This window comes from Venturia canescens, chromosome 1, assembly GCF_019457755.1.
Source record: "Venturia canescens isolate UGA chromosome 1, ASM1945775v1, whole genome shotgun sequence".
Lineage (NCBI taxonomy): Eukaryota > Metazoa > Arthropoda > Insecta > Hymenoptera > Ichneumonidae > Venturia > Venturia canescens.
In genome coordinates, this window is record NC_057421.1 from 19,251,828 (window position 1) to 19,323,916 (window position 72,089).

General features: G+C 41.1%; 1 protein-coding gene across 1 annotated transcript; it reads right to left on the reverse strand.

Moving 5' to 3' along the window:
- Window positions 1–2,723: 2,723 nt before the first annotated feature.
- On the reverse strand, window positions 2,724–13,858 carry zld (zelda). Its single transcript, XM_043419066.1, has one exon. The coding sequence runs from the start codon at window positions 12,092–12,094 to the stop codon at window positions 8,756–8,758; it is 3,339 nt and encodes a 1,112-aa protein (XP_043275001.1). The 5' UTR covers window positions 12,095–13,858; the 3' UTR covers window positions 2,724–8,755.
- Window positions 13,859–72,089: the final 58,231 nt, after the last annotated feature.

Consider the following 72,089-nt stretch of genomic DNA (forward strand, 5'->3'; position numbering starts at 1 on the left):
TCAATGCACGTACGAAATTTCAGGTAAAGTGGTGTGGAATGGAGAATTTTAAACACACAAAGAGTTGCTTGATGTTTTTTTATAATTCGATCACTTTTTTCGCTTAAATGAATTTTACTTTTCATCTTGATTTTCGTAACAACATTCTCTCGGTCGAAATTTGTTTGCAAAGAATTTCATTTGTTTTTGTTAACTACGTGACTTCATTATTATTACCTGGGGTATTCCGTTGTTTAAACAACTTTTTTCTCTCAGTGTTACGTTCGGTAAACCACAACGTGATTTAGTGATTTTTAGTGAATTTCGTAATGACTTTAATCGTGAATACAAGTGTGGGAAAGAAAATAAAACTTTGGTGCTGGAAAGTTTGATTCTCTGATAATTAGTTTTGTAGAAAAATTAAATCGAGTTTGATCTTCTGAAGATTCTTCATACACGAATGTTCACATGCTCGCAGTGACACGTGTGCATGTAAAAAAGTACACGTGAAAAACGCTCTCTCTACAAATATGCATATATCCCAAAAAGTATTTGTACAGAATTTACGAGATATACTTTCACCCAAGGATGAACTTGGAAGTATTCTCCGAGCGTTATACAACTCGATCTTTTTCCGTTCGCTTTTCATCTCATATTCTCCGGCACATAACAGATACATATAGTTCTGTTAAACTTTTTCGAGGTCTAGATATACTCTTGAACTTTCCTTATGCTCACGACCTGCCTCACCTTTGTCCTCCCCTTATGAGTTATGGGGTTTAAAGACATCGAGAAAGAGAAAGAAAGAGCTATAAGAAGTTTGCGGGATTTCCTACCCTCAATTCGCATGGACCCAAAACCGAGGGTCTCGAGAAATTCGGAAACTTTTTCTCCGCGAGCGTCTTCACCCCAATCTCTCGGTGCAAGGGGCGAATGACGATTTGTCGAAATCGAAATATAGTCACTGCTTTCCCCAAGATTCATTACAACACTTTACGAGGACTCCAGAGATTTTTTTTTATTCGCACAAATTTCATCAATTCATTCAATTTTATTCATTAAATCCACGTCAATATTGGCGTATTTTTTTATTTTTTTATTTATTGTGCATAACACATAACGAAGCTTTGTTCTCTCGATTGTATGAATTCACAATACTTTAAACGGTCTGTTGGAGAACTTCGTTCGAACTATTTGAAAAATGAAAGAATAATAAAAAAAAAAAACAACAACAACAACAAATACAAATAAACAAAGAGCAAAAAATTAATTCCTTCCACGATTTTTTTTGCGTCTCTCAACGGCTGAGATTCTTGAGACGATGATCCCTTGGCAAGTCCGAAGGCATGAGGACTGCCACGAAACCTGCATTGTCACGTATACCAAGCATTTCGTGTAAATGCGCGCATCGAGACGATGCCAACATCCGTTTATATGATGTGCATACACATACGTAGCGCAAGAACGAAGGGGAGATGAACGTGAGGATGCAACTCATTACGACAGCTGTCTTTGGTGTGGGAAAAGCTCGGATACGCATCGATGACAGGATACGAGAGAAGTGAATATAAGCTTTTGCCCCAACGACTTTTATGTGCAGTCTGTAAAACTGCGGGAGTCCAGATATTGACGTAAATCAGCGAGAACGCACGCCCCGATAGCTCAATATTTTCGGTCGATCCACACCAGAGACAGCAGGTCCAACGGTGTTCCTGTTCATTCATTTCTTCTAATGTAATCACTCGTGTGTGACATAATCGCAGTTCAGATCGCCAAAGTTGACAGCTCGAGAAACAGTAATTTAATTATTCGATAAAAATGTTTCTTTACATCGAATATTGAGGAACGAAAATGAGCTATAAACTTTGCAAGGGGAGAAAGAGAGGAGGAAAGAATATTTCTCATCGTTGCAAATTGTTGTTTCTTTAATATTTAGAAAATAAGATTGATGTTGATTTCTAACGAAAATATTGAAGTGGCCAAATTTACATTTGTCAGAGCCTACGTAGAAGATCCGTTCTTCACAAAATTGTGCAATTTTTCCAGTATCTTTATTTCCTCTAGCCTAACACTGTTGTACTGCGCACACAAAATTGCGACCAGAAGTAAACATGCTCGACAACTGTACCAACTGTTTATTCTCGAATTTACAAAGCACTCTTCACTTGTTATCCAGATGGAACAAAAATGTTGGAAAATATTGTTTAAAATATGAATTGAACGACGCGAAATGCGAACGTATGCATTGAGACCCAATAATGCAAGCACTGCAGCGAGGAAAGATTGTATTCGATGTATCTGTACACCGCGTCGTGTTCGAAACATTTTCGACTCGATGAATATCCACGCGGGCCCAGTCCCACAGCCTTGAGAGAACATATGGTGTACGCTGAAAAAGAGAGAGAGAGAGAGCGAGAGAGAAGCGTTCATTGGCCGCCGTACAGAAACTCGTAATCTCGCTATTTATCACAGGATGCGGCCCGGATTCGAGAAGACCCGCGAGTAATAAACTTCACGATTCGAGTCTCACGTGGTGCGTGTATGTTGTTACGTTTTTTCTTCTTCTTCTTCTTCTTCTCGTTTTTTTACGATTCATTGTCGCGCCGAAAAACGTCGTATGAGATTCGGCAGCTGTTCGCCGCGAAGTTTTCTTGGTCAAGTGAGGAAAAAAGGATAAGGATGTGCATGATTAACAGGGAGATAACGATTGATCGTCCCACCATATCAATATGAAAACCTTCATCTTATTTTTTCGGATATTTATTATTTATTAATTAGCTATCATTCTGAAATCGTATGAACATTTGTACATGTGTTTTGCATCATGAGGTACTTGTGTATGGCATCGTCAAAATACATAGTTCACAAATGTATTATTTCATATTATTGATCTTTTATTCTTCCTTTTTTAAAATTATTCCTTATTCACTATCGTTATTATTATTGTTATTGTTATTGTTATTATTATTATTATTTTATTATAAATATTATTTAATATTCCGTTTGAATCGTTTTCTCGTCTCGTGGTGGCAGTGAGCTTTTTCGGTATCTCCTTCGCTCTTTTGTCTCATCGTCGTGGTCATATTTCACGTGTACATTAATGTATATCTATGTATAAAATCTAAGGATGGAACGAAAATGATGTTTTTTAAAAAAATTTATTTTTTTCGCGTCGTCAAGTTTTTCACTCGCTTGTTTTTTTGTCGTTGAATTGTAATAATAACCATATACCGCGTACAGTCCAGTGTGCTTCGACAACCTCTACGCCGGAATTTGATTAGATTCGGTGTTCTATTTGCGCAACTGTTATTTCGGCATTTATACACCAAACGTGAATTTTCCGAATGTCTAACAAATATATTCGTTTCTTTCTTTACGCTGTCTCTGACTTCTAATTTTCCTAGTCTAAGTCATAACTTATTCACGCGCTGTTTGAGTCATTCAATACTTTTTTTTCATCGTGAAATATAATGGTAAACTTTGACCTCGGTCAGTTTAAATCGAATTTATCCCTACCTAATTCAAGTGGATTCACAAGAGAATTTGTCGAACCGTCGATTGAAAATATTGGAAAATTCGAAACACATGCGCATGCTTCTCTCGAACGATTATCAACACTCTACGCCTCATCGTAGACTCTCGAGAATTCACAGTGAAAAAATTCGGTTTTAGCGAGACTTTTATCCTCGGACAAGTCCTGAGCATAGCTAATGAGAATTTTGAAAAATTTCAGAGATTAATAGACGTTTATCGTAATTGAAATACACAAAAACGTACTGCAGTTATCCACCACGCTTACTCGTTGATTCTTTTTCTTCTCGCACTTCCTCATTATCCTACTTTTTATCTCTTTATATATAAATATTTTCTTCCCCGTAATATTAGAAAGAAAAAACCAAAAATTTGTTTACAAATTATCGTAAGAAAAACATGAAAATTCAACTAGATGACGTTTAGTATAGTCTAGGAAATTACACCTAACATAATGAATTTATTTCCTCGTCTTTGTCTTCACAAACATGGATTTTGTCAATATTCCACATCAGTTCGCAAAGATCAATCGCTCAATATTGCTTCGTCATCAGGTAGATGTTGCCTAAACCTAATAGTAATGATGATGATGAGGTGATAATAATAATAATAATAATAATAATGACGATGATGATGAGAATGACGATGGTACTAATAATCATGAGCGTTGGAAGTTTCCATCGCCGAATTGACACAATGAAAAAAGCACAATGATCGGGAGAACTCTTAATTATAAATCATCTCTCATTTTTCTTTGCAATTTATGTGTTAATATCGTCGATTCGAAGCTCGATTTAATTCTCCCCTCATCGAGCAGTTAACAATTCACTAAATTAGAGAATGCCCAAAATTATCTCCACGGAGTGAGAGAGCATCACAACTTTACAGCATACAATTTTTCCTTTAATCGTAGTACACTGCAATGAAATATTTGCCCAGGACTTTCCTCCCCTTTCGATCGATATATTTAATGCCCATCATCGAACAATCTAGTGGTAATATTTTATGGAAAACATAACCAAATAAAAGTTATATTTCGAATAGCAGAATATTCAACGATATCGACTGAGAAAACATTTGTTTTTGTAAGTTTATTTATAAAATTAAACAATATTGGGCTCGAGCACGCTGCATATGAACAACTAATATTTTATTTGTGAAATACTTTCATGTTACGAACAGGAAACATGAGTAAGTATCTCACGGAAAATATATCAAGTATCGGTCAAGACTCTGAGATAACTGGGTAATCTGAAAATAATTGATAGAGATGTAGAAATCATACGATGAGGTGGCGAAGCTGTGAGTCAATAAATAAAAGAATCTTGTCGTTTGTGAGGTTCATGAAATAAAATATATTTATAAAAACATAATTAAACACATATAAAATAATACAGATCGTGTGATTGAACTTTTATCATCGTTATAGTTCATCTTCACTTCTCATTTCTCGTCGTAATATAACGGCCGTAATACAGGAACGGAAACCACGTGTTGGTATTAAATTAGTAGCTAAATGTGTTGAAAATAATAAAAAAACGAATAAATGTGCGCGCGGATAATCTACTAGGTGGTAATAAACCAAATTTTTCGCATTCTCGCATGTACAATGTGTTTTTTTTTTTTTTTTTTTTTTTTTCATAATTTCATGTATGGCACTAGTGAATAAAAATTTCATTTATCATACGGATTCGGTATCGAGGCAGTATTAATCTTTTGAGTGAAAATCATCGATCAGAATAGTCAAAGCCGTAAATGAGAATACCTCTAATGAATGCCCATATGAAAGAATAAAGATAGGTCGATTAAAAAAAAAAAGAATCAAAGGAAACATACAGTTTGGCACAACCAATGACAGTTCGTTACTGCGCAAAGGTTTATATATATTCGAATACACACCACATACATATACGTTGATATATATGTGGATGGATAATTAACGTACGAAATATCGTAACGAAATCACTGAGCGCACACGAAAATGCGTCTTTGTTGTGCCAGGCCAAAACGCTTTCGGGGCCTGTGCTCTTTCATACTCTATATATTTGTCTTATTATAAATTGTTTTATTTTTTCTTCTTCTCCATTCGTAGCGAAGGAATGCCCGAGTCATGAATCCTGACTTTATTTTTCTTTTATCTCCTAATTACGATTGCATCGCACAGTTAAATGCCCTTTGACACGACGTCGTTTTCAATGAGAAAAAAAATGCTCATACGGTTTGATTATGATATGGAAGTAAAAATATGTATCGATCGTTCGTTTTTTTCTTGTTATTTTCACCATTCTCTTTCACTATAGACTGAGTGCACAGTAATACTGTTTGATATGTCTCTAATGTACGTTCATCTATTTATATTAGATTTTTCATCTCTCATTATTTCGCATTAACGCTCTATTACGCGCACGGTGTGAGTTTATCGGCGGACGATCGTGTTATTACAAATTCGGTAAGTCTAAAACGATGAAGCATTCGTTACCCTGGGATGTGATTCGATATGTATATATAGATATATGTATGAATGTTTTCGTATTTTTTCTTTTCTTTTTTTTCATTTATACAATTCTGAATCTGTATATTTTATCAATTTTATAGTAGTCAGTGTTGAAAAAAAAAAAAAAAAAAAAAAAAAACAGATAACTAATCGAGGAAGCAAGGGGATAGTTTGTTTAAATGAAACGATTGAAGATAAAAAGAATTTGAAAACAAAAAAAAAAGTGAAATAGAGCTTGTCATCCGCACAATAAACTCAGTACTTTAACAATATTATTATTGCATTGGCTTCATCATTCACTTCTCATCAACTTCATTTCGCTTTCATCGATAATTCCTGAACTCTGAGGTAGTCTGTTCTGGGATATTTACGTAGTTTTAAATGGCAAGAGGCTATAATGAGTTATCGGTTTATTAACAACTAAAATGTATGTACAAAAAATTGTCAGAGACCATGTTGCGGTGTAATATATGTATACATGTACATTTATATATTTTTTCATGTGTATGTATGTAAATAAATACACGATATGTATCTATATATATATTTTTATGAATTTACACATACATGCATACATTAGTATTCGTGTGTGCCGTGCTGAATGGAAAAAAACAAATGCGAAGGTACAAAAATGTTTATTTAAAGAATTGAAGGAATAAAAAGAAACAGTGACCCATGGAAACGATTCCTTAAGGTGTACAACCAATTATTATTAATTTTCGTTTTTTTTCTTTCTTTTCTTTTCAAACAACAACGATACAAAACAGAGCTATCAGGCTCTGCTGATAAAACACAACACAGTTTTCGTCTATTTATCTTCGAATAGAAACAATGAATGCGCAAGTTTATCAGTCCGTTAACTCAACGATCAACAAAAAAATAAGCACATTTTCGCTCGCATTTCCCTATGGCAAAATCAACATTTATCCACAAGTGCGTATAACACTCGGAGATTATTGAACATGTTCCATTTCGAGCTCCGGTTTATGTGTGTCGGTGTCTGTATGTGTGTAAGGCGTATTTCTGTACAAATATCACTCAAACTTTATAATGTAGTCATACATGATCCATTCTTCGAGAAATTCACTCGTCGTAGACCTCAGGCTACGTCTCGTTACCTCGGGAATGGACGAAAAATGAAGGAACAATTGATTTAAAAAGAGATCGAGAGTTCTGGATCGCTATTGTAACAACGTACGAAATTCCAACGAATGATAATGCATGATGGACAGATTTTTTTCGATTTCACTAAATTGGTTGGATTGTTTCTTGAAATTCTTACCAATTTATCAATGACCATGTTTAAGAATTTAACAATTTTCAAGTTACATGGAAGGGAGCTAAAAATAACCGTGGAATGGATACAGTTTTATGATCATTTGAAAACAATCAATCGATACGATTATCATCGCTTGAACGCTCAATTGTATATTTATATATATATATATCTGTATGTGTGTGCGTGTGTGTTTATTAACGCTGTTTATTTTCTACACACGTATTTCCTTTTTGCAATATCATTTCTTTCCTCACAAGGAAACGTCACATCTCTTGATCTCTTTTCTTGTTTTTTTCTTCCAAATGTACACGTTAGTATGACATACGTTATGAAATACGAGTATCGTGGTTAGGTTTCGCAATCATTTTCAAATCAATCACATAAATCAATAATTACAATAATAATACAATAGTAATGATAATAATAAAATAATGTTAATAATAATAATAATAATAATAATAATAATAATAATATGGCTATACATTTAACGTATTTTGTACAATTGATAAGCTTCGAAGGTTCAACATCGCTTCAATTTTCATTACAATAATTCGTCGTCTCGTTAACGACTCGATCCTTAATTTTCGCGACTAAATGGCTCATGGCGGGAGCAACAAAATGGCGAAGAGGAAGAGAGGGAGGAAAAAGATCAACAAAGAATACGCGATTTGCAAAGTGGAGCTTCACACTCGTATTTTGTCCGATCAACTTCGAAAATCGCGTTTTTTTATGGCCAGTTTCGTATCGGTGAGAATCGCTAACGGAAACTGTGAAGAATTGAATGATTTTTAGTATCACTATCAAGATATTTTATTTGCATTTTATTCGATTAGAGTCGTTTGGATTAAAAAAATAGGAACGTTTAGTCTCTGCTATAACTTAACGATTTGATCCTCGGAAAGATTGTTCAATCAGACAGAGAGGTCACACATCTCGTAACTCCGGTCTCCCGCCAAGCCTAATTATTTTTTCCTGGAACCAGATAAAGCCCCAGCCGTGATCAAATAAATATCGTTGAGCAATAAAACCAACAGCTCTTTCGCCTTCTCTCTTTCTCTCTTTTTTTCCTCTGAGAAAAATACTTTTGCATCAGAGGTCAAAATGCAAGTGGAGAATTCTCGATGAAAGATGCCCTGAGCATAACTTGTAAAAATTATTAAACGAGACGAAATTCAAAGAGACAAAGGAACGAAGAAAGAGAGAAAGAAAGAGCTAGAGCTCCTTTCTCCCTGAGAAAATATATTTTCGGAGTCGATAAACACATTTTTCATCTGGAACGTAAAATAGCTAGCCGACTCTTCGTCCTGTGTAAGTTCATTGATGGAAATTAAAAAATAAAAAAAAAAAAAAAACAAAAACAAAATCAAATAAAATACGATTGGATCACACCAGGAATGAATTATCGTTATTTTTTGGAGGGAGTAAAGCGGAAATTAAAATTTTAATTTTTCACCCATTCGCCCAATCTTCGATTACGCTCTAAGGTGCAAATTGTGATGATTGATAGGTTTTTTCTTGTGTCTGTCGAGATGTTTCATCATGTGATCTTTCCTGATAAAACCTTTGCCGCAATTATCACAGGCGTACGGCTTTTCGCCAGTGTGTAGGCACATGTGCCTTCTGAGGTCTGTTTTGTGGTTAAACTGTTTGGGGCATATCTCGCACTTGTACGGTTTCTCACCAGCGTGCTTTTGTAGATGTTCCGCGTGTAGATACTCCAGAGGGAAACGTTTACCACATTGATTGCATTTGAACGGTTTGTCACCCGAGTGGAAGCTCTTGTTGTGTTGCGTCAAGTAGCAAGCTTTGTTGAATAGCTTGTTGCATTCGATGCACTTGTGGAAGCCTTCCTGGGATATGTAATGAGAACCGGTATTGGTGCTCGTGACTTGATGCTCCTTCGTTATAACACCGTTCGTTTTCTTTTTATCACTCGTTGCTTGTCGATGTCGTTTAACGATATTTGGATTGATTTCTTCTTTTCCTTGCCGCTGTGGTACGTTGTTGTTAGTTTCGATCTGGCGTTGTTGTTGTTGTTGTTCGTTTGAAATATGCGTTCTTGAATTTAAATTTCTTCGATCGTGTTCATCCACATGAAGATGCTGTTGTTCCATCTCGGCGTTGATTGGATGAGGAGATACGTCGATTTCCATACTCGTCAGAGACTCGTACGTTGGTGGTGAATTTCTGTAATTAGCGTAATTCGCGTTTGACGCAACGAAAGACGATCTTTCCTGAGGAATTATACCCTCTGGGCTTAGCCCCCCCACGTTAACTGCCTGCGGTTGGTTGTGACCTACGAGGAAGCCGGATATACCGAATTGTGTGAAATTCGGCATTGGCCTCTGATGGTTGCTGAAGGTCCCGAAACCCGGTAATATAAGGTCCTGGTTCTGCTGCTGTTCTTGTTGCTGCGACTGCTGATCTTGTTGGTGATGCGATTCCTGGGAAATCTCATTACCAATAGTAGTTAGCTGGTTGGTGATAGACTCCAGCAGGCCCGGGATGCTGGTAGTAATTGTAACGTGGGGGGGCAAGGCGTTTGGGTACGGCTGATGAGGCATCGAAGTACCCCCCATCGGTGGCGAAATCATTGACGGTACACCCGCCATTAGGGGCAGCGAAGAATTCGTGTGATGATGGTGGGGGGATTGCTGATGATGGTGGTTGTCGTGGTGCTGGTTGTGCAGATGGTGGTGGTGGTGGAGGGGGCCCATTGACGAAGGTGAAGTCAGATGCTGAGGTGGTGGCGGCGGTTGCATGGGCGACATGGGAGAACTCATGGGGTGGTGGACCACCAGTTGGGACGGTGAACCTATTGACAACGGATGCTGTACCAACTGGGGGGACGGCGAACCCATTTGTTGATGATGATGGTGCGGATGGTGCTGAGGATGGGAGCCCATTGGCGATGGGACGGGTGAATTGAGTCCCACCATTGTGGAGCCCATGTGGACCGTTGAAACCGACGATGCCGGTGGCTGCTGTTGTTGGTGCTGTTGTTGCGTTATGACCACCGGCGAAGAGTCGCTGCTGTTGCTGTTGCTGCCGTTGCTGGAATTGCTGGTGGTGTAAAGGTTGGTTGGCGTGTTGAGCAGGCCCCTCGCCGCCTCGCCCGAGGGACCTGCCATCAAGTTTGGGGGACTCCCCGAAGTTGATAACTCTGGTGATCTAGATGCTCCCCCGCCTCTTCCACTATGCGTCAAATTAGGATCTCTCGTAGGATGATGATGCGCACTTATAGGCATATTAGCCGGATCAGGCATGTTACTCTGTTTAACCGCATTTTTATGCAACGTTGTATTATAATGCCTTTTCAAATGTCCAGAACTCGTGAACCACTTGTTGCATGCTGTACAATTGTACGTCTTTGGTCTACGCGCTTCATTACTCTTCCACGATTGATTACCAATGGTCGATTGTTTCTGCGGTTGCGGTAACATACCCGGTGCCATCTGATGAGTCGACATCGGTTGAGTGCTCGTTATTATAGGTGAGCCTGGATGCCTCGGCGGTTCCACCGGTATATGCTGACCACGCATGAATTGACCCTGATCGGGTACCGGCGAAACACTGTCAATGGGTCCCATGGGCGACAATCCAGGATGATATTCATGGGGTTGAGACGATGGCCACCCCAGCATTGAACTCACCGAATGAGGACCCCCTCTTGGTGGCTGTGGTTGTTGCTGTTGTTGTTGCTGCTGCTGCTGCTGCTGCTGTTGTTGATGTGGAAGTACGTGTTGCTGTTGATGAAGCTGCATCTGCATTTCTTGCTGATGAAGCCTCATAAGCTCCTCCTCATACCTATGAGTCTGTACCTTGTGAGAATCTAGATCTAGTATTTCAGCTTGTTCCTCCGGCTCCTGCTTTACCTCTGCCTTGGCGGTAGACCGGCCGCCGTTATACTCATAACCAGTTTGCTGCTGCTGTCCACCTTGTTGATTACTTTGTGTGGGAGAGGTATGCATCTGTTGCTGCTGTTGTTGCTGTTGCTGTTGTTGTTGCTGCTGCTGCTGCTGTTGTTGTTGCTGTTGCTGCTGTTGTTGTTGCGGGCTACCACCCAGCTGCTGATACTGCGTTGATCCTGGATACGTTCCCGGCGACGTGGTATGATTCACTCTTACATGCTCGCCTAATTGTAAAGCGTCTTCGAAGACACTACCGCACTTATCACACTGTAACGGCGGACTTCGTGGGCTCGTCGAGCTCACTGAATTCGGACATTCACCGGGAAAGTGTTGCTGATGCTGATACGGATGATATCTCGTATAATTAGCCGTATTACCGTTGTTCGAAGCATCCTCGTGATTCGGCGAATAATGATGGAGTAATACGTAAGCCGGATCGTTTTGCACGAAATAACTCGTGTCGCTGAACATTGGAGTTTGGAAGTGACCACCGTAGTTCGGCACTCCTGACGAAGGAGCCTGCTGTTGGCCTCTCTGTAACGAATTTTGTTGTTGCTGCGAAGACGCAGGTCCTTCGGACGGTGGTCTCGACGACGGCTCACTCGAATCAGCAGGTGCACTAACGCTTTCTCTCTTCGTCACGACTCCATGACCACCCACGCTGCTGTTGTTATGATTGCCAGCTTTGCTATTGTTGTTGTTGCTTTCTTCTTGTTGAGCCTGATTAGCCCACTGGGTCAATAAATTTTCTTGATGATAACGAAGATGGACCTCGAGACTCTTATCGCTTTCAAAAAACAAACCGCAATCCTTACAGTGATGCTCGTGATTGGAGCTTCCACTTACGTATTGCTGCTGCTGCTGCTGTTGCTGCTGCTCGACACTCGTCATTTCACTCATATTGTCTAATGACTGGTCACCGCTCCACCTTTTGTTATTTCTTCGATCACGATGACTCGCACCGTGATCTAAACCGGAAAAGTACAAACGTTCGTTTTTCGACTGTCTCTTTTGCCGACACCGGTTAATCGCGCACAAGGCACTTGCCACTCCGTCGAACTCCCAGTAAATTTCGCTTGAACGCACCCGAATTCACTACACACAATCACGCGACTCAGATAGAGTTGAGCGGAAATACGAATAAAAAAGAGATAAAAAAAACGAAAAGAATAGTCTCGCGTGATCGATGGCTCCGAGATTCAAATGCGGACTGATAGAAGCTCGTTTTTTTCGAGTTCTCTTCCGAAATTTATTTATTATTTCCTCATTCAAACTGTCGGCACTGCGCACGAGCCTAAGACTGACACAGTCGCGAACACGTTCAAAAACTTGAACTTTCAACGACCTTCGCAATAATTATCATCCAGTCCCACGAATACCACGCTGAGTATAACCACGTTATTTCCGGAAGAACAAGGTTAAGAATAATGAAATTATCAATTGATTAATAACCAAAGGATGGATTGGAAAATAAAATAAACGTTTCGTCTACATTTATCATATGATGGCATTGAACGTTGGTCGAAAAGTTTCAATTCGGGACCAGTACATATTTGCAACACTGAAGCAACCTGTCGTGAGCGCGATCGGTGTCATCGTACTCGTGTTGTCTACCGTATTTCTTCTCAACGAAAGAGAAATTGCGAGGTTGAAAACGCGGCCGCGCACAAACATCTACACACTCGTGCACAACTCGAAAAGCGCGGTTACACGTGAACGTTATTACGAATGCTGTGACAAACGTGGAATGAATAATGTCTTTTCTATAACGAAAAAAAAAAAAAACAGAAAAAAACAAATTATAATAATGAAAACAGAAAAACAAAAAATGGACGGCTAACCGACCTTAACGGATCACATGATTGACGACAATAATTTCGTCTTTTTATGAGTTTTTCTGTATCCACAAAAACTTTCAAACTGTTTGTTTTTTATTTTTTTTTTTTATTTTTCTATTAGAATAATCTCATCAGCCGTTCCAATTTATCACTTCCGATCCATATTTGTTTTTCCCGAACGTCACACAAAGCATTTGATTTTCGCGCATTTCGCTTTCGTGTACATCGTTCACCGGGCTTATCGCGGCCAACCCCCCATCGCGCTTTTGTTTTGTTACAAGTATTTGAAAATTCGGTAGTTTTAATTGCGATGAACTCGTTGACGTATTTGAAAAAAATGATATTCTCGAAGATCCGTTGAATAATTGATAAATTCGTCAAGTAAATGGAACGATCGGGTAACGTTTCGGATAAAACGATGCGATGGATTGGTGACGATCGTCGATGCTCTTCTCAGCTTGTAGCACATGCACACACACACAATGCGGAGAGCAGAATAGCTTGTAAACAAGACGAACGCGCATACACTAGCGTTTAAACACAACCCAATCACCGTCTCTGGTATACTTGACCGGCGTTATTCTTTATTGCTCCCACCACTGGCGAAACAACCCTTTCGTTTCCTCTACTCCAGAGTCCTTTTATCCGTCGGCCCCCTCTCTAAGCGGCTTTTTTTCTCTCACGTTTAAACCGCATGTGTCTCTATCTGGCACACAAACGCGCACGTACGTATGCGGGCGCGGCGGTATCGGGAGGTTTGCGCTCTCACGTACACGGGGGTTCGAAACAACGCGTCGACGAATCTTCAGAGACCCGCGTCCCACGAACGCCGGCACTGTTCTGTCGGTTGAAATTCCAGAGTTTCAAGTCCTCAGGGGTTCCTCGCGCGCGCCAAGGCACACCGGTGAGCCTCTCTCTCTCTTTCTCAGTCTCTCGCTCCTTCGTCCTCTCGCTCTGGCTACCCCCTCTTCCTCGCCCCTTCCGACGACGCTGTTCCGTCTCGCCGAGGACGCCGAGCTCTTCGCCACGATTCTCCCCCTTCTCCTTCTTCCTCGCCGAGATCGCTCGCTCTCCCTCTCCCTCTCTCTCTCGCACTTTGCGTCGCGACGCCCGGACGTCGAGAGCAACCGGCTCCGAGACAGCCAACCAAATTTCGAGATGTCGAGCTCTCCTTGCCCCACCGGGGCGATCACAGCGCTCTTCTTGCCCGTCCTCTTCTTTCCCCTCTTCGCAAAGCTTGCTACGACGACCACCGATGCCCACGCCGTCGTGAAGGACAAACTCCAAATATATAGCCGTACTAACAACCAAAAAGGCGTAACTCACTTTGGTCTCGGTACCAGCACGCCAATTTACAACCTTCTGCTTATAAGTCATCGATTCGTACGTGTGTGTACTCTCGCGTAGCTGTGTAAGTATAAGTATTCTATGTATATTTATCCTGTAGGATTTCGCACGTGCTTCCTCTCTCACTCTTCCCTCGCTCTCCGCAAAGCCTGCCTAACTTTCCTTCTCTCACTTCTCCTTCTCCCTTTCCTTCGTCTTCGTCTTCTTTCTCTACGCTACGTTCCTTCGTTCATTTCGCTTGCTAGAATTTCTCTCCTTTCCTCGCCGCGCGATGCTGTATTCGCACCCCCGCGCGCACCGAATCTCAACCTCGTTCGTCTCTTCTCCTGCCCACTTCTCTCTACGAGACTCAAGAGAGGGGACTCCCTTGTCACCGCCGAACCCCTTCGACGGTCACGTTCGCGTTTGCCCAACGCCGAGATATTGGAGAAACGAAGAGAAAGATGGAAAGAGAGTAACGACGATAGTTTTCGTGCAGGAGAAAGACGCCGAGATGTGAGATGAGGGCGGCTGTGGAACCGAGCAAGTGCCGATGCTGCTGCTGAGCTTGGCTATCTTACTCTCGAAGAACGCGCGCACATTATGAGAATTTTCTCCGTTCGCTCAACGTTTTAAACAGAGCTGTCGACAAAATACTCTCACGCTTAGCCCACACTTTCGACAATTAGTTTTCGACATATTTGCTTCTCAAAACTATTCGCATTTATCTCAACTGTTCGCCATAATTCGTCGCATATCCAGCGCCGTTGAAATTCAATTCTCAACAAATTCGGAGGCCTCGCAGCTCTAACGTTTCGAACATGCTGAAATTCAAGGACAAAATATTACGATAATACGAACGTTCGAAGACACGGAATATCACTAAATATGCGAATAACAATTGGATGTTTTTACTCCGATAAACCGTCGTTGTGATGACGGAAGAGATCAATTTGCATTTGATCTTGTTTCATGTCGCATCGCCGAACGAAAATTTCCAAGTTTTCTAGAAATCAAATGATCTCACATTGTATATTCATGCTTCTGCCAAATTTACTGTACGAGCCGAACACAGCGAGCACAAGTTTAATTTCGAGCGAAACTACGATGCACGAAAAATTCAAAGTAAAGTGTATACAATCGTCGGACGTAGACAACAACACCTTGAAACAATTCCCGAACAGTCTACTCGATACACGTCCCTCATAAAAGTTGATTGAAACTTTCTATCACGAATTTGACGACATGTAGCCCAGCCCAAGCGCCCGCTCGAACATAAACCTATGACGGAATTCGACGACGCTCTTTTTCCTTTCATGTATTATATATCTATACGCAAATTCTTCCAATTTCATCTTATGTTCGTTAAATTCTCAATGCAGAGGCGAGGCCTTGAATTTCGACGGTGCTCGGTATTTTGATCGCGTAGTCTAATCTCGCGTCTCATCGGCCATTATATATGAGGAAAACGAGTATTTTAATGATAGAATTCTAACGAGATACGAGAACAGTGTTTCAGCGTTTGAACTCCCTTAGAACGTGGGTTTTATATGAATCGACGTGAAAATTGAATTCAACGTATTTCAGTGGGAAAGTTGAGAAGTAAATGAGCAATTTAATGTTGCGTGAAAAATGAGGCGTAAATGTTTTTCAAATCCGTGATCTGTCGGGGCTCTCAGGTTCAGAGGAGAGCATGCAAGGCTGCACAACTTCCCGCGTACATCGGAGCAAGAACGACGTCGACAAGCCCGCGAACCCCTGCCGTGACCTTCGCGCCGCAGTTCGGGCCAATAAAAAAAAAAGTGGGTAACCTTGCATTTTTTCGGTACCTTTTTTCTCCGTTCTTCTACCCTCTCGAACTCGCGACTGCACGTGAAGCTGAACCTTTCTCGCGAACCGTCGAGTTACGCTCGATGCACTGACGCGCGCGGGGGCGCACTTTGCATATTTCGATCACGAGGCTCGCCCAAGCTTTCCTCGTCGCTGGATCAAAAGGAAAAGTCTAAAAATATTTTGTCAATCCGAAGTTCCGCCATGCGAGATTGCTTAGTAAGCAAAACCAGAAATTTCTATTTGAATCAAGTGAAAAAATGTCTTTGCCTGCCTCATGATTCCTGGATACTCGCAAATTGTCTACATCGCGCGATGGATTTACGGTGAGAATGTGATTAATTGCATGGGCGAAAAAGTCCGGAGATTATTGACAAAAAATCTACGTCGGCGGCGCCAGCTGATTGGGATCCTTGAGACTCGATTCGTGGTAGCTGCACGCCTGAGACGAGGGAATCGGGACATTGCAATTCTTTGGAGCTTGCTCATTACCCGTCATTACAAACCGATCGAATTCATCACACATTTTTTCTCATCATTGTAATTAATCCTCGATTCTCATTTCCACTGCCTCCAAAGACCCTGCATGGTTATTATACGAACGGGTGTTACTTCCTGAAAAGAAATAATGAAATTCGAATACCAAAATGGAGTCAGAAGTCCTCGAAGTCAAAAGCTATTTGAAATTGAGTCATCGTATTTCTTTGTCCTACCACAATGCGAACGTGTTTCATGATAGATCGAATCTATACTGTAATTATATTGACTTTTTTTTTACAGTTCGATTATTTAAACCGATCGGCGATGAAAACAAAAAATCCAATCGAATGCAACACCGAATTATCGTCGAGACTCTCGTTAATCAAATATTCTCGACGGATAATTCATTTTTATGTCTCTTTTCATCGGGATATGAGAATGACGAAGTTTTTTTATCTTTTTTGAAGGATCTACGGAATGGTAGGTATGAAATCGATAACCAGACCGATTCACGTTTTCTTCGTTTTAGTTCAGCTGTACGGAGAGCGGGATGTTGATGGAATCAAATAGTAGATGACCAGCATTCTGCATGAGAGGGCAAGCAAAACGATAAACATATCTATAAGTTCGTACTATACATTATTCGAGCATATATAAGCGAGCGCACATTAATTTCCGTGCTAACGTTATCGCAACCCCTCGTCGTTGGCCTAAGTGTCGGATTTGGATAACGCTAACTTAGCAACGCCCGGGGTTGGCGACTTTATCTCTCTCTCTCTCTCTCTCTCTCTTACTTTCTCCTACTGCCGTGAAATCCTGGCGACCCTCGATCTCGCCTTCCCAATCTCCCTTCCCGTTTCCATTTCTAGACTACGTATATATAGATATGATTAACTATGTGCATGGGGATTTCTGTGCTTATTGAATTTGTTCTGTCAAAACAAGTGCAACATCGGATATTTCGGACGTCTTTGTCCCAGTCAATAATTTCATGGGAATTAGTGATTAAATCATTTCAAAAAATCCGCATTTGATTGAAATTTTTGCTGAGGTTCACGCAGACTCCAAAAAATAACACTAAATTTGAGAATTTTTTTTTCTTTTTTTCTTTTTTTTTTTTTTGTATTCCAAGCTCGAAATATATTTGTTAAAATTGTTTAGCACAATAAAGAAGCTACTACCTGATTAATAGTCCATGAGAAATGTATTTTCTATTCTGATTAAGTAATTAGATAGCATTTAGTCATCCTCCAAAATTTTCATGCAGGATTTCTGGTAAGAAGAGGGCGTAACAGAAAGAACAAGATTGAGAGCCTAAGCCTCTGGTACAATACCAGACGGAGTGAAAGAGAAAGAGAGGGGGAGGCGGGGGTCCACAGAAATACACGTACACATAAATTTACACATGTACTCACACTCGCAAAAGCTCTCATATAGGAACTTGGAACTCGGAAAAGAGGGGCGAGAAAGAGAAACGGATGGAAAGGGAGAGAGAAAGCAGAAGAGAGAACGGCAGAGAAAAGGGGAGGGAAGAGAGAGAGAGAGAAAGCCAAGCTGCGAGCCAAGATTCTCTCTCGTGTCAGATTGAATCAGCCTGAGCAACGAAAACCCTCCCTTCTCTTATTCTAGATTTTCCCTAGCAACCCTCGGAATGGTCCGAGGATTTTCGGTGGTCGACGTCGAGCTGACCGTGCCACTATCAGCTAGATATTCGCTGGCGTGGCGTTTGCGTCCCATTTTATTAAGGAAATCCACAGTCAACCTCCGCAACTCGCGCTGTCTCTTCCCCTTTCGGACATTTTCTCTTTTTACACCCTGTTCCTCCTCGCTCTCTCTTTCTCTTTTTCTCTCTTGCTGCCCCTTTTTACTTGCACTGGCTCGCTCATCCCGTGCAGGGGCTACAGAATCCGGAGAGTCGCATCCATTGAATATACAGAACCGAGTTTACATCGCCGGAAATTGCGACACGCGTGACTACACTCGTTTCTATAGGCGTACATAATAATTCTGCGATCCATTTTACTACACACTTCTTGACACTCAATCGTCCTGTACGCCTCTTCCTTCCCGGACTCACAAAAAACGCTATTTTCATCCCCGAAAACAATTTTTCTGGCTAACAGAATATTTATCAACCCTTTCGAACTATTTTTTATTGTGCGATATTCCACGGGTTTGTCAGAATAAACTTTCAGTTGGGGAGAACGTTCTACGTAAAAACTTACCCCAAATTGACCAAGATTCGAGTACTGGTCGCTCATCCGGTTCATTATTTTACATACGAACTTCACGCGAGTCTGCTGATGCTTGAAAATTTAGAAAATGGATTTTCAAGCAGTCGAATATTCGCCTTTCTAATCGGGATATGCTAATTAAAAAATCCTTTACAAATCGAAGAAAAACGTGTGACATCAATTTCGTTTTTCATCCAAACAAAGGAATCAAAAATGAAAATAAATTCCATTGATAGCCATGGGAGTCGATTTTCCAGGTTAAGAAGCCTCGAAGGAAACCAATACTTGGATGGGTGACCGTTCAGTCATGCTCACGCATCAATCACTCAAAGGGAATCAGTTGTTCTCACTTTATAAAGGTCGATACGGTATGTGCATCAGGAAAGAGTAACTGCGTGCAACACTCCTGGGGGGGAAACATCAGGAACAGGAAGGACAAAGTAGGGCAAATAAGTGAGGTCAAAGTGATAGGGAGAGCTCGTAAAAGGTAAGGCAGAAATACATAAGAATTCATTTGAGTAACGGAGTCGAACGAAACTTGTGTTGTCTTGGCATGAAATACCTCATGTATAATGGTATGTGTAAACTGGGTTTCAAGGTCCACATACCCAAGGAACTCGTAAACACAGTTCACAACATATGTATCATGTGTAAATCTAGCGATCTTGGTAGAAAACGTCGACAAGGCAGACGATACGAGTTTTCGTGGATTCGTGTGTTCCTAGTTCCTAGTATCAAATTTTCTTTTTCATCAGATCTCGAATATATTTTTTCGAGCTTGAGAGTCAAGTAGCCAGAATAATAAGAGGCGATGAGAGACTCGAGCATGCTGAGATTTATTGAGGAATCGTGAAAGTTGATTTGTAAACCAGTCACTCGTACGTAGTATTCGTAGACCAATTTTTTTTATTCACGTGAAAAATTCCACTTCGAACATTTATAATATTTATTTCAATTTGCATATACTGTGATTTTACGAAATCCATGATTATGCCGCTGTCATTATTTTCTGAACGTCGATAAATATTTATTCTCAATCTCTCGTTATCGTTTCAGTACAACAACTCGTTCTGATATTCTCTCGAATTTGACTTGAAAGTCAAATCAACGATTTAATTTTCGAGATCGTGATCACCGCGAATAGCTAATGCCGATGACGAATATTTGAAATCTTGTTTTTCGTCAAGTGTTTCAAAGTTATAGTTCACGTTTGTGTATAGCGCACATGTAACATGGAAAGAATGTATTCTCCGCTTATTTTTCTTCCTCCACACCCTCCTCAAATGCTTCATAATTTATTTCGCTTCTTCTCATACTCGTTACATTAGGAATTCCACGATCATTCTTGCCCCCGTAGACGTTGTATATACGTACGATTGCGGACTTGGTAATATAACGAGTATACGAGGAAACGAAACAAAAACACTGAAGCCGTGAAAGGGGAGGAAGAAGTTGAGAGGACGACGACGAAGAAGAAGGCGAAAAGGGCTGCCCCCGAGAGCATTGTGTAAAATTAGACCCCTTCTTATGGTAATTGGACCACTGTATGATTGCCAGGTTTAACATTTCGCCGTAAATACATATATCCAATTTGTGTTCGTGCGATCTGTCCGTGTGTCTATTTGTGCGTGCGAGCGTGTAGTATTCTTGATCCATACAGGTTTTGGTTTCCGCGTTACGTGCGAAAGGCCAACGACTCATACGGAACATTAATATTTCTTTTTATTGACTACACGTGCTTCGTTTTTATTTAAAAGAACGGAGCACACCACGACTATCGGATACCGAGAAGAGAGTGAGAACTTTATGATCCGAAGATTTTCTTACTCGTCCTGTGCCTCGTACGATAATTGACTCTTCGGAATCGATATAGAATTTCTTCAGGCACGTTTTTAAGTTCTCGAAAATGTATTTTTCTGAATTTTATAATAGCCGATCAGGGGAAATTATGCTGGAATATTATTTTCCGACAAATTCAGCGTAACGTATTATCGGAAAGTGTTTTTTTTGGTCGCTAACATTTTGTTGTATAATTTTTCGTATTTCGATACCGTTCTTGACGCGAAATCTCGGTGAAATCTCTTTTTTAGCTGTCTGAAGAAAAAAGTTTGATTGGATAAATTAACATTAAGACCTTTTTTTTCTCAGATTCGTCGGAGATCTAGTAATTATGAGCCATAAAGAATCAGCAAGTTCAAAATATTCATGAGAGATTCGAAAAAAAAATTATTTTCACATAAATATATGAATAACTTGTTTCGATCATCTCGGAAACGGTCCTAGTCATAATTCTCTTTGTATCGAAATGGGCTTTGATAACGAAGGATTCACTTTTCCATTACATCGATGCAAGTAATGCAGAAAAATTCTATTCTCAGGAACATTCCAGTTTCTTTCGTTGATAGGCAAAAAAGTACAATGACAAAAAAATGAAGGCAGTCCGAAAGGTTCTCATAATATTTACAACGTAAATTTCTTATTCTCAACCCTTTTTTACCTCAATTAATTCAAAACGTAATCACAGTCGGAGGTGAGATTCCCGAACCGTTAATCTTGTTATCTCTGTTGATTGCAAATTTCACGCGGTATAAATTCTCAATCTCTCCTTTCGAAAGAACCACGCTATAAAATTTAGTATATATTTATATATGAATACAAATCCTGTATCTATATGAGCGCGTTGCGAGAGATAAAAGCGGGAAGCGCACGCCCGAAGGCTTAGAATCGAAACTAGTCCAACTGCATCGTGACGTCATTCGCGGTGCGAAATCGCGATTCGCCTTAACCTTGGACGGGCAGGGAGAGCGGATGAGGGTTTGAAGAGATCGCGCGCGCGAGAGTGAGAGAGCGATGCGCGATGCGCACGAACTTTCTTGTTGTTCGTTGTTCTCAGGATCGGCGAATTTGCTCCCACAATTAAAGCTTGCTGCCTTTTGCATAGCGCGTCTTTCGAGCCCACGTGGATTAGTCGCGATATCCGTCGAGGTACCGCGTGCGTTGTTAACGTACGAGCTATTCCGTGTCAAACGAACGAGCGATCAGCCCTGACGTCGTATACCGTTCAACAAATTTTAATTTTCTTCTCATAGGATCGGGAGGAAAATTTATAAAAACGGAAGAAAAATTTCTTGAAGGTATTTATTGCGGTATGAAAAAAATGAGTGATCAGATTTTTGGGTATTTCGTACTTTGTGTTATCGAGAAAGTTGATCGCAATTACAAATATTTTCATTGAATTTATCATAAACGGCAATTTTTTTTTGCATACAAATTCGATCATCCAGTTTCTCGAATTTCGTGGTATTTCGGTACAATTTTCCGGATAAGTTCACGAGGTCCCTCATGTAAATGAAATCCGGTGAACTCTCATGATTTTCATTATCAAGATCGGTCAATTTTCTACAAAAGGTTTCATGCGTTGATGGAATCGAAGCGAGGAGACAGTGATTGGCAAATTCAACGGACGAGATATGCTACAGTAATGGGCACATTCGTTCTTTTATTTAGCGAGAAGCCTGATTCATAAGCAGCGATGCTAATCATTGTGAGCGCGAGTGGCCAATGACTGTAATTTGAGTAAACTGTGAGATGAAGGAGATAGAGGGAGCTCCCTCGTTTCTTTTTCCTCTGTGTTCGTCTTCGCCGCCGCCTGCTCATCGCGAGCGACTCTCCTCCCTCCCCTCAGCATTACCTCGCTTGATTACTTGAAAGAATAAATAAATGTAGAAGAAGAAACGGTGAAGGGAGGAGGAAGGAGTGAGAGGACAAAAAAGGGGAAAAAGGAAGGAGAAAAAAGGACGGGAAGGGGGCGAGGGGGTTGTGTATAAGAGCCGCGAGACGAAATACATTTGTTCTATCCTTCTCTCTTTCTCCTTTTCTACCACTCTTTTGGACAGCTCACCAAGCTTCCTAGCTTAATTCTCTCTTCGTCTTACTCGAACTTGGCGTTGTCGAAAGAATTTCTCTCTCAGTTTTTCTCTTTCTTTTCGTCTTACCTGTTCGTCTCGCTCTCACCAATCGTGGCCGCTCTTCCGTGATTCGGCATCGAGCTCTCTTCCTCTCACGTGTCGTCTCGCTCTCTCATCTTTCTCTCTTCACTCTCTCTTTCCTCTCCTCCTCGTCGCTCTCTGTTCTCGTGATCACTGGCGAGCACAACGCGGCACGTTTACAGTATAGAGTGAGAGAACAAGCGCGCTCTCGCGATCCCAGAAAGAAATAATTCAAAACGCGAAAACCTATAATTTTCGTTCTCTACCCATATCCTCACGTGAGAGATTTTTATCTCCGAAAACGAAGAAATATCATCGATATTATATACGGTACGTATGTGCTGTCACTATTGCTTAATGTGCAGAAATATTATGTTCGGAGCGAGAGAGAACGAGACTCATCCCTCACGGGCGTATCGGATCCTAAATTTTCGTTTCTACAAATTTCGAGTTAATATTCCTCGTTCCAACGAAAATCAGTCTCCAATTGATCGATGCCAAGACAAATTACAGCAACGTCGCTCTCCACATTTTCTCCTGTCCACCGGAACGTATCGAAAATATTCACAATACTATCCCGACGATACATTCTTGCATGATTGGTGGTCAACTGTGCGGATGAAAAAAAAATCAAAATAAAAACGAAAAGTCATGGGAGATTACATGCTTAAACAATTTCAAAACTTTATCTATGAATTCGTCCAAACAAAAGTTTCTATCGTAGAACAATATATGGAAGTCAATTTTACAAAGAAAAAATCAACAATTAAATAATTATTTATTGAGCAAATGATAAGCAACGGAGCAGCAACGTTTATGATGTGCTAATCCTTCCAAATAAATTAGCCATTCGACGCAAACACCAAGCCTCGTTTATTTTACGTATACACTGAGAATTATCAGTGATAATCAGTGTATGACTGACGAATGCGAGATAAATAGAATCTCAATCTTACAATATTGTTTGTGTTGAAACGAATTTGTGTAATGGAGCGAAAAAATTTTTCGTAATGTTTTGTTTAAAAGATGTTGTAGAATAAAGAAACTTGTTTTTTGATAAATTGTTCATTCTTTGAATTTAGTATTAACATTATCGATTGGTGTTGACAATGCATTTTACTAGTTCGGATATACATAGAGAAATATAGATATGAAAGAGAAAAAAGGAACGAACGAAGTGAAGAAGGTTGTTTACTTTGAGACAGTTTCTCTCTGACGAATGGTGAAAAAGGACGTACAGTTTACGTCATCGAAATATTCAATCAGTCTATCTAATTTCGATACTTTGTGTTATAATTACGTCTTCACTCTAAAAATTGTACTTAAGATGCCAAAGAACGACAATGTTTCTTGACGCGATGAAATTTACATCTACGTGTGATCGAACGAACCAGTGATGAAGATGATTTTAATGGATGTCATTTTTTCATTTACTTGAATTAGATTTATTGAATATTATGTCAGGTGATCTAATAAAGCTTGTTCTTTCTTTGTAATTTACATTTCTATTGGAGCAATCTTATTGTATTTATATCGATCAACTCAATAGTTATGTTTCATCAATCAATTCTCAAATTCTCAAACTGGAGAAAGACACAATAGGAAGTCTCTTCTCGCGTGAGTTTAGTCTTGCTCCGGATCAATTATCACAATTTTTTCAACTTAATCACTGAATCCTAAACGAATTTTTATTGCATTTTCTTGAACAAAAGGAGGTTCATTTCAAGTGTATTGAATTTGAGGTATGAAATATTTTCGCGATTATAATTGTGACAAAAGGAAATGCGGAAAATTGTTTGCCTTTTAAGCAAGGTAAAAAAAAATGCGAAAAGCATTGAATACTTTTTCAAAATTGCTGTGGAAACAAGACCCTTGAAACGTTTTTATGATTACGATAATAACGATAATCGTGTATTTATACTACGAAGTCAAACAGTTGTGTCGAAAAACGGAGCGAAAACTTTTGAATGGGATAAAACAACAGTAAAATAAATCGAGATTGTAAAGAACTCAGAATGCAACGAGTTCGTTTTCGTCATGGGTAACAACATGGGTGGATGCGCCTAAGTCGTAACGTCGCAAGGTTACAGGGTGTAAAGTCGGAGGAAATTGGGGCAATCATAATTTGCAGTGAAGTTTCGTGACGATAAGAAACAGCCGAGTGCACTTGCTCATTCACGAGCAGGGTAGAGTGAGAAAGTGTGAGGGAGCGTCGCAAAAACGAGGGGAGAGAAGGTCCCGCTCCATTGTTTTCCGAACAATGAGAATACCGGGTGTTTCCAGAAAATTGCTCCGTACAGAGGGTTGCCTGGGGTAAAATGGAACAGGGCCAAGAAACGAAATATTTTTTGCACGAACAGCAAACAACGGTATACCGTGAAATATTTTCATTTGGAATCGTCGGTTAACTTTACGTTACAAATCCTTTTTCTTACACTCGCTAAAGCATTTATTATGATCCAATACCGAGAATTCTCATCGTTTTCTCTGTTAAAAAACAAAAAGAAGAATTCCTCTGCAACAGTACTATAAAATTTGCTTAAAGGCAGGTTATTATCAGTCGGTTCTTCGTCCGCTACAGCAAGATAAAAATGGCCAAAAAGACCGAGTCCACGCTTCGATAATCCCCATATTATCAGTACGAAGCAAATAATGTTGAGATATATAAATACTCTCAAAAGTGCTTGAACCAAAGAAAAGTTCAATATTTTCTACCTTCAATGTTGGTCAAACCCCAGCGTGGTTCATTTTATCCCACAACGAGATATTATACACTCGCGAAGGAAAGTCCGACATCCGAAAACCGAAGCATCGTATATGCATGCAGTATAGACATTGCACCGTAAGAAGCGTACACATTCCCCTCGTCTCTCGTGCACTATACTCCGCATTGTGAAAATATACGACGACGACTGCGTCGTCGTAGTAGGTTGGAGACAAAAATTTCAGGTAGACGAAAAGTATTATATATCCTCTCTTTATCCCTCGTTGAGACTCAACGACTGTACAATATTGTAAGTGAGGGGAGGGGGTGGTTTTATATTACCGTACCCCGACGATTACTTTATTGCCGTCATTTAGAGATTAATTTTCCCAACGAAATTTTCTGCGCACTGGGTATCCACGCATAATAACGGTAATATGATTGTATACGCTCCTCTTTTTCCTTTCACTGACGTCTCCAATTGTTCCAACTTCCCCGAAATATTTGGCATTTATTTTTAACCACGAAAATATACAACGGTGTGTGTGTGTGTGGCTTTGTTGGTTTTAATTGTGAGTCGATATTTTTGAATGCATAGCCAACTCGGTGAGAGCGAGGATTAACATATTTCATGAATAAGAAGAGGAAGGTTGTTGCAGCTCAAGAAATTTTTGTCAATTTATGTCCAGCTCAGGAAATTTTGAATGAGGAAAATCAATATAAGCTGTGACAAATTTTACTAGCGATCGAGCTTTTCATTATTTTCATAATCGCTTTAAGAAAATTGATTATCATTTTTATAATATTTTAACACGCAGCGATTGAGTTGCGAAGAACGTTTATACATTTTTTTCTAACCTTCGGAAATCACTTAAAAAAAAAAACAGGTTTTCCCACACTCTCGACTCCTCAGTGATTTAAATGAAGTATGCATTTTTGGCGACTCACTTTACCACGAACAATTACGAAGGAAACGACTGGGCAATGATGCATCTGTATTGTCCAATTCATCGCGAATGTTGTGTGCACGGTATGTAGGCATCGGGGCAGAACCAATCAGCAAAAATTTCGACAGTCATCGATCATACATAAAACTTGAAGGTGTATCCACACGTATATATTCATATACACATTGTGCATTTGGCATTGCTATATCGCAGCGAGACGTTCGAAAGAGTCGATTGAGCCCGATATATCGCGATTCGACAACCTTCGGAATATACACGAAATTCTCAATCTCTCGCTGTCTCGTTTTTTTCCTTTTGCTCTTTCTCTATCGACCACCCTTTTGCCCCCTTTGCCATTTTTCGATTGGGCGAGTGTGAGAAAATCTCAGAACGTGTACACACCGTCCATAAAGCCGTGGCGTAGCACACAACGTGTCTCTTAATGCCTGTCGCCCGGATGATTTATCGCAATGACGTTTTTTTTTCCTTCACCATCATCGTTTCTTCTTGCTCTCGCTTTCTGTGGCCAACAGATCGTTCTTCATCTTCTCCGCCTCGTCTTCCGGCCGGCGCTTCTCTCTTCTCTGTTTTTTTAACGAACACACACGCACGCGGAGACACAGACACACACACACACACACACACACGATTATATTATGCACGTCGCCAGACGAAAGAGAAATATTTTGCCCTGCTGCAGTTCGATACATCTCGATCTCTCTTATTCGATCGTTTTCTCTCTTTTCTTTTTTTTTTCAATGCCGATTCCAACAACGAAATTTGAGCTCGTAGTCTCTGCGTGATGCACGAATTTTCGGCCTTCGCTACGAATCTGTGTGTATATGTCTGCGTAATGGAACATGGTTCTGATCGCATCATCTCTATCCGAAAACACAATCTATCCTTCACCTTGCTGATGATGCACAAATACATGGCCCGTTTTGCACCGCTAACAATGCACACCGAGAATGATCAAGCCTTTTTTCACCACATTTTTTTGGCCTCTGGTATATAGAAATTCTGACGTTTTTACCAATGGCAATAACGTGCTGGAATTTGAAAAAAATACAACCGGAAATGTGGGCATAAAATGCTCTTTCGTACGTACATTGCTCCGGAATAATTATTTTGTTAAAAAATCTCTCGGTGTCCAAGGTTAAATTGCTGTCAGTAATATTTCATCTCCAGTCAATTATGCTTGTCTTGAAGTCTGCACAGTTTTTGAAGTAGTACCACCAGGTAATTCCAAATGAATCACATCATCGGTCGCGATTTTATTGCCTGAATTCGTCCACGGAGAATCTTCTTTCACCAAAAGTCGAATATTTTTTTTAGAAATCGATGAATCCAATGAAAATAGCCCTCTGAAAATGTCCAGGGGTTCACGCACAGACGAAATTCACTATCGCAAAAGATTTTTCCTTCACTCCCAAAGGAGAAGAGGAATAAGTGAAATCAATAATTCTTGGGGTAGGTCGTAAGCACTGAAACCTTCATACTCGAGTATAAGTGTTTCTTCTCCTAATGGCTCGTGAATCGATGGTCGTTAATATAAAATTGAAAACATCGGAAGTTTTTTACGAACCGTTGTGCCCTTACGAAACGAAAAAACTAGTGAAATTTTTTCGTGTATCATTATTTCTGTACAAGCACTCGTACTACCTTGCATTTTGTAGCAGGTCTGAGAAATTCTTCTTCTTCAATTGTTCCAAAAATAAATCAGGGTCTGTAGCAATATCTAATCTCTCACGTTACAGTCCTAAGGTGTTTCACGCATTCTGGTTCACTGATTTGAACAAAACTACTAAAAACCGCAGTTCAAAGAGGCCTTTGAAAGAAAAAAAAACAACAGTCGAGAGACAAAAATATTTACGTTCCCACGCATAGCCTGGAAGACAAAGAACAGCACCTGCTTTAGACGAGGAATTCCGTTCCAAATGAAGCATGAGAGATAACCAAAATTCTCTCTAGTCTTTAACGAGCACTCTAATTTTGGACCTTTTCAGGCACATCCCTGTCCAACGCATACATCATCGTTTGAGGGCTCATCATTACAACCCGAGGGGAAAACAAGAAAAAAGAGTAAATTTCAATGATTTTTTTTACATCGAAAAAAAATTTGTCACTCAAAAAAAATATTGTTCTGCGACTCTCGAAAATATGCTTAGAAAAAAAATTGAAATCAATAGGCCATTGATGTCGTTTCCATGGAACATTTTTCTCCAAAACGCTGACCACTATAAAAGCAATTTGAAATGTACGCTTCGTCGTTTAGGCTGGACTGGGATTGACGAGTGGAGGTAATCATAACAAGGTGATGGGTTGAGAGAAAACGTGATAGGATATAGTCGCGGCTCATCTATCGGAAGCGTCTATCAACGGCAGCTTCCCTGGGGCCATTGTTAGGCCTCTCTCTCTCTCGCTGTATCTCTGGCTCTCTGTCATTTTCCGTCGTTCCCTCTCCATCCTCGATGCCCGAGATGCCCTGCATGCTCGTGATGTTTCTCAGTTTGGGATATGGAAGCCGGTGCAACGGGGCCATCGTTACTCACGCCGAAACGTAAACGTATGGAGACCAGATTGACCTGCGTAAACACGTGGGGCTTCCATGCTACCTGATAGAAGCCCTTAATTCACCTGTATTTGGCGATATCTCTAAAAGATTATTGTCCGCCTCATTTCAATAGCAAAATTTATAATGATCCGTCTCTACAAATTGTCTCTGCGATTTATAATCTGATTCGAGTAACCGATAGCAAGCGTCTCGAAATATCGCTGCCGAACATCGATTTAACTCCAAATTTAGTTCAACAAATTGAATCCGGATAGCGGTGAGAAGCTAATTTTGTCTATTCTTCCAACGCTTTGAGAAAAAACATCTCCCAAAGATATTCCTGGAACGGAACTAAGAATCAAGCTAAAAAAAATCATTTCCGCAAGTACCAAAATTTCACGTAAAGCACCACCCAAAAATTCCTCCTCCCTTTCTGTCCCTCAGCAGCCCTCTACGTTCGAACACATGCACACACATGAGTTTGCAGGTACTTTACGTCTCCAGAAGCTTTTCTATTACAGTTTTCACGAAATACGTGCGACGCCTTCTCCGCACATAAACGTCCCGTGTCCATCTTTCTCTATCTCTTCTCCCTTCTCAATCTTTCACTTCCCAACCCCGTCTCATTTCACTCATTCGTCCTATCTCTATCCCGTCTACAGTCACCCCTCGCAAGTATATCCTCCGTATACATGTACGTGTGTGAATATATATAGATTCGCTGGGAGCATGGCCGAGCCTTAGCCCAATTCTCTTTTAACGCTAATTTATCTTAATTACATTCTACGCGCGTCGGCATGTGAGCCTTAGCCTCGGATTGTACATAGGTATGTGGTGGCAAAATACATGGAAAATGTACATATGTATATACGTACGTGACGGAAACATTTCTTGCCTTAACCCCCATATTTTCCCGAATACATGCATACAGGGCGTTTATATGTGCTCTTCTTCTCCTATGTATTTATATATTATAAATGTATGGAGGGTCACACGGATGTATCAATACATAGATGTATGTGCGAAGTACACACGGTAAATGTACAGCTTGGCCGGGCGAGTATTCGCGCTCGCCCTGGCCCTCTTTGTCTCAAGCAGAGGGCTCACGTATCTAAGTCTCTCGGAGAGAGTAGAGATCGCATGAATAGCGCGCTCTTATCCGCGTGTACGTGCACACGAGGTTTAATCTTCGCGACGTTAGCGCGCGCTCCTCTCTCTGCCTCGAGAGCAAGAGAATAACATATCTCGAACATTATTTCCTCACCCCCGAGACTTGGGCCCCTCCCGACTCACGACCCACACCCTAAACAACCCCTCTAAAGTTTCCTCTCCCTTTCCGCATCCCTTTTTTCCGCTTTTCTTTTCTCCCTCGCTCTTCGTACTTTTTCCTTCGTTCTCTCTCTCTCTCTCTCTCTCTCTCTCTCTCTCTCTCTCTCCCTTATTCTCTCGCTCTTTCGCCGTTGCCTTTGCGGAGTCCGGACAACCGGCTATATACACTTGGCTGCTGAGGCTTGGGCTTTTCACCGGGGGGAGGTCTCGATCGATTTGCGATTCACTTGAGAGCCTGGTCAAGCGTCTCGAGAGCCAGCCCGCGCTCTCGCTCCGTTCTCTTTCGCTATGTGCTGAAATACTGCGAGGTGTATGTACATGTGCGCGTATTCATGTGTACGTAATACATACGTCCGTGTATGAGTGTATGGCTACATGCCCGGCACGTTATCTTCGCCCTCGCACAGCAGCATGCGAAACGACGACGAAGATGAGGACGACGAAAAAGACGATCACGACGGGGAACGATAAAAGTTCGATTATCTATGCGAAGAAAATAAATACCGAAAGCGAAGTCCTTCCCCCGACGCACCCACATCGCTAGGGAAGCGTGGCTGCTACTCGTTTTCATTTTTATTGCCAAAGGTGTTGTTTTTTTTTTCCCTTATTTCGACTTGACAGACTTTCAGTGATATGGCGGATATATCAGTTGCGCAAACGGAATGATGAGAAGGTTGACTCTCATAACCCGGAGAACGTTTATTTTAAGATCGAGCATTAGGATTCGGAGCTAGTGAACGCTGCTGCTTCTCTCGCAGGCGTTTCTCCAGCTCTCTCTCCCCCGTGCTATCCTCCATGGTGAACGAAGATAAGGGATAATTTCTGAGCGTCGGAAGAGAGCCGGTTGCAGAGGGTCAAAACTGCCCGTAGCTCATCTCCATTGGGTTTCAGGGATGTTCTCCGAGCTTCTACAGCCCTTCGGGCCGGTACAGACATCGCGCCCTCTACGGAGCTGTTACGGAACGAGACTCCTCTTAGCGAACGTCGAAAGTCTCGCTTCTACGATCTTAGATCCCCCTGCTCGCTTCCGCGGAGCCAGTCTCGATGGATCGCTAGAACACATTGTACATGCATGTATAGACAAGGGCGATAGTTATACTACTGTGGATCTTTCCCCTGGACCAAACGCTCCGAACCTCATGCAAATTAGGCCGTATACCAGACCTGAATCTCCGACAACGTCCAGCCAACACATATATACCGAGACAATTCCATAATTAAGTTTGTGCTCGCTCAACGAAGCGCGTGCGTTGCCCCAACTATCGAATAGGCGACGTTAGACGAGAGCATTCCGACGAACGCAGCAGCACCACAGCCACCCTTAGTTGGAGTACACAGTCCTTGGAACAATCATTATTCAATCAAATATTCCAATGCTCGTACGGAGTGAAACGGTGCCAAAGATCTTGTTCATTGATTTATTCGACTCGCACCTATCTTCGTGAGGCAAGAGTTCAAGATAGTTAGCTTATTTTTCGACGTAGTTCTTCAATTGTACGATTACCTTGAGGAACGAGTTATATGTTTTTATCAATTTCCAGGATTGAATAAAAGAACGTTTATCCGCAATGGGTAAATGTTACGGGATTATCGAGGACGATTGCAACGTGCTGATAAGGAATTCTGACTGTTCCTTAAGGTAGTTCATGCACGATACGATTGACACGATTATCAAATTTTAAAGGGTTTCATCTTATTGCTTATTTAGATAAACGTATTTAAATGTATGAAAAAAAACACACACACAGGGGTATAGGAACTATGCGTAAAAAATCGTTCACATTTCCATATAACGAAAGAACGCTTCTTACGAAGTTTATGAAAAAGTACAGAATAACACTGAAGTATATAATGATGGTCGTGATACTGTGACGCGGTAATTTTGCACACGTCACAAAATAAGTAAAATTGGGACGACACGGGACAGGAGCGTCTTTCGCATCGACGAATTTCTCTCGAGTAAATCCAGAAGGACCAAACGCTAGTGTAATTATCGAGAACTAATTTTATTTTGAATTATTTTTAAATTATGCGGTACGAGCGAACGCCGGTTGCCACCCGAACAACATCGAAAATCCAGCATTGCAAAGAAATTCATCAGTCTGAAAATCCAAAAAGATGAATAACAAGATTCAAGATCAACGAGAACTTCATGTCTCCACCCTAGCTGTCGAACTCGAGATGCGTCTCTCAGCATCTAAAGGATCTCCATGCTTCGTCCCGAAATTTCCAATAACATGGAATAAATCATCGAAATAGCCGCTCAACGAAACAAGGCATGCTCTCGGTACAATTGTCAAGGACTCGAGTTTTGGACAGCAATGACGAAAGACGTTTCTTCTCGTACCGTTGCCGTACCCGATCAAGAATTCGACGCCCCGAATTGTCGATGGAGAGAGTCCGTGGTCTTTTTCCGGATCTCGTCCTTCTGGAACCGTAGCGGTGAGCCGTCGTTTCGCTCTTATTTCGTATCGTTTCGTTTGCTATTTCGTTGAATTCGCGAGTAATATTTGGAGAAAATTTTGAGAGTTAAAAGAGCGATATTGTTTCGAGGTACGCACGCGTTTGGGGAAATTCTAGTTACGTTTTGTCACGCGATTTTGATCTTTCGCAATTAGTCATTGTTATTTATTAGTTTGAATTGCCGAGAGGAATTCTATTTTATATTTTTGGGTTCCATCTCGTGATCCATAGATTAAGTTGAATGTTTTGTTATATTTCGTTTTGATCGTGTCGATCATGAATTGTTGAAATGTTACGTATCGATCCATCAATTTATCGTCATGAATTGAAGGGAAAAATGAAAGAACTCATTTTCGATAATTTCAAATAAAATTTGTTTACGAAATCTCGTAAATTGGCGCCATGACATTGTCGAGAGTGAGTATTTGTGCGACAAATGGAAAAAGTCGTTACAATACATTTCCCTTTGTTCTTCCCATTGCATTCGCTAAAGCGATTTTAAACATAAAAAACTACAGTATCTTAGTCAGGGACGAATGGAATTTCGGGTTCAGTCGGTGATGGATCCATGATTGATTAATTGCTTGTAATTTCATTCGCCAAAAAATAAGTTAAACAAATTTATTTACAATTTCGAATCAATAACTCTGACATTAATTTAGAGTGATAATATCTTTAATTAGGAAGTAAAAATCGACCCAATTTAGACACCTATAAAATACGATCCTACGAGCTTGGCTACCTTAATGGAATGACTGGAAAAAGCTGCCAGCGGAATGTCCAAAGTTACGATATTCTTTTAAAACCGTAGTTCAAATTTACCATGGAGCCGCAGAAGGTCTTTGGGGAACTTGTTAGTTCGTGCATTATTAATGTTTGAAGGAGAAATATGGTATGAGCCTAACTGTGCGTGTTGGTCTCGCTTTAATAATTTACTTCATTGCATATCACATGCGATCGTCACTTTCGGTGAATAGGCGCGATACGATATTAATCTCAAAGCATGAATAATTGATAATAAGATGTTTTCTTGCGTGGCTAGTACCAAAAGAGCGAGCGCTTCGCATAAGGGAGGGAAAAAACCAATCGCAGTCATTTTAGGAATGACTTCCCAACGAATTTATCATTTTCGATTTTTTTCTCCAAATGCATCATTTATTTACAGCTAGTAATATTCTGTGGCGAAAGTCACGAGTTTAAATCGTGCCACTAGTACTTAAATATTATTTTGTAAGTTCGAAAGCATAGCAGATTCACACAGACAACGCCGTTTTGCTGAAGCCGCGGTATCTTTATTTTTGTACCCATGAGAGTATGAGGCAGATTATACGTGCCTTACGTGATAATAGAGCCCAGTCTTGTAATACAACTATACACAGGATGTTCATAAGGAGTCACGCGAGAGAAACTTCTCGCGGATTATCCGTGAGTGCAAAAAGTTCGTTAATCGTTTCCGAGAACGTGGCGCTTCGTCGTCTGCACGATAGGGCCTGTAGTTCATTATTCTGTACGTGTATAATTTCATAAATATATATTTACTCTCAATGGTCAATCACTAAGATCGTGAGTGCTTCGTGCTATTGATTATTTTGAGAAAAAAAAAAGCAAAATTCGAATCCCACATGCATTTGTTTTCTGATAAACCTCTTTCTAGTTCACTCAAATCTCCAGGGGAATTCGCGTTTATGAAATATTTACCTTCGATCTTGCATCGCGTTTCCATACGTTTTATTTACTATTTACAATACCGCGCCATTTGCGTATCTGAGATGTTGAAGGAATTTTCATATTTACGCTCCTATTCAATTTCCATATTTCGCACCGCGCCCTCAAATTACTTCCACTTTCAATATAATAGATATAAATACACAGTTAATCTCTCGTTCACCTTGAAAGCGAAGTTGCGACAAGATAGAACAGCCGTTCGGATAGAACCGAGTTGAATTACCCAGAGACCTTTAAACCCTACTGCCGACGTAAATTTCAGGGTTAAGGTGCAAACGCGAAGGGAGCACAAAAGTTTCTTCGTCTCGTCGTAACTTCCGGTACAGTTGGTACGAGCGAAGCGATAGCGCGCGGCAACCACATATAGAAATAGAGAAGCCCCGTGTTTTAGGACACGAAGAGTTTACCCGAGAAATTCGAGTAATCTACAATTTGTTGGCTTTGCAATAACCGTCGACTCGCTTCCATTTTGGTCAAGATTGAATTACCCTCAAACATTTTTTATCATCATGAGGGCAGAAAAAAAATTAAACAACGGACAGATCGAACTGCCCATTTTTCTTCACCATCCGAAGATTTCTTCGGCCACTGTGAAACTTTTTCGTTTAATTTTTTATTTAATTATATGATCTGTGCATATAATCTGAGCCCACTTATCTTAGCTACCTAGACGACTGCATGTGGTTTAATCAATATTAAAGTGTAACATCGAATCTTTTCCGTTTACTTGTGGCGAAAAAAGTTTCGTTTTAACGTCGTAACAGCAGAAAAATGCTTTTTCTCCAGGTACATGTCTAGCTCATTATCCTTGAAGCGACCACTGAATGAGGAAAGTAGAAATTTCCTCAAGTGATATAGATAGGTGTTTACGCTTACAGACCTCTTCGTTTTCACGTCGGGCAGCTCCACATCCACATCGTACATATACATATATTATTCACATACGCCTCCGCGCTCCTGGCCATTTCTCACGAGCATTGGCGTCGGAAGTAAGCTCTTTCTCCTTGAGATTGGGCTTGATTTGAATAGCGGATTCTTCGAAAGTTTGCACGTATCTTCCGAAGGAATCACAGCTAAAAGTGGGATCTTTATGATCGGAAAATTCATCACAATCACACTTCCAATCCACGAGTATGTCTGGTAATAAATTTTTAATAATTGAACTCTTCTGGACGTAAGATTATTTCCAAAGATGCGAGCACCCCGTAGCTTTGATGGGTCGATTCACAAGCCGCAATCGAAACAAAGTATTTTCTTAGATGAAACGAAATCGTGAAGTCACCCTGGCGAGCGTAAATACAGCAAAATGAATTTTGGAGCGTTAAAATATTCATGGCACTTTCTTAAAACCACCCTCTACGCCAATGTCGCGTTCACCCCTGGTCAAGGAGGGGTTGGCAGCCTGGCTGGCCACCGGCCCCAGCATCCCAGCTCCTCAGTGGTGCTGGACATGTGCGTGTTCGTGTGCGTTCTTGGGGCCGAAGGGAGGCAAACAAGCACAAAAGGAGAAACGAAAAAGAGTAAAAGGGAGGGGAGCTGGAGCGTGATGTACGTTGATAAAGAAAGCGCGAGCGGGGCGAAGCGGGAGAAGAACGGGAAAAGTCTCGCATCTATCCTCATATATACATTTACCTTGCGAATTCACATACGTATGTGGAACTATATATAAGGAAATTTTTTCCCCAGACGTACATGCACATAATTTCCTGCCTAAATCAATATGCAGAGAGATGATTTTTTACTGGCATTCAAAGACACGAAATGTGCACGTATATCTCGAATTGGGTATCGAAACAAAACTTTTGCTAAATTTTTCCAACAGTTGTAAAACATTTATAAATACGTTGAAGATAAAAAATACGTTCTTTAAGGCTTATTTATTGGAGAGGATATACAAATGTAACGCATGTAATTAGAGACCGGTGAAATCCCAGACATTCGCGTAATACGTGCACGATGTATAGAAAAGAAACACAATTTTTTGCAGTCGGAACGATCCTGAGTGTATATCTGTGAATAGGGTACGTACGAAATGATAAAAATCGAGAGAAAAGAAGCCCAGTACAGAGCGTAGAAAGTCTTGGTCCGAGCCTCGCCTGAGCGGCCAGTGTCCGTTTACCCTGGAGAGTTCTTGCGGAGGGTAAAATGCGAAGGTGCACGGGAGCTAAAGAAGGATGGGGTGAGAAAAAGAAAGGGGGATGCGCTTGAGGAAAATTTGCAAGTAGAAAAACAGAGCTATAGATATATGCAGAGTTGAATTTGGCAGCGAGAAAAAGCAAGAGAGAGATAGAGAGAGTAAGAAAGTAAAGTCGGGAGCCACCGTAACAGCGAAGGGGGAAGCCACGAGAAGCGTAGCAGGACGAGATACGCAAGAAGCTGGGAGAGCGAGCGCAAGGATGACAGTGGACGTTGAAAGGGGGAGGAAGCGGGACAGGCTGGGTGAGATGGAATGATATAGCGAGCGAGAGAGAAAGTGAGAGACGGAGATAGTGTGCTCGGATAGGAAGGATGGAGGAGTACATAAACGTGAACCGCGGAAGACGAAGAGAAACGAAGAGCCGAGAAAGAGAGGGCGAAAAAGCAAGCGAGCTGTACACCCGTGTTCTGAAACCATGAGGGGCCAGTACGAGCTAAATAGGAAGAAGGTAAAAGATGAAGAAGGCTGCTATACAGACCTGAGGGAGGAGAGATGGAAGAGAGAGAGAGAGAGAGAGAGAGAGAGTGAGAAGAAGGGACGAGCTTCTCTATCTCCGTGCACTTCTAACTAACATGTATTTTGCATAAAGCTTACATTACTTGAATTACAATGCTATGGGTGCCGCCTCATCCCTACCGCGTGCCCGAGATGGTGCCATGTAAATTGCTTCCATGATATATGTATGTATTGTGTGTGTATGTATATAAAGTATATACAAACGTACCAAGAGCTTGGTACTCACATTTGTATATACCAACGTGTATACATTCGTGTATGAGTATTCTCACCCCGTCTGTAGGTGTTTTCACTTCTGTTTGTATTCTGCTCCTCCGGCTACTATCACCTAAACGGACGTGAAGACGAGATCTCGTGTGTGTGTGTGTGCGCGCGCGCTTTTGCACGTTAACGGACACATAGATTTGGCAGTATCAGTACGCGAAGCGTCTGCAGGATGAAACTGACCAGTGGAACAACAGTTTTCGCTACTGAGGCTCCTCAGCAGACATTATATCAAGTTCAGCTTCACTGTGAGGAATCGTTCGCTTTCGTTTCGGTATGCAAGAGTATTAGATCGAAAATCTATGGATCCATTCGATGTGTGCGTCTCGATAATGCTATCATTCGTACCTCTGTGTAAGTAACGATCCCACGAAGAGAGAGAGAGAGAGAGAGACTCACACATACTCACATCTATTTTCTCCCGGTTGAAGCTCCGCCGTTCGTTCCTTTGGAGTCTGTATAATTCTTGGTTGTGCGCGAACGAGATCCCCTTGGACAGCGCTCCTCCGCACCCTCTCGGCTTGCTCCTTGCTTTCCTTCACCCTCCAGAATTCGTCCCTATTGCCCCGGCATGCCCCGTCCACGTTTTGGACTACACGACTTCGGGTGGCAACGCCTGCCGTATCCCAAGGTTTCCTCTTATACCGGGGAGGGTTGTGCGCGCGAGAAAATTCATTACCTCCACTCATTCCAGCACGTTATCGCGCGCACGATATAATTGATTGCCTCCATGCTTCGTGGACGGCCGGAGGTCAAATCGCTGCGCCTGCTCCATACTCGCATACGTGAAGCTTGGCAGGCTTCGCCCTTCGAGTTACGATTACGCGGGGAATACTCGAGACGAAATATGCAAAGGACTCGGCCAAGAACGGGAAATAAATCCTATCGACATTAAGGATCTTGGGATGTTTTCTTTTCTTCCCGCCGGCTCAAATTCACTCGGTAAATTCGTACTCCTGCAGACCTGAGATTCGTTATAAATTTTGCCAAAATGAAGTATCCATAAAAGAAATGGTCAGGAAATATTCTACGGTCGAATGATCTCGAGAGTATCAGTTCGCACAAGTGTGCAGGTCTCATTCGACCGCGTGAAAGGGCGGTTGATTATGGTATAGGGGAATGGAGAAAGGTGACGCGGTAAGAGGTACGCAGAACCTAAAGCCTAAGATAATAAGACCGGACGTGAGTGCGCGTGAGCTAAGGATAATTATGCTTTCCCTTCCTCGTTGTGAGAATCCTTTACCACATAACCGCCATAACGTCTATCTTCCCGCATATATACTTCATCCTGGAGCGTAGAGATGACACGGCAATATTCAGGAGGAATGGAAAATTCATGAATACCAAGAAAACGTTCGAGTCTGACACAAAATCTGCTCAACAATCGTGTAATACGATAATTATTGATTGAGAATATCCTTCAAATAGAAATTCAACATGGTATTCCACGAGGGATTTCCACACGAGAATTCACAAAAAAAAATTGTAACGTATTGATGAAGAAGATGTGACTGGGTGTTTTGAACAAGCGGGTTGTAACTGAAGGCGATGTATTGAATCCCAAACGAATAAATCAATGAGGTAGAAAAGCGGAAAACGTAGTTGAAGAATGCTGGGAATGCCAATCGATCGAAAGACCGGAATGTTCACGTACAGTGATGTCTTATTTCATTGTCAATGTGTGATTTAACCACGCCCTCCCACCCTTACGTTTTTCTTTACACCGCAAGATAAAACAAGACTTTATTTTTCATATTTGCTTAAATTTTCGTCTTCCTTCGCGGTGCCTTGGTCCGTTTATCATGAGCTCATGAAAAAAACCACACCATATCCCTCAGCCTGATACGAAACTCAAAATTCTTAATGTATGTAAGCCTCCTGGAAAGTAAAAGAAAAAACTTCACTCCGCATCATATTTGTACGAACACATATAAACATGCGCATAAGCATCTGTTATGGAACACAGGGCTGTGCGCAAGAGAATGCACATGAAGCAGGATCTCTCGGTACATAAGTTTGAGCAGGCAAAGATATTCGAGGAGTACGTGAAAGTGTAGAGGTCTGTGTGGTTGTTGCGTGAAGGCGCGTAGTGGGTGAGCAGGCAAAGTAGAGTCGCCAGGCTTGCAAGCACGAGGAGGCGAGTGGAGCAGCCAGTGGCATGAGCGAAGCTGAGGCAGGCCAGCAAGAGAGGCCACTTTGTATGTACGCATGCTGACATCTTACCCACCGCCCGGACCACCCTTCCGGCCCCCGTGGACGTAGCAGGACGACGCGAAGGGGGAGAAGTAGGTGGTCTGAGAGAGGCGGGGGGCGAGATCAATACTCGCACCCCCTGGACCAAAGCTACTCTGGAAAGCTGGCTAAAGTGAGGCAGGGAGACGTTCACTCATCTCTCTTTATCCAGTAACCTCCGCTGATTCTGGCGTCTCTCCCTACCTTCGCTCACCGAGCCTCCGCTGACGTTTCCCCCGCTTCGCCATAGCTGCCCCTTCTACGTACCACCGCCCACGTGTGCGAGCCAGCCGGACCTCTTAGAATCACCAGCGACCCCCAAAACCGACCCAACCCATCAACTCTCGAACGGCGCTACCGCGCTGGTGGACCACGGATCAGGGTGGTATGTTATGCGCTACAAGGAGAACCACCCTCTTCGGCACCCTCATTGAGCTACCACCCTTCCAATGGACCATCCCTCTCCCCTCCTGCGCGCTCCCTCTCTCTCCCTCTCTGCCAAACTTTCTCACTCTTTCGTCAGATCTTCGAGAATTCCTGCTTTGTTGCTTTAAAGCGACATCCTCGTATTAGAAGATCGAGTTTCCGTTGTAACTTGCCTCAACATTTTCTCATGCGTCTGTACTTCCTTTGCGAAGCTCTCGGACCCGTCACAACCATGAAAGGAAAACGGTCTTGGCATCTTGGAGCTTCGCTTTTAGCCTCCTGTGATGTAGCTAGCACAAAGGGGCTAGCGTGTATAGCGGAGAGTAGAGCTCCGAGGCGATCTTGTTGGCAGCAGTAAATATTCACAGCACTACTCTTGATCGGCAGCTGGTTATTATTTTTGCTCATTTCAAGATATTCTTTTTTGCCGGTAAGCATAATTTGCACTGCAATTCATAAAATTTATAAGTTCGTTGACTGTGTACACTCTGGCTCAGTTGTAGAATAAAAAACTAACAGCCCTTAAGAGGAGAGAATAAAATCATTGGTCAACCTGTGACATAACGATTATCTACGGCGATTGATCGCTGTGCTTCATAATAGTGATAGATTAAAATGAGCATAAACTGTCTTGATAGTAAATGGAGCCCAATCTAATACCAAAATGGCCACTTAGTTTTACGACGACCGTTGGCATTATTTTCTAACAATAGACTGATGCGATCCTCGGACGTGTCTGCAGCAACGAACCTTTCACATTCCGAGCAAGTTCCTGTGCAGTTAAACCGTTACACCTTCTATCAAAAGCTAAGATAGTTAGACGAGCAAAAAATCTAGCCAACGGAATAATCCTCAGGTGTAGCCTGCCGGCAAAAGCAGTGCCCACGAAGGACGCTTTTCGGAAGACGAAACCTCGGCTGTTGATCTTTCACATGAAACATTTCTACCGTATCCTAAGTTTTTTCAGTGGCCATCAAATACTTTTGCATCACAATTAATCCCCAGAGCTTAATAGGACCGATCCCATGATGCTGGCCACCTGGTTTTTACCTTCTGATCTTCCGTAGGACAATGCCCACTGCCTGGTTCTCATAATGATGACGATCATCATAACCATCATGATGAGAGTCCTGGTTGAAGGGGGATTCGCGTGAGATGACCTCCGTCACGACACTGGATGGCCGCGAGCGGACAGTGCCATCGGTCTTCGCAGCATCCCTACTTATCCTCACCTCTCAGCAGTGATGTGCCCTAGTCGTAAGGGTTGAAATTTTTCTAGCTGAGCCTGGGAATTCTCGGGCGGGTCACGTACGCTCCGTTAGTCCATGGACCACGGTCTTTCTGGCCCTTTCATTCCTTTTATCTTAAAGGGTAATAGTTAACGGATGTAATCCCACGTCACTAAATTCCCAGCTATAAAATGCACTCGAATCATACGAGGTACGAAGAGTGAAAAAAATTCATTGATATAAGTACCAGCAAACGGGTTTCAGCAGTGAGAGTGCGGAATGCAGAACAATAGTTACGAATCCAATTGATTGTAACAACATTTGTGGCTCACAATTTTCTTCCCTCAGTGATTATCAGGAACCGTTTTCTTTGTGTCGTATTCTCGTATTTATTTTCGTAAACTAACAATTTTTTTAACAACTTAAGATAATGGACTAGAAAATTGATTGTTGCAATTCCGGAGGTTCAGATTTATCACTCATTTCGGACATCAGGTAGTTTCGAATACCCAACAATATGGGCTCCAGTGATTGACTGCTCGATTTCAACGCTCCAACAATCGCCTCACGTCGACACGGTGCTTCGACGCTCGAGTCCCCCTCCTGACCTTGGGTTTGAGGCTCTCGGTCACCCCGATTACATGCACGTCGAACTTAATGACAGCATAATGATCCTCGGCGGAGTACCGCGTGTTCCACGATATAAAAAAAAAAGAATTGAGTACATACGAGGGCCACGCTTGGACAGAATCGGTAATAGCAAAACGACGCCCTGCTCGATGGGGTACGTGTGCTAGTCCAGGCAGCTTTATGACTGATGGGCAGCGCGCGTTCGCGGACACGGACGGCCAACGTGTTACGGGAGTTCGTACTCGTACATCGAGACACTCGGGATCCAGTTGAATCTTCTCGTAATCCTGATTAATTGAGGAGTCCACAGGTCACTCGTTCTCAAGTGAGTGACCGCAGAAAACCGGGAGCGACCGGATTGGCCAACACTGCGATGTCCTGACTAACTCACTGCAACCGTCTGATATGGAAAATGGATTGACGATCTTTTATGCTGAATACACTCTCTGCGGTGAGGTGGCGCGTGCTGACCTATGATCCATCCGATGGCCTGACCTTGTGAAAAAGTGTCGTATCTGGTAGCCTAAAATCGTCGGCTCTTTTTCCGTCGTTGTTTGACAGTCGATGGGTCAAAAAATGTCAGAAGCTCATTTGAACATTACAGTGTAAGTGCGTGCTTCATTTCATAAGATTCGAAAAATAATTTTAGTCAAATTCTGAGTTGGAGTTGAAAGAATGTGAATGGAATGATTTCTTCGTTTCGCAAACCTTCGATTACTCGCACGATCTTGATGTCGAAATTTCATTATAATTGGAGAAGCGACGATAAATATTTGCTAAATCCATGCATCGATCCTTTCGTGGAAGTGCGTTTCTGGAAATGATGAAAAAGAAACCAACACGGTGTGTTCCACGTCTGCTGTACCCATGGACCACGACAACGATCAAACCAATCGTACGCGTGTCCCTCCGGGCTCCATCGATTAACATATGTATATGATAACTCATGTGCTAGAGTTATTTTCGACTGTTAATTATCTCAGAGCGAAGTGACAGTTATTAAAGTATTATAGGAATTAAGTATCGAATTCGTCACAGTTTTGTGCCACGCTCGTGTGGCATTTCAGAGAAGGCGAGGCTCTATAAATCCTGGATATTGTTGCGTGAATCATCGTCGATAGCTGCAAGTCAGAAGCAATAATTAAACGTGTAAATATCAAATGAATTCAAAGTTACTCAAGGACTGCCTACTTTAATACGAATAGCCAGTTTACTTAGTAACATTCCATGAAATTTTATTGAGATTAAATCAAATAAATTCGAATACAATTACTGCTCAGCCTCATGCAATCCTAACAATAATTAATTGACGGTTCCACTGAAATTGATTTCAAAATCGAAATGACTGTCAATGCATTCAAACAAATTGTTTACTCTACGCTCCCAGTAGCATTAGGAAATTTCGTTGAAAACGAATCAGATTTTCCATCCTCTCATATCGCTTTAATACATCGAATAATATGGACACGCGTGGTCCACGGTCAAAGGCCACGAAGCTCCGAAACAACAAATGCATAAAAGACGCGGTTCAAGGGGTAGGTTACACCTCCTTTCTCCCTCCTTTTCTCAAAGCGTATCTGTTTTTTCAGTGGACATTTGAGCCTCGTCCAAGATTCAATTCAATTCTGAACTATGCCTTCTACTGGACAGTCCCTTGCCAATGAGCGACAACACGGTGCTGAGCTGCGGGAAGAAGGGAAGAGAAAAAGGTGTACCTTAGTACAGTGAAAAAAGGCTCGTGTGTAGCCAGTGGTCGGCACTGCTCGTTACTTTTCGGTAGTTCTTCCAAGGTGAAAGACCAAGGGTCACGTATGGGCGTTGCCCAAAAGCCTATCCGATTTCGTCTGGCAGGTCACGCACACACGTTTCGATTAAGATCCAGCCCTTGCCGTCCTCTGACTAACTTTGCGTTCCTCTCTGCTCTTTTTTTTAAATATCCCTCACAGGTAATATAACAGTCCGTTACGGGGGCCATTGATTAGTCTGAAACTCGGTCCAACCGGTACAGCTGAAAAAATCCAGTTGAACAAAAAACTTGTGATCCACGCACATCTGCGTAAAACCGAGTGTGCAATAAATAAAGTCGCATTAATAGCGAGGGAAAAGTGGAGAGGGAAAGGGAATGAAAAAACAGTGTCCTTCCGCCATCGCACGTGCTTCAACTGACCTCGAACCACCGTCTCCCATGTCACCAAAGTACGTTACAACCTTTTGTAAATTGTAGCGAATTCATAAGCGAGTGTCTCCGAGACGGACACACGAGGGATGACAAAAAACTATGAAGCAAAAACGTTGCGAGGAAACTGTCCATTATTGTTGCAAAAACTATCGAAGCAGAGTGGGGACATTTTGGTAATGGAAGGAGGATAACCGTAGAAAGAAGATTTCGATACAGAAGGAAGGTAGGTTAGGCTTTCAACGGATATGTTAATGGGAATACTTCAAATGGTCGGCGCTCATTCCTAGTTGAACGCCTTCAATGTGGTATGAACTCAACACATTTGAATCACTCCACTGGATTCCATGCCTATCAAGCGTTTTTCATTCATAGTCGATTTTACAAAATATTGGCTTGTAAATACTCTAAAATTTTTCCAACTAAAAAAAAATGCTTATTTTCGTCATTCCGTCAGGCTAAATAAGCCAACTGTTTTGTTATTTCATTCATTTCCTCCATTCTCCGGGACTCCGCTTCCCTCTTTTCCCGCCGCGCCCAGGCTGGTAAGGAAGTTGAGGCATTAGAATGAAAATGATGTCACCGCTTTTAAACCGATTGCATCTTATAAAGTGAAGTGTAAAAAAAAATCAGTTAAATTTTCAGACAGTTTAGGAGCGTCGTTGCTGAGAAAAATCAATAACAATTTGGGCCAAATAACATGTAATCTTATGGAAGTCAAGACACATTCAGTGATATCTCCGTTAAAAATGATGCTAAAAATATGAAATTTTTTGGGCAACATGAGCAAGGCTTGCCGAATAATGTCAATTTTTTTCAGATTTATTAGGAGATTTGCTGAGATTATATTAATAATAATCTGTTTTCCCTGCAGTTTTTTGAGGCTAGGATCGTCACTGTTCGTGTTTTCGACTGAGCTTTCACCAGTTTTTCGTCTTTTTTTCCCCAACTTTTCTTTAAAGTGTATACAGTATTGCCAAACTGTAAACTGGCCTAACTTTTGAAAGGTACAGGTCATCACTTTTGGGTAAAAAAAATGACTGTACAGCCTCAACTTCCTTTATTTTTACTGAGTTGCCGTTGGTTAGCGATATGCTTAACGCGCTCGTCATCTCCCGATTTGGTCCATCGCTGAACCGCCACCTAACGTAGGGCTGTTTACCTTTTGTGATCGCTGGAACCACACAATGATCACGCACCCATTGCTACTGGTTGAAAAAAATTGAAGTGAATTGCAAACAAAATCTGATTATTTCTTTGTTGGATTTGGAATCTGCCGTGTGGCTTGTGTAACAAAATCGCTCTGACCTGGATCATTTTGCAAATTTTTCAACTTTGAAAACAGCAGGTATCAAACAGCACCTCCATGACACCCTCATTTTTTTTTATCTGTAGCCTGGTCCGGGCTGCTGTTTATGCATACATCTGGACCGACGTGTGGAACGTGCCACCGGTCAACTCGAGTCCACTTCGGAGCTGAAACGTTCCTTTTTTCTATGTACAATGACACAGAGTCATCCAATACGCAGCGTCCTTTTAAATCGTGACCCTCAAGATCGCCCCCTTCACGTTTAACCATTATACTTATTTCCACAATTTCCATTTCTTTTTAAATGCAAAAAAGAATATCCTGTTTGTGATGTTTCAAGAATTTTAGGCCAAAAATCTGTCGCTGTAGGGAGACAGGTGCCCTGGACCCTCGATCTGGTGCCCTCCTTTCTTGTCGTCTGACTGGACCCCTGAATGCAAACTACCCTTTAAGGGGGATGATCTTAAATAAACATTTTAAACATTTGTCGCATCAAGATTACGACTCTGAAATAGTTGCATCTCTAATGATATTTATGTGCATTTGAATTTCGTGACGTTCGATGCTAATTAAAAAATTCTGATTTACGATAAGAATTCGGGGTTCAAAAAAAAATCAAAAAAAATCTCCGAATATGAATTTAATTTTTTGCCTTTTGAGCACAGTTGGTTGATAAATTTGTCTACGATCCTGATTTGGATACGTTTCATAATAAGATTTCATTATGCCGCCATGTGTATTAAGTTTGATAATAAAATTCCAACGAAAACATTACATTTTGCAATGTACATTTTTAAAATTTGAAACACTTATTTACACAATGGTTTAAATCGTTTTTATAAAACATCTAATTTCCTGGCAGCATTTATTAATTAATCATAATTTATACCTGTTCGAAGTACTCCGAGTCCAAATGCATTAGATTAAAAACGTGTTTGTTGGGAAAAAATCACATACGACAATTTATGGACTTTAAAGAAAAACCCATTTCGTTTATCATTCATCGTTCCGATGGTTCCGGTTTCGGACATTTTTAATGTCTTTCTCGCTGCTTCTCTATTTCCTCCAACTCTGCTGCTACTGCATTTATCTTCAGCTCTCTCCCTCGCGCTCTCTCTCTCTCTCTTTCTCTTTCTCTTCTCCAATCTTTCTTTTCTCGTCCCCTTCGGAATGGCTAATAGACACGCTTGCCGCCCGACCAGTGTATACACTAATTTTTTTCACCCCGAGGCTCGTTATCGCAAGATATTACGTGTTACGATTATTACCATCGTTAATAATCTTATCGCTTAATTACGTACTGGCACGTGAATAGAATTGATGCCGGTTATTTGGCTGCTGCCCGTTTAGCGAAGATCCATTGTGCTCATCTACATCACGCCGGCGTATCGATCACTACTGATATCTCGAAAAGCATCACCAATCAAAAAATATATCGAAAACGAGCCACGTACATACAGATAAATAACTGCAAAGAGAATATGATCATAAAACGACTCGTAACCGCGAATAAAAAATACTGCAGGAATGATTTCGTCTGAACATCTACAAAAATGGACTCTCTAACGTTTTTTTTTACCTAACGATCTTCAATCCCGAATGGAAGTGTAAGTTGGTCGCACAATGCAAATTTCCGTTGGATCTCTTGTGTCACGAAAATCCACGAAGGGATAAGTTTTAACCGAGACCCAAAGTTCTGCACCTCTCGGGTTGTTACATTTAAATGAATCCCACGAAACGTTCAGCTTGTGTCACAGCAAGAAGAAACCGTTAATGTATGCCAGAAAATATATGATTGAAAGTATATTTGGTAGACGAGCAGGTACCTTATATATATGCATGGAATCGCGCGGTTCATCGATAGGAAGAGGCTTTTGAGACGAAATCGATAATCCGCCCAACCAGCAGAATCTCACTTAGGCAGGTACATACTACATGTACATATATGCATACACTGAGGGAACACGTGTAAATTTCGATAAATGTATATCTATAACGCAGTTGGATATATACATAGATGTTATTACGTGATGAAATTTACGTGAGCTGGAGAGCCGATCTAGCGTTCAACGGTTTTGCATTGATTCCAGGTCACGGCATAACATTTCCTTAGAAATTCATCTCTACCTAGAAAAATCGGTACGTTATATTCGTGGCAAAGGGGGATAGATCGTGTAAAAAAAATAAAATAAAAAATAAACGAAGCGAGAGAAAACATATGCGTTGTGTGACGGGAATCAAAGAGAGTCGGAGAGAGAGAGAGAGAGAGAGAGAGAGAGAGAGAGGGAGAAGGGAAGAATTATAATGTTAAAGGGATGCCACCTCGTCGTGGATCGCAGGAAAAGAGAGGGAAGAGCGGAGCTTTGAAAAGCCGTCGCAAAAGGGGAGAAATTAAAATGTAAAAGGGATGGATGCGCGTGGAAAAACTGTGTAGCCCACATGCCGCAGCGCTTCTTCATCCCTCACACCGAGCGCTTCTCCTCTGACGCACAAACTCAGGCTCGCCACTCTTCTCTCATTCTCGCGCTCTCTCCGACCCGAACACATACACTTTTGCCTTCTTTCTACAACAAAGGCGGGATTTTGCTAGGAAATTAAAATTAACAGGATGGTGTAGGGAGAAGAAGAGCAGGAAGAGCTACGTAGCAGGTCGAAGGGGTGAGCGTGTGTTGTATGTGCAAACGAAACGAAAGCTGTGCTATGACAGAGGATCCTCAGTTTTCTCATGCTTGAACTGCGGATTTTTTAATCTACCGAAAATTAAAAAAACAGAAACGTGAAAATGTACTGAGCGGGACTCCCAAGATAGTAGTAATCGGCATGCTTTTTTGGTACTTTTATTTTATTTCAAACATAATAATTCGATTGAGGAATGAAACCAATTTGAAATATCAATAAATAGAAAACCTGGCATGTGAATGAATCGATTTTTCGTATCGATTCTCTCTCCAATTATTTTCGCATCTTCGTCAAAAAATCTGTACACTTTAAAAATCCAAAATAAAATTTTTCATGCTATGCAAACACAAAAATTCTTACGAAATTTCATGTTAAAGCATCGTAAGAAATAAGACGCATAAAATCAAAGTTATTTTATCGATGCATATCTATCCGAATGAGGCCAATTCACGATGAAGCTCAGTATATATTTCGACTCTCGAAAATAATAGGTGAAACTCAGCGATCCGAATCTCTGTTCCTGGAGAGCAGACGACACGGATATAGCTCGTTCGTTCGGCCGGATGAAGGATTCTCGGAGGTTACATACATACAGGATGTCCCATATACATGTGCACACTAATATTCAAGGGATGTTCCTCCACAGTGGATACAGGTGATCTTCTCACCGTGAGAACATTTTCACAGCATCCCTCGAACGAGTCACCCCTTCGCATCCTTTTTTTGGGATTTGTTCCCCCTTTTCCTCCATCTTCTGTTTCGTTCCGATACATCAACCCTCTCTACCTTTTCATACTGTCTGCCTCCCATGTACACACACATATATATACAGATATATATAAACATATATTTTCTGACTGCCTTTCCTCGTCGCGATGTTCGACGCTTCGTCTGCGGTCTGCTTGGATTTTGTCTCCACAAGGTGCCGCATGCTCTTATACGGTCTGTGTACATCGTCGGATATAATACGATATAGCACGAAATTTTAAACCCCCTCCCCTCGCCAGACCAAATAAGTTGAACCCCTCAAGAGCGATCAGCTCCGAATGGTATAATGGGGAAACGGTTAGGGGCATATTTCTTCCGGGTTAGCAAAGCAGGAACATCCCCGCGGAGGAATATCCCCATGTGCGAGATCCCTCCTATTGTATGTACACACATATCTATAGAGACCGAAAGAATGCGTGCTCCAGAACTCAAGTCGTGGGGCACCATTGTCCTAGATACGGAAACTGACAACGAGAGTCGCTTCCGGAACACGACGACGCTCCTCCGCCTACCTATAGATATGCTTTTTAGTCTCTACTCGAGAGGAGCGGTGCAACGCATCATACTTTGCGAGTTTGCGGTGAGAAACTATATTTCGCGTCATTTGTGTAGTCAACCAGGCTTCTACGCTTTGCTGTACTGCACTGAGAAAAAAATGAGAAAAAAATGGGAAATAAAAGAAATTATGAAGCATTTTCTACACTGAGAAAAAATATTATTTGGAACAACGAGATGTGGCGTTACGGGGTGCCAATGAAATATGCGTGATCATCACAGGGTTAAACATGATTAAAGGAATAAAATAGTCTTGGATCCAACTGCAGTTTCATTATCTCCGAAAACATTGCAGTTTGAAGAAAACTCTTCCAACATCAATTGCTATTGAATCAACAATTTCTTTTTCGCAGATCGTACGCGACTGCGATAAATTAGAGGCTTGAGTTGTAAATGTATGCACTGTGAGCAGGAGTGATTTTGGCACCCTTGAAACGACTCGATATTGCTCATTTCTGCGATTATAGCCGATTTTTTCTGATAGTGAATTTTAGAAAATTTTTCTCTTAAATCATTTACGGAAATCTGGATTATCGATAATTACGACTAATGCAAAATTTATTTGGTTTATTGGCTACGATGTCTATGAAAGAGGATCATCGAGCTCGCGCCGCCAAGTTCGATGCTAGCTCGTGCGTGATGGATCATTTTCCAGTGAATTCTCGACATCCGTTAACAAAATTGAACACGTCGTCGGGATGTTTTATAGTCGTTTAATCGCTCATGTGAGAATGAATTAGCCGCTCTTTCACAGCGTGAATAAAAGTTCGCTGAAATTGACTCATCACACTACAATTCGTACTTCTTATATACGCGACTCCTTTTGTATACATACGAAGAAAAGGGGATCTCACGCATTCACGCCTATTGACTCACGCACTGACCCATGGACCGGCTGACCATCGTCCGGTTCTCATCCGCTGGACCTCTGACCGACGAACAGGTCCAGAGCACAGTGCGAAATAAGCCGGCGCCTGTGTACTGGCTCTCCGAGGCGCCATCCACCCTACTTTAAAATATTTACATTTTTTTATGGCTACTCTTGAAACGTACTCGCGATAAAGGGCCTAAGGTGAAACCGCACTTGCTCCGAGACAGGTCCTCCCTCTCGCAGTAGCTTTTGAAGACACTCATTTTCTTTTATTTTACTCCAACCTTAATTTCCGCAACCTCTTATACCGAAATTGCTTTTAGAAATTTTACGCTTACGAAGTTAAGTTGTAGGCAAAAGTGAGAAGATTGAAGAAAGTTTATTAGTAAATTGCATTCTGGCTACGTTTTTGACGTGCCCCGTGTCAATATTCTCTGTCCTTAACTCTCATAATAAAAATAAGGAGGTTTTTGTTATCTATCGTAGACCAGCTTGAATTTGCAATAATTTATCGAAGTACAAGTCAATCATGTCACAATCAAGGAGAAACGGATGAGTAATGGGAATTCGTTTTAAAATAATAGCATTCGTGAGATATCTGTGCAGTCAAAAGGGTGGAATTGTGACGGAAATATATGTATGTACCATTTTACATATGATGAAGAGCGTAAAAAATGAGAAAAGGGAAAAAAGAGAGATCTGGGCTTTCGCTGCGAAAATTTGTTATATACAGTGAGAAAGTTTGCAGTATTGTTCACGCTTGGGAGCGAGACAAGGATATGTGGCATACGCCCTGGTTTTTTACGACCAACTAAGCCCCTGTTATACGCATGTAAATCCGCTTGGTGAAAAATTCCGGAAAGATTCGGTCGCGAACCGTTGAGCTCCCGAGGGAAAAATATTACTCGCGTTTATATACATTTGTAGGGATGTATACGTACAAGTGAACGTAGCAAACTCACTCCATTTTTTATGTAACACTGCCTCGGGTATCGATCTTCTTCATATCATAATTGTTCGATTTTTTTTTTTACTAAATATTCGCCAAAATTGTTCGACTGTCTGTTCTATTTTATTTACTTTCCTGCACGGAGAATTCGGAGATTCGTTTTGTACAGTAAAGAATATATTATTTTTCAAGAATTTTCAAAGTATTTACCTAGCACCGATTACAAATAGCATAGCATTTTTTGAATTTTCCTATTTTTCGTCCCTCCAATTCTAAACAGCTTTATGCGGATAGCAAAAAGTGATGCACGTGAGAACTATATTTCGTTTTATTGTCGAGTCTTATTCATCGTTTCAGACTAGTACTTACTGATAAGTAGAAATTTATTGTAAATCACAAATTTTCACTGTCAGCATAGTAAAAATTTTATGATAAATACACGAATATACACCGAATACGTGTGACATTTTACCATACAGTTTTTTTCAGGGTTGCCCGCGAGCATACTTTACAATATAAACATTTCTTATTACTGCTTTTCGCGAATTAATGCTGCAATCCAGTACGTATATACTGTCCCCGAGAAACTATATTCCTAGTATTTTCCTCCAGAATTTTCGACCTCGTTTTCTCCGTGTGCGAAAATTCACCTGCACATGGAAAATCTCTGTGATAAGACTTTGAAACATCTTGAAAATTATGAGAGCAGAAGAAGCCTTCATATTTCATTGTTAACTATGATAAAATACGTTATTTTCTGAGAACCTTCAATAACTTCATGCTCGATCGGTTCACAAGAGTCGTTAATGAAACGAATACACTATCCCACCTATTTTGGTGAGAGAGTCGCCCACTCAGTGAGCCAGCTGTGCTAGGAATCCTAGTATATGATTGGCCTATGCAAATAATGGTTTCTCTGCTGTGCATGTATGTATCCGGGAGTAACGTACACCTCTGGGAAAATTTACTGAGAATATGAGACTCCAGGAAATCCTGATTGCAGGCAAGTTATCCCCAGTGTGGGACCGAAATATTCACATACATGCTCACACAGGATAAATGCGCTACGAGATTTTGGGTAGTCGAGCTCTTGTCGGGAACGTCGACCCCCTGAAGAGCGAAACCATCACGCAAATATACCAGAATGTCATGTCAGTCAGGCTTACTCGTTACAAAACTTGCTAAACACGAGAGGGAAAAGGAAGTAGGTAAAATATATTTTCAAACCGTTAATAAACTAGAGAATCCGGAAATTGGCCGGAAGTAATTATCGTAAGGACCGATCGCTTTTTACCCAAAAGCTTAGTCTCTTCATACTAATGAATGTTACAGCAGATGTAGATGTGACCGATAGTATTGCTATCTGAACGATCTGTATGTAAAAAATATTATTCACAACTGTCGTGGCGTACAGCTCCATAGCTGTACGAAGAAGTAGCGAGTAAAAGGTCCCGAGCCGCAGGTTTAACCTGTAATTCCATACGAATTACGCCTTTACAACGATCGAACCTTCCTACGGGTATTTCAGAACGAAAAGTAACTAACAAGTTGTTCATTCGGGTCACCGGGCCAGGGTCACAAGCCGGTGGACCTGTCACTCTATTGAGTGACTGAAAAAATTCGAACGTTACGTGTACAGCCTACGAAAATCCGTCGAATAAATGCGCGTGGATGTTACGCGAGTATATCTGGACTTACGAGCCAATGAATACCGGAAAAGAAGTTGAACGAGATTAACGAGATCTTCTAGTTCGTGTTACCGTTGCTGGGGTGTAACGGCGGGTCATGGATCTCTGTCGGGTCATCGAGAGTCGCGCGCGACCTCTCCATCAAGGGCGATCGTGTGTCCAATGAATATCCGTAAACTCGTTAGCCCCCGTGTATATAAAACTCGTCGTAACTCTCTCATGCGTTTTAAATCGTGTCGAACGAGATTTGAATAAATTGAAAAATACACGAGAATAGAGTGTCATGGATATCGCAAAAAAGAATGGACTCTGAACTTCTTGCTGTTGGCCATCGGTACGCAGTCCGGAAGTTTGACCCCGACTTGCTCGATGACCGGGTGTCACACGTAAACTTGCTTCAATGCTATTGCCGTTAGCACGCGTTTGCTACAGAAGCATGGCATACCTGTCGTAGAAAAATAGACCAGAAACCCATGGACGTACTTACACTCTTGATTTTCTCGTTGTGAATTTATGAGAGGAGATTCCATAACGTTGCTCCTCATGACCTGAACATTTTCCAATCTCCCAGCTATTTATACAATCTTATACACATACTTATGGGAGTCTATAGAGAGTCCGGTCTGAAGCTGCTTTACGAATTTCCGATATATAAAGTTTATACCTCGATGATGAAGACCGTAACAGATTGCGCGTCACGAGGGCCTCTCGAATGGTCAGGGATTGATTCTCGGGTCACGAACACGTCGACCAAGTCATGACTTGCCATGAGTCTTCGCTTCCTTCGCCCTCCTATCAAGCACAAAATTTTCTTCCTCAACTCATTTCATCTAATATTATACAGAACGAAGCGAAAGATGGGAAAAAACTAGTCGTTCATTTGACGTTAGCTTTTGTACTGTGTTGCAAGCTAAGGAGCATCGTCGAGGAGAGCAATCAAAATATGGTGGTAATTCAACTGCAGATAGCCCACGCACTAAATCCACGATTAATGTAAACTCGAATTTAGGGGATTTTGTCAGGTATTCTTGAAAGAAAAATGTAATTACTCGATTCTGTATAATAAAATTGAATGGCATGAAAACTCCGGCTCCAGTTCGCTAGATCCTGATGATAATGAACCTCGGCAATTTGTTACTCCAGGAGTTTATAAGCAGGCACTGCACAAGGATATATACAAGCTATGAAGAGCACCGAGAAACACGCTTTATCCATCAGGGTCGCGTTCACGTTCAGGTTTACCCGCGAAGGTCTTTTTTGATGGCCTCTGCAGCGCCCTCTCGAGCCGGCCAACGAATTGCATCGTATACATGTATATTTTCAGTATAAATCCCTTAGCTCGGTGTCTCCCTGTCTCACTCACTCTACCTCAGCTAGTTACAAGGTTCCGGTCAGACTGCACCGCGCCCTCGGGGTCATCTGGCACAACGACTTGGATTATAAGGTGAAGAGTGCAGCTAATAGCTGCGATGGGTGCACGACGACGATGACGAAAACGCCATGTAATAATAGTTCGGAGGATATCTTGACCCCGATGTCTGACAGACACGAGCGCGTTGTGCTAGCACGAGAGGAGTCTTTATATCTTCATTTTTTCTAACCCACAACCGATCGCTCTTTTTCCACTTGCTATTTTCAAGCAGGTTTGACAAGTTCCGAGCTCCAATGTTCCTGTTGCATTTTATGGTTCTTGCAAAGGCCCAAACAGTGGCTGTTAAAAAGCATATTTATGAGAACAAATATAAAACGCATTAACGGCTCGTTTGAAAAGCTACTGAACTGCTTCAATTCCCAGAGTTAAATTATTGATAGAACTTTCAAAACATTTCTTAATCATTTTTTTTTTTCTTTCAATACGAATTTCTCATGCTCCTTTCTTTACTACCATCCATGAGTACTTATTTAGGTTGGACTACATCGTAACGAGCATTTTCATGAATTTGACGACGTCTGAATCAAAGGAGAAGGGAGATGAAAAACTTATTTTGCCGCTCTTGAATTTTCACTAATTAATCGAAGTCCATAACGTTTCGAGAATTACCCGATGGAAAATACTTTGGAGTCTTTCTTGCTCCAAAGTTTGTATTCACTCTGAAGTTCTTGAAAACGCGACTAATTAATTTTTGCGTTGCCGTACTTCCCGGACTCTTATTCGTTGAATTTTAATATTTTCTCTGCCCTAATTAAATACGATAATTGAATAGGAAAGATGGCCTGATAGGTAAATCATTTCTTGACATTTACAAGTTGCTTAATTAGCATTTTCTTGATCATCTCGACTTTGAGGTACTTTTGGGATGGACTCTTTACTCAATTTCCGAGAAAATAAATAATTTATGAAATGTTTGTGTACTGATCGATCAAAAAGTTCATTGAAATTTAACTTCCCACAACGAACATCAAACAATTTAATCGTCAAAAAGTTTCGACGACTCCCAAACTTCACATACTTCGATGCAATCGTGCTTGCCTTCAGGAACAAACAAGTGACGATTTCGTGGATAAAATCATTGCCTCCATATCTGCTGCACAAGATCGGTGCTCTGTTCAGATTAGACACCTATATCCTCTCCATTGATTTGTACAAAAGGAGACAGGGATGAGTAACGAGAAGGAGGAAGGGAAAAGCAGCTGTGCACAAAGGGGTGGAGCAGTGGCTCGATATTTCTCTTTCTACCTTCGATTTTTTCCGGATGCTTTTCTCTCGCTCCTTCAGCTAACCCCGCCGGTACAAGGATGGGAAACTCAAACGAGCCTTTTGCCAAGAATCATCACTTCGTTACGGATTGCTCGGCGAATACTCCCCAATATTCTCTAGAATTTACTGCGGCTCTTAAATAGTTGAAATCACGATACCAGGCTGCAGAAAAATATTTTCCTTTTCTCGTTTACCATTACAGTTTCTGTTTTATTAAAATAGGTTTAGAAACTTGATTAATTCAACGTGGTAACTGTTCATTCTTAACCGACGTTTTTTTTTCTTTTTTTTCATTTTCATTGTGCTCTGAACAATTTTGGAGGAAATCAATGGTAGGGCTTCATGAGTTTAGTATTTGCAAATGCCTTCAGGTTTTTTTCGATTTGCACTAACGATCTGTAGTCCGGATCGGAACAGGAAATGAAACAATTTGATGAAGTTTTATTCAAAATTTGGGTTCATAAGAAAATCTAATAACTGTGCAGCCTACTGAAATTTATTTTTTTTTTTTCATTTTTGACTGAAAAGTATAGTAATTCGTTTTCACACTTGTTACAACAATGTAGAATCAAAATTTCTATTCTACAGTTTTGAACTAAAGATGAGAAAAAAATGAAAGTGACGTAGGAAACCATTAAATTTTTGTTGAGATTCACATTTTAAGAAAGTCACTTTGTTGACCAGCACTAACAGCTGTCAATCGTGAAAAAATGTCGATTCTTTTTTCGTCATCACATTATTCATACAAAAATTTACAAATTTATTTCCTTTATTTCATCTTTTTTCTTTTCAACGTCGCCTGCTCAATGGAAATTGCAAATTCCACGAGTTCTTCTCGACTGATCTCTCTGCCCCATGACATATAATCGGGGCTCGATGTTACTCTCAAAGCAGCTGTTCCTGTATATGGCTTCTGACCGAGTCGCCCCAAGATTGATTGCAAGATTAGTCTAAGTACCGCAGCACCAGCTCGAGCCCACCGCGAAGGGGGTTTCCCGTGCACTCTCTTGTACACTTTTGGTATTGGATAGCTCTACGGTTGATGCTGCTGCTGAATATGCTCCGATGCACGCTAACCCCATCCAAGAAGAGCTTAACATTTTCATTTATAGATTCAATACGATGCAACTAAGAAGAACGAGCCCCGGGATTTTTCTCTTGTCCCGCGCGTCATTTCATTCAAACTCATCTTTGTTTTGTACACTGTATCTATCTTGCATTAGATTTATGTATTTACAAAACACAATGAACTATTTGGGCTCCCGAATCACGACTTCCTTTATTTCCATTATTTTCTTCGCTCTTTTTACTGCGATCACGTACGGATTTAGGATCGACCTACAACAGAGATGAATTCGAGCTTTGTTGAGCAATAAACGCGATTCGCTATGTAATCAAATTCATTGAATTTTTGTCCAATCCTAATGCCAATGATGTATGTCGGCTCACCGTTGAGAATTGCATATTCTAAAACGGAGGTGTAGCTAAAAATATTTCTGAATAAAAATATTTCCCACAATGTCTGTGATTTTTTTAATTGATTTTTCGACTCGTATCTGGGTGCATTAAAATCATTTACAAATTGTGACAAAACTTGGAACTTGAATTACATCTCGTCTCTGGATTGTTATTGAACAGTAATCGTTTTAAATAACATGTTCAATGAAAGCTCTTTGGAAAATGTGTATTAGAAATAAAAATATGAGACAACAATCAAGAGATTCACGGACTTCATAAACGAATTATGTTGAAAAAAAGATGGTCGGAGCACTCCAAGCAGAGGGACACAAAAACGTCTGAAAGAATACGAAGAAGGAAAGCTTCGCGAGGCTCCATGAAACGTCGAATACCAAGGGATTTTCCGAAGGGATTATGTCAGGGTAGCATGTAGTCCACTAAGAAAATTATCTCCGACGGTTCAAAACTAACCTTATCGACACTGACAGATATAATAATAATGAGTCGAGGTCTTTTCGTGGGACGTACACGACATCGCCTGAAACAACAAATGTCCATCATGCTCTCGTCCAAAATGAATGAAGAATTCTTGTAAAAGCATCAGTATTCGATCTTTTAAGCAAGCATAACCAGAGCTCCGCGTGCTGGAAAATGCTAAAATAAATAACGTTCCTCAAACATCACAATCCTTAAAAAATTCAACAAGGCTTTTCAGCATTACTCACACTAACTGATATATTCGAATAAAAAATTTAAACATTGCACTAAATAGTGCACTCGTCCCTGCAGTGCCTTCGAAAAATGTTTCCTCGATCCAACAAGAAAAATAGCATATTCAAATTCGGAAAAAATTCCATCAAATGTACTTTTTGTGCGATTGTTCAATTGCTGGACAAGCTAAAGAAAAAAATGTCTCGAACTTTATTTTTTATCCATGCATTATTTGTTCCTTAGAATCGTATTCGAACGAATTAATCTTTTCGTATGAGGTAGAATGCTGGATATAAAAATGTTTTATTTTTTTTTTTTTTTCCGAGTGATGATTAAGGTTTTAGGTATCGGGCCTTTCTAACGAGAGAATTTTTATCATCTCCTAGTCATAAATATACCTATATACTAATCCATACGCCCCCACACATTTATTCAGTGTTGTAAAAATGCTGGGGTGGTTCTGGCACAAGATATGGCCTCCTGAAACGATACGACCACACAAACGCGAGTGTAAAAGCGATTTTGTCGAGATTCATCCCGTGTGTGGTGTCGGTCTGACAAATGGTCCGAAAACTTTTCTCTCTCGGTCCCGCAGCTTATCCTCCGTCGCCTCGTCTCTCTTTCCTCAAGCTCAAGGGACAAGAAGCGATACGTTTCTTCGAGGATTTTTGCGGCTATTGCTGGCGAGAGATGCGCCAACGGGGGCTTCTCACTCTTTTTCTCGTGATCGCGTGGTGCAGCGAGTAAAGGGCTTTCAAGAGAAATGAACCTGTTGCGGAAGTTTATGAGCGACATTAACATACTTTGTCGGGTTGGTTGAGCTTGCTGTAAAAGATAGAAAGAGAAATAGGCGATGCACCTTCCCTCAAAACGACGTCCAACTTCCCTGAGAAAAGGCGAAAGAAAAACGAACGTCAGACAAAGACGGAGAGCAGGGTTAAATCCTTTTATCTGTGCTCTCTTTTCTTCCTTCTCGTTACCTCGTGCAGGGTCGATAGCTTTCCCAACCTTTCAGTATCGTTAGATACAACGATAAAAAATATATATACACGTACGTACTGCACTTGTTGCGCCTGTTATGTGATACATCAGGATGAACTCAGGAACATGTGTCGTCACGTAATATGCCAGACACGGTACAGACAGACCAACTATATCCAGTTCGATTTAAAGACAATATAATAATGAAGAACTTTCAATCGAAGTGCAGTGAAGATCTTATACAATTTGTAATACACCGCATTCGTATCACAATTTAGCTAGATACAGAAATTTTCATATTTTTTTTTCTGTTTTATTTTGAAAAGTATTAACAAATACTTTTGGACGGATCAGCTTTGAAGAAGTTTTCACAGTTGTTAGAAAAAATCTAATAATCTTTATCTCCGGTACAAGCTGAGTCCGAAATCACTGGTAGCCATCCCCATCCATGCATCCTTTATTTTCGCCTGCATTCTGTTCGAATAAATTTGGAGATATTGACTACGGAGAGAGAAAAATCTCATTTCGAGGGGCATTATTTTCTCTTTTCTTCTTCTGTCACAGATGCGATATCCCGTGGTTACTAAATACGTCATTCTCTGCCATTTTTTTCAAGGTTCTTACGTGAAACCCACAGTCGCGCATCAGTGACAAATATGAAAATTTTTTCTCTCTGGATCGTAGCTCAGTAACAGGTTTTTCGATCTGTGCACAGCTGCGGGGCGGTCGCTTCACAAGTATTCCGATTATTTGCTAGTTCGAGGATGTGCGTATACGTGTGTTTTTATGTTTGAGTATCTTTATGTATGTATATACGTCAGAAGAATAGAACCGAAGGAGCGAGCCAAGCTGTGAAAATAATTACATCTCGAAAGACAGTGCAGAGAGAAGAGAAAAATAGTACACGCGGAGCTCAATGAAAGCATGAGATGATAGAGAGACCAGGATAAAGAGAAAAAGGATGAAAAAACGGTTCCCAGGATTCGAATAGCTTCCTATGTCTCCTATAAAGGGAAGAGATTGTTCTGGCTTGTCGAGGATGAGAGGAGAGAATAGACGCGAGTATGAGACGAGGGGCTCTCTTCTCTTGCCGAACTGAAGACGGCGCTCTTCGCTCTGCTGGAGCCGCACGCTGGATATGATCGCTGGGGCGAGAGCCCGGGGGATCCATCGCGATGCATCTGCCCTTCGCTGTAATGATATCTAGCCCCATGAGCGCGCGCGCGCAAGCAAAAAATTCTATTGAACTCGACACTCGGCCATCAATTTAGCTCGTAAATGACATTTTCGTTCTTGCGGAGAAAAAAATCGCCTCACACTTTTTTCTCTTCTGTTCCTCCCCCTTCTCTCTCTCTCTCTCTCACTTTTCAACGTGATAACTCACACGTGTTGCGAAATACGTGCTCCGGCGGACAGCCGAAAAATAATAATCCAAGAATCAATTTTTCAATCCAAATAACTAACGCATTTGCATTTCACTCTAATTCAGACAAGGAACATTGAAAAATCGAAAAAAATTATTGATTCGTTAAATTCGAAGCTTTTCTCTGACTCACTCTAAAACATCTTTGATTCCTCATTCATTGCAGAATATGAATGCACAGAATAAAAATTTACGATCTCGTAGTACCGAAGAGTGATGAATATACAGTGGAACTTGAACGTGAAGCGCTCGGTGCTTCCCACAATAGTTCCCCGATACCGGCAGGAAAATATGCACCACTGGGCTTGAAATAAACTCAAAGATTGTACAATGGATCAGCTGAGCTGCAGAAAAGAATGAAAAAAACGACCATTGCAATTCTATACCGAGAAAGTGTTCCGGTATTTTTCGTATTTTGTTGAAAGAATGACTGAACACAAAATCTCGTTGGCGGTTCAGTCAATTGATGTTCTTGTAAATTCTTCCCTCGCAATAATTACAGTTCGAATCCACATACTTTGAATTCACATTGAAGTTCTTCCGTACTTTCATGGAGCACAATGGAAGAGCTCGCTTAAAAGCAATGTTATTCCGAAAGCTTTTTCCGTTGTAATTTCATTAGCGTATATTAATTCACATCTTCGAATGTTCAAAGGCCTTCGAAGTCGGCTCGATGGAGCCTCAGTTATTTATACACCACTTTATGACAATGAACACAACAACCTCAAACTATTATGTGTTGACGCAAATTTTTGACAGAAATGATTGAACTCTCGAATTTTTGAATGACAAAAAACAATACAACGATCGATTTGAAAATGACTTCGAAAGTTACTAAATCCGTCTCGGTGTGGCAACGAGACATGAATAATTAACAGTATCGAGAAGAAGGAAAATAATCTTTCCACAATAAAAAACCATAACAAATTTGAATGTTTCGTGTTCACTCCCTGAGTTATAACATTTTTATGTGTAAAACGAGTGTCAAGAGCTATGAGTATCAGTGTGAATGTTAAAGGGAAATTTTTCATGTGCGATAACGACGAAAACTCATAATATCCTCTCCTGCGCTCTGTTCAACCGATTAATCTTCATCCGCAGGCACTTTTTGAAATTTTTTCTTTTACGCCCCCGTGTTCTCGCAGGGATGATTCTTTTCGGTTCTCGTCCGACGTTGACACGATGACGTTTGACGTCAGTTCGATGTGTTCACGGAGAAGCAAGCAAATGGCTCAAAAGAATACTCATTTTCGGAACGTTCGTATGTACACACACAAATGTTGTTCACGGAAAATCGGCATCGCCGGATGGAAAACGAGCGAAACTCGGACTTTTCGGAGCCTTGGTGAAAAGCAAACTGCTCGAGAGGAACGAAGACGTTTCCAGCGGAGGAGAGAGACGAAAGGAAAGCGTGGAGAGGGCGGCAGAGGAATTTCGTGGAAAAAGAATTTTCGGGTTTCGTGGCAAAGCTACGTGAAGGAGAGGAACGGGGACTCTCTAAAGTGGTTCTCATTCCAAGGTATTTTAGTTTACATTTCTGGATTCACTGGGAAATAATGATGAAGATTAAAACGAAGATAAATTGGAGTAAGCAGATATTTGTATAAAAAAATAATAACTTTTGTTGAAGCACTTTCTCGTCGAAGATCAACCAAAACGAGAAACATTACGAAGCGATAACGATTTAACTTTTTACACCCTTCAGTTTCTATCGAATCGTCATTGTTTTATGCGGAAACTGACATTAAATCGTGACGCTACTCGTTTCGTTGGAGTAACAGTTCCCAAGAATGTAAAATTCTCAAATATCCTCGTCACGGAATAAAGAAGCACCTCTGTAGGGGTGGTTATATACCAAAGAGATTCCTCATCGCTTGTGCGTTGTCGCGCGTTCACCCTGCAATTATGCGCGCATTGGATGAACAGAGACGGAGCGTCTAGTATTTAGTTTTTGTTTCTACGCTTTCTTCCCCGTCGGCATCGTTGTCGTTACTTACACACACAGAACGCAGGGACGAAAACATTCTCGTGCATTTTTAAAGCACAACAACATTGGCTCGAGTCCTCTAGATTTATTTTGAAAAGGTACTTGTGGAGGGCTGGCTACGAGGTAGTATCGTAGAATCGAAATGAAATATCGGATGATGGGTGTGCCTTAAGAGATCCTCATCACATTTATCTCTTGGAAAAGAAATCGAGTTTATCCATTTATACAGGATGTTTCAGAAACGATGGTCCAAGTTTCCAAAACTGAGAATCCTTTTTGTCGGGAAAGCGCAAAGCGAGCAAGCAGGTCGAGATGCATTTGGTGGAGGAATTTCATTTCAACCGTGAATATTTGAATCAAGGGACCGATTATTTCTGTCCACAGACAGAATTGTATTAATTCTGTGAAATATTGACGAGTTACATTTTATTCCGATGCTCATTCAAGGATTTGAAAAAATATTATTTAACGATGAAATTCAAATTCAAAATTTGTGACGTGCGCTCTCCTTCGCGTGAGATTGAAACACGCTATACATCGTTTGTACGTGTACGATCGTCTCACGTTTCAAGTGTCTTGAGCAAATTGAGCCTAGAGAAACCTCTGGTACATATCAACTGCGCGCTTCACCGAATCTCTGCGTGCCCAATATATTAACAGACATCTCGCGTGGAAACCGTTCGTCATTTGATATCCACGTGAAACAACGGTAAATGCCCGTGAAAGAGATTTTTCTTGACAAAGACGAAACTCGGGAATAATACCATCGAGCGCGATGTTGAATTAATTCATGCAAAACAATCGGAGTGGAATATTTTTTCCTCCGGACAAGGAGCACACCGAATCAATAGTTACACAATATTAAATCCTCCTTCATCTAGATTTAATAATAATACAAAACATGAGAAAAGGTCCACGCAACGGTGGATGAAACGTAGGCTCGGCGAGTCTCGAGCCGGCAAACGACAGAGAACTGTCAACATGCTTGTCCCGAGAATCTACCGATCTCTCGATGAACATTAAAAAACGGAGCTGCTTAAACCAAGAGAGAGACTGACGAGCCGGTCAAAGTTTGGTGTATTATTTACCACTTTGAGCCGGCCTCGATTTCATTTCGTTTCCTCAATAAAAATAATCCGTCCATAAAAAGAAGTGTCCGATGAGGGTTTCACGAAAAACTCATGAAAAATTAGGAAAAAAAAGTCCATCGGGTTTTTCAATAGCGCCAAACCAAGTGGAGAATAAGAATGGCCCATTGACTCGGAGATCGATCGATTTACCTCAGTGCAAAAAAATCTTCATTCGCACACGCACCGTATTTTTTTTTTCACGAAACGCCCGACCGCGATACTTTCGTGAATAAAAAGAAAAAATCATCGAGGCGAATGGTCATTCCATATGCTTCTCGGAGCTCCTCTACGCGTCTCTTCTCCCTCGTAATATCTTCAGCCATATACGCAGATGAATCGGTGAAGGGGACAAAACTACTATCGGATACCCTGTATTTTTGTCTCATTTTACTAAAAGCCGATCGTATTTCATATTCACCATTCCCATTCGTCGTAACAATGCACACCGTGCGCGCCTTTTTTTGCTAACTTTTTAGACTTGCACATACTGACTATAGTCGGTTCTTATTAATATATATGTGTATATTACTGTATATATTGATATTTAACTATGAGAGAATATTAACGTGCGTACGGGACGATCGTAACCTGACTTCTGATGCGCTCGAATCGACGTTTTTTTTCCACGCTTTTATGGGGATTCAGTTTCGAACGAGGGAATGTTTTTTCTTCTCCTGAATTGCGATAAATTTTTTCTTAGGAAACTTAAGAGCGTAACCAAAGCTATTTAATGTGTAAGGTGAGACGAGATACGCCTTTATTTCTGTCAGCCTTCGCGATGTGTAAATGTAGCGTATGCGCTTTATAAATGTAAATGGTATCGAATGCACACACGCAGAGACGTGATCGCATTTGTCCGCAATTCGACCATAAATGGAGCGAGGAAACGGTACATATCCATTTACTAGGAAAATTTTCTCTCTTCATTTTTTTCATCGCTTCATTCCCTGTCATATTTGCTACTGTCGAGAATTTTTTCTCCATATTTTTGCTCTTTAAAGAACGGCCGAGTATTAAGGTGGTGCGGTGCAAAGAAATATTACGCAGGGATCGTATGGCATGACCCACGACGAGGAGCGTGGAAATTTGGATTTATTTGGAGCATTCGTAACGGAATCGGTGCCGTATGGTGTACATATCAATATACCGATATACGTGCAAGGGCCAAATGGGGGAATATTACGAAATGAGCAAAGTAAAAATAGGGGATAAATCGCTCTGTGTATATCATCGGACGAAAGGTAAACACGAGAGCAATAAGTTCAGATCCCCGCTATTTGTACGGTATTAATGGGAAGAAATTTCTTCCCACCTGCTTTGAATGAAATATTATTTCATTCGTTCGATGAGGTCGATTTTCATGGTACTGTACTTGATATAACATTTTTTTCATATAACTAACGTGCCATAAAGTCGTCGAAGTATGTAAAATATTTTCATTAAAGTAGTTCGGTCGTTCGATAAAGTACGGTGAAGGTCCACTTTTTTGCGGTAAATGACGGTTTAAGGTCGCCTGATAACGTGAAGCACAGTTCCGAGGCCTCTTACGCGACAAAATTTTGAAGTATTTCATTTACAATTTTGAGTTTTTAACACGATACTCTCTATGGAAGAACTCGCAATAATATTAATTGTGAAAAAATTGTACGGTGTTCGAGCTTCGGAAAAGTTAATATCGTGAAGAAAATTTATCACAGATTCCGTTCCTTTAAAAAAAGCATTACCTTACGGAGCTTTTAAGAAAGAAAATATGAAAAAACTTTGGTTTTTGACGCGTTGAAAGCGGATGTCAGTCGTTACGTTGGACTGCTGGTAACAGCTGATTGACTTCGGACAAATTCGGGGATCGAAATTCATCAAATTTATTTTTAAGACTGACTCACTCGCTGCTTTCATTCGTCTAGTAGCTTCGCATTTTTAACGAATCGACCATTCCTTTTCTCGGTGGCATTACACCGATGTAGACTTTCTTTCGTGCAATAAAAATGTTTCCTCGATTATGTGTATTTAAAGTGTCACCGGTACCGACTCAATCATTAACTAGTCGAGTTGAAGTATAAATTTTATCTTTTATGATATTTTTAAAACATTTTATAACATTCTTGTGATAAAAATATTCTCAATGTAAGTGTTTATTAATTTTATCAATAATTTAGATTTGAATTTAATCAACGTAAAGTAGTTGCAAGCTTGACTAGTCGTAGAACAGCCCAACTACTTTAAACACTGTGCAAAACTTTTGTAGCCTCTTCGTATTTTCATTTCTACTTAAAACATCCCTGAAGAGCCTATTTTGAAAAACCGTTTGAGAAGTTTCAACAGAAAGGGTTGAAACAGTCGTTGGAATACTCGAATCTCACAGACACTATGCGAGATCAGCTGTTAGGGAAAAGTTCAATGGTTATATGAGGCATCTACCTGGACTGCTGCCCCATAGAAGACTAGAAATAATCAGGTCAGTGGCATAACGAACTGCAATTCACCGTCGCAATATAGGTAAACGGGAGCCAGATTGTCCAAAGGGATGTGTTAAGTGAACGTCAAAAGCTTACGAGTCCAACGCTGCTAAAATAAAAAATCTTTTACGCACGATAAACGCCGGAGGGCATGCTTTCCTGCCGATGTAGTCGGTCGCATCCCCGCTGTCCACTCGGAAGACATCAGTCGCCTTGGTCGGTCGGCATGCAGGAGGGGGTTAAGGTTCCGCGAATCATCAACGAGGATTCGAGGTATCATGAACGGAGAATATGACCATAAGCCTGCTGGTACATCGTACTCGAACGAGAGAGAGGACAGTGGCCAGGTCTGGAGTACCAACAAAGGATTGACGAACGAATTGCAAAGAGTGCGGCGCGTTACACGCGCTCTGTTACGACGTCTTCACGTAACGGTAACCTCTGAAGTGGAGAACGGAAAAAAAACGCGGCGGAAGAAGGAGAAGAGGTAGAAACGAACGGACGATTGTCCGTTGAAAGATCGAGCGAAAGCTGGCATCCAGGACTGTCCCGGTGAACGGACCATACGTTCCTTTCAAGATGCAGCATATCCACGCTCGCTTCGCGGCTAGCTCGTAGCCCATCACACAAAATGTTGTCTGTACATAGTTTGACTAGGCTGATACGGATTGGAATATTAATTTGGGACGTCCTCGGTAAGAAACCTCGTCCGGATGGTTACTCGTAAACCTCGAAGGGTCACAATGTACCTTTGCAATCCGGACTGACCCCGATCTTACCGTCAACCGTTTTTGTGACACTCAACGGACTTTGGAGACTTTTTCCGTTTTTTTCTTTTTTTTTTTTCTTCAACAAAACTTTATCAATACGACTTTTGAAGTGTTGATAGAAATAAGAAAACGATCGTAATTTCGCTGCGACAATAACTCGAGAAAGTATAAAACAGAAATGCTCGAACCGTCGCTAAATGTCCAACTTATTTATTCCTCTGCGATTGGTGAATCGTGAAACATCGAGATCGATCTTTATTGCCCAACTGCTGATTTCCGAGAAAAAATTCTCTCGCATAAAGTTCGAGGCGAAAGGAACACATTCGTTGGCATACTTTCGTCCTCACCCGCGCAAGCGTATATTCCATGTGACTATCGGCCCGATGCCAATGACGCTACCGTTTTTTCGACCAATTTTTAGATATGCTACATATTCTAATATCCGTGTCCTTGTTCCTCGGATAGCTTTTGGAAGATCGTCGCCGCGGTGAGGCGACAAAGACGGAGCCGACGCGACCGCTGCGGCGGCGCGGCGACGAGAAAGTAATATTCCCGCGATCGGTGGCTGTAGATCGCCGATCATTTTTGCTTAACCGCTGCTCCCCCGATATTCGAACCGTACGCCGCGCGCTCGTTTGTGGATTCAGCAATAATTCAATTAACCCGTAGGATTTAGTGCGTTGGACGTACTATTATTCAAGCGTGATGTATTCGCTCGTTTTTTCCTTTCTCTTCCTCCTACTCTTCGTCTTTATCCCGTTCCCCTTCATCCTCCCAATAAAGACGGAACGATGGAGGGAAGCAAGACGGAATTTTGAATAAATTAAATTCTCTCTCCCTGCTCCTATCCGCCTCTTGCACTTTGGGCACTAATTTTCAGAACAAGCACCGTCTAAACAGTCATTTTGTTAAATACAGTTATGCCTGCAAAAACGTTGTTACTTTATTTCACGCTAGAAATTCAAACAAAATAAATTAATCTTCCGTTTCCTAGTTATTGGAACCGACAAATGCAGGATCTTAGAATGGGTTTTTGTTAGAGAGTTTTCCTTGTTAGAGAGTTTGGTAAAACGAACAGAATTAGTGATACAATTTAGATCATGAACGAATAAATAATCAACATAGGATTGGTTGGATGAGTTTTGACTCATCAACCTCTTCAGCAATTCTTAACAGGCTTTGCGTAAAGCAATATAGATACTATTTGTTAGTATCGCCGTTTTAATACAATTTTCAGGTACTTCAAGTATAGTAGGCTTATAAGTGAAAGAAGTCTCAATGTAGACTTATGAGCGTAACTTAACCAAACTACTTGAGTATTGAAAGAATTAGTCCAGTAACGAGACGACCCCCGCATAGGTTGTGGACGAAAGAGACTCACTCGACTCAGAAAGTGCAGAAATGTATGACGAATTAGATAATTGTCATATTCTTGATTAGATTTTTCTGAGATTGATAGCCTTTGTAATGAATTATAAATCCAAGAAATCAGGAACAAGAATGTCGTTTCATTTCATTTCATCACCTTCAATACAGAAAGCTCTTCTTCCAAGTTTTAACAAAACACACGCAAAATCAACAAGAATAGAAAACTTATACTAAAACAAAACTCATTTCTATTTTCTTTTATTTTTCCCATATTACCAATCTAAAAATTTGGTAACCACGTTCACTTTCTTTATGATGATGGATCAGTCGGTAATCACACCTCGAATTTTTGAAATTGAATCTTTTTGACATCGTTCGTCCGATTAAAATAATAAAAATGTCATCGTACGCAGCACGATCGCAAAAATCCGATGACACTTTTATTTTTTCGATCAGACGAACGATGTGGAAAAATTTCCTTTTCAAAATTTGCAGCTATCTCTCTCGCACTCACGGTCGTGATTACCGACTGATCCATCATCTTAAGGTAAGAGTCGCGCGACTCTATGGTCAAATGACTTTATTAATCGTTGAAATAGAATAGGTTATAAGAAAGGTTTTCTGTATTGAATAAATCTTAGGGCAATTTAAGCTGTATTCGTATAAATTCATACAAGATCATATTTAATAATTTATGATTAGAAATATCTTATGATTGCTTATTTGACTCGGTTTTTCAATATATACATATATATATCGGTTCTTTTCTCACCTGACTGTCGAAAGATATCCTAGCCTCCAAACTTGCCGGCTATCACGAAAAGTATACATGTACATGTATACATTCTTAACGTTGCCAAGTATATCGAGCCACTTCATGACAGTCGATCTCCTGCCATTTTCTGAATTTTCATCGAGATTATTTTAAAAATTCTTTTCAAATGAGTCGATGGCCCTATATGTTTATGGTCACATTGGAATCTTTATAATATAATCTATGAGGAGCAATTTTAACATAAGCTATATCTAATCGATAAGGAAATGAATTCTGCAATCATAGTATTAGTGGGATGGGTTTCTCACAAGATGCCGTGTTATATTTATATTTTTGATCGTAAATTTCTTGATATAATTTTCGGTAACCTATTAAATCCTTTAGCCATATGAAAGTTTATCACGTAAAAATGTTATAATTTAAATATCACGAGTTCGTCTAATATCGATTGTCGCGCGGCTCCTACCTTAAACAGTTTTAAAAAAATGTCAATGTCAAAAATAATGAATCAATCAAAACTTGTACTGAATGGTCAAGATTTACAAAGAGTGTAACCATAGTCGAACAGGAGCGTTGCAATAACGTATAAATCTGATGTATGAAATACGCGATATGACCGCGGTCCGCGATGTCATGCCCTCCCGAACAATTAGAAGGGTGAAGAAAAAAGCGATTTAGAAAGTGGCGTCACAGTCGGACGGAGGTCCCGGAGCGTCCCGTAGGGGTTTCGCGTTTCAATTTACAGAACGAACCGTTATATTGCAATGTCTTGGTGAATTATGGTGGCCTCTCAGACTGTCCTTTCTCAAACGAGAAGCAGCCAAGTGAAAAAATTTGAAAACTATGGGAAAGTCTGCATAGGTATGTGCAAGAAAAATGCTTCGCGGTTGAGAGAGTGAATTATTTATATGAGTGACGGCGAATAGTACATGAAGGATGAACGCATGAAAGCACTTGATGTCAATAAATACGAACAAAATTTTGGCATTCGATCGAGAAATTGATGTGAATTAAATGGGAAATCGACTTTTCGGTGGGCCACTGTAAGGCCACTGCTTGAAAAAAAATGAAACCAAAAAAAAAAAACAGATAAAAATTTGCTGAAAGCCAAACTGTAGAACGAAACAAGTCTATCGTCTCTAATCGTTTACGCGGTCCGATGGATCTCAAAGAAGTTTGTCAGAACACGAGGGGAATTTGTGCGAAGACGATCCGAAGACTGTTTCTGAGGCTTGGTAGAGCGTAGAAGCCCTGCCCGGAGTATCGTGAGGTGGACCGGAAGTGGATACAAGTATACAGTCACACATTGTAGTCGCTGTTTGGGGAAGAAGCCGGAACCGGTGAGGCCCGTGCCCGATGCTCTAAATTCAGTGGTCAGCTATGGTGCCAGAACGAAACTGGTTGGGAAAAAGGATCGTGGCACGGTCATCAAAGGTTATGTACATCGAGCGAGAGACTGCACTGTTGAATGACCCGGTCATCCCAGGGGTCAGTGATGTCCGACCGATGACCTTCGAGAGAGGCCCGCCCCACGAATACAATTATAAATGCATTAAACTTACCCTTGTACAAGATAATATTTAAATCAAGCCGATATTTAAATTGTTCTGGCGAGTGGCCGTACGGGCCTGGAAAAACGGCGCCTGACCACTTTGCCCAAGGAGCGTGAGATGAGCGTAAAGCGAGGCAGAGCAAGAAAGAAGCAACGTGAAAATGACAGGGTGCATTTTTATGATTGTCCCTCGTGCACGGGGATTCGGAAAGGGAGAAATAATTCTTACGTGGGTATGACTCCTTACCTGTGCCCCATATATTACGCATACGCGCGAACTTTATTGCGTGTATTTTCGCTTATAAATTCTCGATGGGACAACCCTTTTGAGCAGCATAAAAAGAATCTTCGTGTGCAAAGGTAATGGCTTTGAAGGTAGAGAAAAACTCGCATGCTCGTGCGTCGGTCACTTCTGCTTGCTACGCGATCATCATTCCCCCCCCCCCCCCCCTCTCTCTCTCTCTTTTCGAAAAGGTCAGAGAAGTAGAGAAATATACGTCCAACACATGGCTAGATGTGTAACATGCTCTCGCGAGGCTAAGAAAAATATATAATGAATGAAGAGGGTCATCATGAGATGGAGGTTACCTATGAAATCGGACAATAAGAAATTAGATACATATACTGCTGAGTGGAAGAACTTTAGTACGTGTAAACCACGATTATGTGCGTGTACACTCATATCTTTTCTCACCGTCACCCTCCCTTCCTCCCTCGTCCAAATCTCCTTCTCTCACTCATTTTCTCAGCTTTTTATCTTTCTCTTTCACGCGTATTCGCTAGCGTTGCAACGACTTTGCGATGTTTCAGGAAGGGAGGACAGTCCAACGGAAAGTTCTCGAATTTAGAGCTCGTAACGTTTTTTTTCATTCAACTCGTACCTTATGTATTGTGTGTACTGGGCAGCTATGCTTCATACCGGACTTGTATAAGATTTCATACAGCTGTGTATAATTCAGGAACAGGAAAAATGTGCACGAAAACATGCCTGAATATAAAAAATAACGTAAAGAGCTTTTTCTTATGAACCAAACGATCCGTTCGGCAGAGGTTGATTATTTAGTCGTAAATGCTCTTTGGAGTGCTGCATTTTTGTGTGGATATTAACATTTTGGTCGAAAAGTCCCGAAAAATTGAAATCCGTGTGCTTCCTTTTTCCATGTCGACGGTTACAATGGAACGGAAGCTTTTCCACCTTCAGGGGGCACAATCGTCGGGTCATTGATCCCGAAATCCCATAAAATCGTACGGTAACATCTTTGTTTTAACGGTAACACCGTGTCAAAAATCAGACGGTCGAGAAGCCAGGGGTGTGTGGAAGGATGAACCGAGAAAACACTCGAACGATCGAAGTCTCGTGATGATGTTGGGTTATAGAGAAAATGGCAGCGGTTCGGCGCCTCATGACAAAGGGTTCGGGGCACCATAAGCAATACGGGGCTACGAACGATCTTCCGTCTCGAAGGGATAACCGGGCGTCCGAACGGACGCGCGCGAGGAGCCTCTCTTCCGGGTTTTGCAAAAAAAAAAACGAACGCGAAAAATAGCTTCGGGATAGCTATAATTCTACGAAGAATTCGCCAACGGTGTCCGCCCCTTTTCAAATTCAAATCGAAAGCCAGTCCGCGAACTCTTCTTCGGCTCTCTCGAACGTTCTCTTGCTCATTCTCTTGGCTGA

Coding starts and splice junctions, on each gene's coding strand:
- zld (XM_043419066.1), bottom strand. CDS start 12,094: ATGAGTGAAATGACGAGTGTCGAGCAGCAGCAACAGCAGCAGCAGCAG.